The following is a 72,089-nucleotide window of genomic DNA, read 5'->3' as shown; positions in this document are numbered from 1 at the left end:
TCTCATAGGGAAATATTCTTTCGCTGCGGCGTCCCACGTATTGGCTGGCATTTTCGACAGCGTGTCTAGCTCCTCTTTCAGCAGCCCCAGATACAGATTGATGTCGTTCCCTCGTTGTTTCGGCCCTTCAATTAGCATACTCATGTGACTGTACTTCCTCTTCATGCACAACTAGGGGGGAAGGTTGTACATCCACACAAACACAGGCCAGGTGCTATGTGTGCTTCTCTGGCTGCCGAACGGATTGACTCCATTGGTGCTCGCACCCAGCACGATGTTCCTTGGATCGTCCCCAAATTCTGGGTGTTCAAAGTTCAACGCTTGCCACTGGCTCACATCCTTAGGGTGACTCAACATCTTGTCTTTTTCATTTATCTCCGGATCATTTCCGTCATCTTCTTGCTTCTTCTCCTCCCTATCCGCGTGCCAAAGTAGGAGCTTTGCTAGCTTAGGGTCCGCGAAATACCGCTGCAGACGAGGAGTGATCGGAAAGTACCACAACACTTTTCGAGGAGCTTTCTTCCTCTTCTTGTATCGAGTGACGCCGCACGCCGGACATATGGTAGACTCCGCGTGCTCGTCCCGATAAATGATGCAATCGTTCACGCACACATGGTATTTCACGTGCGGTAAATCCAGAGGACACACAATTTTCTTCGCCTCCTCGAAACTGGTCGGGCACTTGTTCCCCTTGGGAAGACGTTCGTGCCAGAATGACATGTTCTCCTCGATGCATGCGTCGGTCATTTTGTGTTTTACCTTCATCTCCAAAGCCATGAGCGTTACTTTCAGGCGGGTATCCTCGGGCCTGCATCCTTCATACAATGGAGTAACCGCGTCTATCTCCAGTTGATCCAGCTTGGCTTTCTCTCGGGCGGCAGCTCTTGCGTTACCCGTCTGCTTGAGAAGCAACTTTTGAATATGAGGGACCTGCACCCAGCCCATCGATGGTCCACCGTCGTCTGCTCCGGCATCTTCTTCTTCATGATCATGCCCTTCGTCTTGATCTTCCTCATCATCATGTCCGACATCTTCTACATGATGACTGTGTCCTGCATCTACTTTGTGATCATGTCCTGGAGATTCTTCGTCTTCTCGCCCGCCCTCACCGCTATTGTCTTGATGCCCTTCCTTATTTCTTGCCCGGCCCCCATGGACGACTTCAAAATCATCTTCATCACCTTGCCACCGATAGCCATCCATTAAACCACACACAAGCAGGTAGTCCCGCACCTGTCTGGAATCCGGGTCCATAAGGCTCTTCAGCTTGCATCTTCGACACGAACATCTTATCTCCGTCTCATTCTTTTGAAGCATCTCGGCCTTCGCGGAGCTCAAAAACCTATTCACGATGCCTTCGGTCATCGTGCGGATCACGGTCGCCTGCGGGGTAGAGCAAAATGATATTTTAGAACCAAAAAAAATTGGCATGACTTTGCCTAAAAATAGGACCAAAAAGAATGCATAGTGCCAAATTCTCGCCGCAACGGAAATGAATCAAAATTCCGGCAAAATATTGGCAACTATCGCATTTCAAATACCGGTACCTCCAAACACAAACATATGCAACACCACAAACATACGTAGATCTAGGCCATAGAAAGTGTGCACGTTGTTGGAGGGAGAAAAAAGTAGATCTAGAACATAAAGAAAGCTTTCCCCTTACTTACCTATCAAAAAAAGGAAATTTATCCACTTAATTTGGGTGAATCTATGGTGCAAATAAGGTGAGGAGGAGGAGGCAGCAGAGACCAAGCTTGGAGGAGGAGGTGGAGAGAATGAAGTGGGGAAAGTGAGTGAGGTAGGTGGCTGTCCAAAATATCTAGCTGCTCTCAGGTTACCTATGGCGCACCTCCTAAGAGTGCGCCATTAGTAACCAGGGTTAGTAGTGGCGCACCATGGTTGTGGCGCGCCATTACTAGTTAATACAAGTAATGGCGCACTATCCCCTGGTGCGCCATTACTAGTTTTGAAAAAAAAAGTAAAGAAAAACCAATTGTTAGTAGTGGTGCACAGAGTGTGTGGTGCGCCATTACTAGTTAAAACTAGTAATGGCGCACTACACCCTGGTGCGCCATTACTAGTTTTGAAAAAAATGATTGTTAGTAGTGGCGCACCGTGGTTGTGGTGCGCCATTAGTGATATGGACACTAATGGCGTACCTATATATGGTGCGCCACTTCTATATAGTAGTGGCGCACCACATACTTGGTGTGCCATTAATGTCCATATTAGCTATAGCCTTTTTTCTAGTAGTGGGTTGGTCGGCGGCGTCGGCGCCTCCTCGTCACTATCGTCAAGAATAAACTGTGCCGGGTGAGGGAGTCCTGGACTAAGGGGTCCTCGGGCGTCCGGCCAGTTAGCCATGGGCCGGACTGATGGGCCGTGAAGATGTGAAGACCGAAGACCGCACTCGTGTCTTGACAGGACTCTCCTTGGTGTGGAAGGCAAGCTTGTATGTAACCGACTCCATGTAACCCTAGATCTCTCCGGTGTCTATATAAACGGGAGAGCATAGTCCGGATAGGCGGATACTCATTATCGTAGTCGTACAAGCTAGGCCTCTAGGGTTTAGCCATTACGATCTCGTGGTCGATCAACTCTTGTAACACTCATATTCATCAAGATCAATCAAGCAGGAAGTAGAATATTACCTCCATAGAGAGGGCCCAAACCTGGGTAAACATCGTGTCCCTTGTCTCCTGTTACCATCGACCTTAGACGCACAGTTCGGGACCCCCTACCTGAGATCCGCCGATTTTTACACCGACATTGGTGCTTTCATTGAGAGTTCCACTGTGCCGTCGGCAAAGGGTCTGATGGCCCCTTCGATCGTCTATAATGACGTTGCCCAGGGAGAAACCTTCCTCCCCGGACAGATCTTTGTATTCGGCGGCTTCGCACTGCGGTCCAACTCGCTTGGCCATCTGGAGCAGATGTATAGCTATGCCCCTGGCCATCAGGTCAGGTTTGGAAGCTTGAACTATGTCGCGGACATCCGTGGAGACTTGATCTTCAATGGATTTGAGACCGCGGCAACCGCTCCTTTTCGCCCCGATAAGCATGGCTTAACCCTATCATTGGGCTGCATCCAGGATATAGTTCCTGCAACAACTCTGGCCTTAGATCTGGAGTAGATCGAGCCATCCGAAGATGGGAAGCTCAAACCCATCACGGAGGCTACCGATTCCGCGGCGTTGGAGCCGCACACAGATTCTACTTCGCATGATATCTGTATCCACGGAACCCCGGACTCGCCTCTCGCGACGAGCTCCAAACCCTGCGAGTCCGCAGATACCGAACTCGATCGTTTATCGATCTTCAAGTTCAGCGCCGCAGACGTTTTCCATCACTCACCCATGGGCGACGTACTAAATTCACTAAAAAGCCTATCCCTGGCAGGTGACTCGCCGCCGAACTAAGTCCGGTTCGAATTTGCGGCGGATGAAGGAGAATTTTGCTCCACACCCGCCACCCACTTCATAGCCACTGTCGAAGACCCAAGCAACACGCTTGACCCCGGATCCGAAGACATCGACATTATGGAAGACGATGAGGGGCAGGGCCAGAACTCGCCGTCCACTAGACGCGGGACGGCCACTTCCTGGTATGACCTGTGTATGGTAGACACACCCAACGACGCTCCCAACGATGACAAGGAGGATCCAGTTGAGGATAAACCTCCTGGTACTCAGCCCGAACACCTGCGCCCCACACGCCACTCCAGGTCGCGCCTCCCAAAAGGAAACAATACTAGCATCGGAGAAGATAACACTCCGGACATTGAATACCCTGTTGAGGTAGGCTCCGAACAGGAGGAACAGCAAAGCGGGCAACATAGCCTTGATGAACAGGCCATATATGGAGACTCGGAGGATAGTAATAATCTCCCAATCTCTGAGGAGGGGGAGAGCCTCGGCAACCAGGATTTCATCGTGCCTGAGGAACCTCTCGAGCAGGAGCGCTTAAAACGCCGGCTAATAGCCACTGCAAGGAGCCTAAGAAAGAAGTAGCTGCAGCTTCAAGCGAGCCAAGATGTGCTCAATGATAGATGGACCAAGGTCCTGGCCACCGAAGAATAAGGCCTTAGCGGCCCAGAAAAAAGCCACCCCAAGTGTAGGTGGCTCCCTCAATCCAACGGCGAGGCGCTAGAGCCCACACCACCATCGCGCAATGCGGCAGGCCGACCACAGTTCGGTCCGGATCAAGCAGCAGCCCAAGTAGAACACCATACCACCCTACCCGGCCATCAAGGCGAGAACAAAATAGCTCGGGGGCACACTCGCGACACCAAACAAAACCTAGAGGGCAGAGTAGGACACACAAGATCGATGTACAGATCGCGGGGACGTTCCCCGACCGGCGATGATGGCTACCTATTCGGACGCCACAGACCCGATCACGCTCGGCCTACAAACCGCAAACGGAATCCACTGGGGGTGCTCCACAGTGTGGCCCAACATAGAGGAGCCGCACACCCTCTTTGCTTCACCGACGAGGTAATGGAGCATGAATTTCCAGACGGGTTTAAACCCATTAACATCTAATCATACGATGGAACAACAGACCCCGCGATATGGATTGAGGACTTCCTCCTCCATATTCACATAGCTCGACGAGACGACCTTCACACCGTCAAATACCTACCACTCACGCTCAAAGGGCCAGCATGGTACTGGCTAAACAGTTTGCCTGAAAATTCTATCGGCAGTTAGGAAGATTTGGAAAATGCCTTTCGAGACAACTTGCAAGGAACATATGTCCGGCCACTAGATGCCGATGACTTAAGTCGTCCAGCAGCCCGGCGAGTCAGCCAAGGAGCTCTGGACTAGGTTCTTAGTCAAAAAGAACCAAATTGTTGACTGTCCGGACTCGAAAGCCCTCGCGGCCTTCAAACATTGCGTCCGGGATGAATGGTTAGCACGTCACCTCGGCCAGGAAGGACCCAAATCCATGACAGCCCTTACCGCTCTAATGACTCGCTTTTGTGCGGGAGAAGACAACTAGCTCGCACGTAAAAGCAACAACACCAGCGACTCGGGCACTTCCGAAATCTGAGACGACAACGGCAAGCCACGACGAACCGAACACTACAGTCGCAATAACAATGAAAGATCACGCGACACAGTGGTCAACGCCGGATTTAACAGTCCAAAACCTGGTCAACGGAAGACGCCTCTGAAGGAAAACCAAGACAGACCATCAACCCTTGATAGGATATTGGACCGACCTTGCCAGATTCACGGCCATGCTGATAAGCCAGCTAATCATACCAACAGAAAATGTTGGGTCTTCAAGCAGGCAGGCAAGCTCAACGCCGAACACAAAGGGAGGAGACTGCCAGGCGATAAAGACGACGCAGCGGCTCACCAGCCAAACACCAGGGGCCAGAAACAATTTCCCACCGAAGTACGACCACTCCCGGAACGAAAATAGCAGCTTGGCTTCCGTCACCCACCTCTTATAGCAGCAAAATTTACACCGTGCTTACATCACTACGCACTCAAGATACCATGGGCGTCGACGGAAGCACAATACGGACAACCCTGTAAACATTCCCGTAACATTTTTTATCCGTTAACTATTTTTCTTTCTTTATTATCTCTTAAGAAACAGGTGACGAAAAGGACATCATCTACAACGGACTCCTTCGGAGTTCGGATCCGTACACTCACCCAAGGGGCTACTTCCGTTAAGGATTCCCCCCCCCCCCAAGGACGGGCGACGCAGACATGCGACAGGAGGTATTATGCCACACTCTTTGTAGACCACACTCTTTATTTTTGAGCCTGTATTATGCCTTTTTTCCTCCGTTCCCGACCCCGAGCATGTCAAATAGCCGGGTTGGTGGTTTTTATATATGAATTTATCATTGGCATATTGCTCCGCTCCCGTTAAAATTCTATCCAAACTAATCTTTCATACTCTCTCCACAACGAGTACGGCCTTAACGGCCGCTTTACAGATGCACCTCGGCACCACCTGCCAGGGGCTCGGTACGGGAATAAATGAGTTGCCAGCAAAGTCCGAACAACTTTATAGTGTACTTCGGACCGGATGAGCACCTCAGTAGAGAAAGCCAAAAACCGACTGTCATGATCCTGCGCGAGCTAGTCAACCACTCGATGACTTATCAGAATCTGTCGCGATTCCTTCGTGTAACACGAAGGACCTCCTTTTTCGGTCATATATGTAACGCATCATATTGGAATAAGTCGTATACATACCAGGGGCTATGTCGTAGCCCCACCTATAAAACTCCTATGGCTAAGTGAAAGTGTTAACGCCTTATAGTCTGATTGCCTGGTTCGCCGCATTGTCACCTCCTTTATGGACCAAGACGTTGGGTCAAGAGTGATTACATGATTTTTCCGAACATCCCCCGTACTTCCTACGAGGGGGCTGAAGCCGACGAGTGGAATACTTTTAGGTCATATTAAAACGGCCGCACAGGAGGAGCACAAGCTTTTGAGCAAAATATAAAAATAGATTAATTATAAAGTTGTCCTTTACAACTCTAATACACCTCACTTGAACATTATGTTCTTCGAGCATTGACCCTCTATCAGGAGGGCGGCCTCCAGGACGTCTTCAAAATAATGCTCTGGGTCATTATGGTTCTTGCCCTTGGGCGGACCCTTCGCCGCAATATCGATGGCCTTCATCTTCCCCCAGAATGTCTTGACTCGGGCAAAAGCCATCCGTGCACCTTCAATGCACGCTGACCGCTTCACAACGTCGATACGCGGCACCACGTCAACACGACGCTGCACCAAGCCAAAGTAACTCTTTGGAATACGCTCATTTGGACACAACCATATTATGACGTTCTTCATGGCGTCGCCGGATATCCTATGAAGTTCGGCCCATTGGGTCATTTGTTCATTAAGCAACATAGTGCGCTTCGATGCGCCAAATTGTGTCCAAAAAAGCTTCTCTGTTGCATACCCCTCTTGCGCTCGGTAAAACTGCACCGCATCGGAAGAACTCTTCGGCAAGTCCAAAAACTCAGCCGGAGAACTCCAGACTTGGTTCAGCTGAGCATAGTCCGTTTTCGCTTTACTCTCCTTCTCAAGATATTCACAGCGGCTGGCAGCATTCTTCAATTCGAGCGCCAGTGCGGATATTTTCTTCTCATTTTGGTGTCGAGCCGCTTCTTCGGCTCTAAGATCAGCCGATGCCTTTTCGGCAACCACATTACTACACCGGGCCTGCTCCTTGGTTTCGATTAGAAGCACATTGTTGTAAGGAAGGCTCCAAATATAAAACTCTGCATTCATGCACATTTCATATAAAAATCTCTTCAGGCTTCGATTAGAAGCACATTGGTGTAAGGAAGGCTCCAAATATATACCTTGCTAGTCGTCAAGACGCCTGTGGATCAATTAAGTGTCATCCCCCGCAATATCCAGCTTTCGCTGCAGTTCGGCCACTTTCGTATTCCGGATAGTTGCTTGGGGGGAGGCAGCCTGTATTCAAAATTAAACCAAGGTTAGTACCTGAGCATATCTTTTTGATCCTCGGATCGCCTCCTTCGGGAGGCAATCCGTGTCTCAGGGGCTACTGCATATACAACAGGTGCATACGGTCAATAAAATTTGATTGGCAAAATTACATCACAAACCTCGAAACCTTGTAGAAGGCTCGTGAAGGCCTCGTTCAACCCGCTCTTCGCGGATAGAACCTTTTCGACCACCGTAACCATTAAGGCACGGTGCTCCTCTGAAACCTACGCTTGTCGCAGCATGTCCGTCAGCGTTTCTGGCGCTCCAGGGTCTTCGGAAGCGACTGCCGGAGTACGGCATTACTTTGAAGGAATCCACTTACTCGCCTCCGGAACCGTTTCCGGTTGTAGACCGTATAGTTCGGGCCCGTCATTCTCGACTTCCGCTTGTCGATCGGGAGGAGCCCTCTGGGACGACACCTCAGAATCATCCGCCTTGTTGGGCGAGGAAGCCGGAGAAGGCGTATCACTCTCCACCATCTCCGGAAGAAGGTCTCCCAAGGAGGAGGATGGTTGAGAAACACCGGGCGTTAACTTGTGAGGATGTACATATATCCGATGATTGCTTCACTAATAGGAAAAGAATGAGGTACGTTCAAAATGCCCCACTTCACTTACGGTTTGGCCAGAGGTTTGTCCTCATCATAAAGTTCTAAGGCAACATCGCTTGCCCGGCCTGAGCCGCCCGACGATGATGTTTTTCCTCTCTTGGAAGGTTTCCCCTCCTGATCTGCGGAAGCGGCCCTCTTTTTGCCATGGAGGGCTTCCTCTGCACCTTTGCCCTCGGGCGAAAGGATTTCGGTTTCCCCGAACAAAGCATCTAATTTATCCTCAGGGCCGAGATCACCTCTGGTCTCCTTGTTCTCGCCCTCCTCTGCAGGCACCTGGTATGGTGTCGGCGTCAGCATTCTCGTCAGCAGTGCGGTCGCAGAGTCTTCGGGAAGGGGCGCCGGACACCAGATCAATACCGCTTTCTTTATCCAGTCCTGTACAGGGACGGATTGTTCAGTATCTTGTCAAGAGATGGTTGAATGAAAGGTGTGCGGAGGGTGAACACTTACCGCGGTGTCCGGATGATTGTAGTCAAGGCCAACATCTTCGGTGGTGTCCGGCCATTGCTCTCATTCCCCAAAATATAATTTCCACATTCTTTCATGCGTGGTGCCGAAGAAGTGCTGAAGACTCCGCTACCCTTCTGGATTAAACTCCCACATACGGAGAGGCCGCCGCTGACATGGCAAGGTCCGGCGGACTAGCATTACTTGAACGACGTTCACAAGATCGATGCCCTCACTACACAAAAAAGACACATCCGTGACATTTTGGGCCGAATGAATTTTTTTCTGCCATACTTATGACACTTCTATGACGATAATTGTGTCAAAACCCGGTATCATCATAGATGTGGTGGGCTACTACTTCTATGACAAAAAATCATGATAGAAGCGAGGGCGAGGCCGGAGACGCAGCTGCATGACATTCTTTGGGCCGTCCATGACAGCAAAACCGTGGTAGAAGCGAGGGCGAGGAAAATATCGGGGTGTTCCGGTTACGGTGGGTGGTCGTGGCCGATCGATGCGCGTTCCTCTTGTACACCTACGCGCGTGTGTGCGAGGTGTTGGGCTCTAACTGAACTCGAGCGAGGCGTTGGGCTCTAACTGAACCCGAGCGATTGCACTGCAGGCTACGCGTTACTGAACCCAAGCGATCGATCGATGGCTGTTAACTGAACCCGATTGAGCGATTCCTTCGCTACTGCTGCTAACTGAAGCCGATCGATGCTGCCTCTGGATGAACAGTGAGCGTTGCATGGGGGGTTTGGATGAACAGTGAGCGGTGGTGGTGGATGAACACGACCCCATGGCGTTGCCTCTGGATGAACAGGACCCCGATCGATCGAGCCGGTTGGGGCTGGATGAACAGGACCCCGTGGAGGGCTGGATGAACAGGACGACCCCATGGAGGAATGGATGAACAGTAGATGGTGGAGGGATGGACGAACAATAGCCCGTGGAGGGGTGGTTGAACAGGAGCCCGTGGAGAGGGGTGGTTGAACAGTAGCCTGTGGAGTAGCGCGCGGTGGAGACTGGATGAACAGGAGCCCGTGGATGAACATTCAGAGGTGGAGGCTGGAGGAGGTCGGCGGTGGATGAACTGTAGCACATGGAGGCTGGAGGAGGTCGACGGTGGAGATGAACAGTATCTTGTGGAGTCCCGTTTTGCGGTACGCCACACCCCTCCCGATGAACAGGACCCATATTTCGTCCGTAGCGCTCCAACACAAGTCCGTTTCCTCCGTTTTGCGATACGCCACACCCCTCCCGATCAACAGGACCCCTTTTCGACCGTAGGAGGTCCAACACAAGTCCGTTTCCTCTGTTTTGCGGTACGCCAGACCCCTCCTGATGAACAGGATCCCGTTTCGAACGTGGCCACTCGAACACAAGGCCGTTTCCTCCGTTCTGCGGTACGCCAGGCCTCGTTTCCATCGCATGTTCCGTCCAAGCCCTCCCGATGAACACGATGACGCATTCCGTTCCGACCCAGCCGGTTGGCTCCCCATGAACAACACGACGATGCTATTTCTCCGTTCTGGCCCAGCCATGTACACGAGCCCTGGCCGTACGTATGCGCGAATAGGCGTTCGAGACCCCGCCCGTATGTACGTACGTGGCCGTATTTTCTTCCTTGCACACTGGCCGCTGTACGTACGTGTACATGCTACGTGCGCGCCTCTACATCCACTAGTATGTACGTACACGTTCGCGACCAGAATGACAATGCTACGTACGCTTCGACTAGGTGTGTCCCGACTGTCAGGCACTTCCTTGCGTGTGAAGATATAGATGGTGGGTCCCAGCAGTCAGGGGGGTGAATCGTTTTTTTTTTTGCCCGGACGCACTTCCTTGCATGCGAAGATGTAGCTGGTGGGTCCAAGGAGTCAAGGGGCGAATCGTTTTTTTTTCGGACGCACTTCCTTGCGTGCGAAGATGTAGCTGGTGGGTCCCAGAAGTCAGGGGGAAACGTTTTTTTCGCGAAATACAGTAGCCTGTCCGGTGGGTCCCAACTGTTAGGTGGAGGAATAATTATTTTCCGCGTAATAAGGAGGCACTTCCTTGTTGCGGCCGTGGACCCAGCTGTCAGCTTCTCCACGTACAGTACACTTTCGATGGAAGGGGACGACGCGGAACCGGGGAAGACGCGACAGTGGAAGCCCGCGCAGAGAGGAGTACGAGGGTTCACTGGTTTAGCTGCGGTGTGAGGCTGTCGTCGCCGCAGGGCCTGGCCAGCGGTGGGAATAGTAGGGGGCGGTGAGGCCTCCGCGGCAGCACAGCCGGCCACGGGAGGCAGGAGCATGCGGCACGACCGGCGCTGCTTTGGGCGGCTGGAGCAAGAAGAACAGAGGTTGAAGAAGCACTACGGCTGTTGGATGGACATCGTATGGTCACTGGAGCTAGAATTGTTCATATTGACTAAGTTGACAAAGCCCTCCGTCCCCGTCAACTTAGTAGGCCCACAAGTCAGCCTCCCACCAAGGAGGGTCCCAGCTAGCAGGGGGAGTATTCATTTTTTTATGTAATAAGGAGGCACTTCCGATGGGTCCGAGCTGACAGAGGGGGGAACATTTTTTTCGCGAAATACGGTGGCCCGTCCGGTGGGTCCCAGCAGTCAGGGGGAATTTTTTTTCGCGAAATATGATGGCGCGTCTAGTGGGTCCCTGCTGTCAGGTGGAGGAATAATTATTTTGCGCGTAATAAGGAGGAACTTCCTTGCGGCTGCCGTGGACCCAGCTATCAGCCTCTCCACGTACATTACTCTTCCGATGGCAGTCGGTCGTCGACCACATTGACCATGCCGCGCCGAGAGCACCACGGCGGTGGACGACGGCGAGGCCTAGGAAGGGGACGACGCGGAGCCGAGGAAGACGCGGTAGTGGATGCCCACGCGGAGAGGAATAAGTGTGTGGCAGAGAACTTATATCCCATTTCCGATTTGTAAGAATTTTCAACCCATTTTTGAATTCTAATAGAATTTACTACAGCCCATTTACAGTTTGTTAAAAGTACAACCCATTTTCTAGCTAGGACAACGATTAATAATTCCAACCAACCGTTCAAGACATAATTCAATAAAATCTCCAACATTTTGATGGGATCCGAAATATTTTTATCCCGAAATTTCTAGTCTGATTAAATATAAATTTGTATTACGTAAAAATCCAACGAAACATTGCGCGCGCAACAATTAAAAATTAAGATTTTCAAAATCCATAAATAATATTTTAGAAACTAATTTCGTGTTTCATTCTTTTTTTATAGTTACTACCCAGTGTTTATAATTACATCCCATTTATTATTTTTTAAATCACATTTTCCTGTTAAGCCTAATGCATCCCTCATAGGAAAGATTTGTAGCCCAGCGGGGCGGAGAATAAGAAGTTGGCCTTGCGTGGGTATTCCTCAAAAAAAGTATAGCTGGGCTAGCCATTTTCATCTTGAAAAAAATTAATATCTGGGATGGATATCTGGCCTGGGCTAGACGGGCCATAGCCCGCCTAGTTAATACCATGCTCTCCTCTGAACAACAACGAAAACATCGCCAAGAAAAGCTCTGCAGTGCTCGCGCCTCAAAAACACAAATACTGCTCGAGCTGCTTGGTCCCAGCTGTCGGCCGCACCTTGTGCAATTCTCTCGTTTATATTGACTACATAGGTTGACAATGGTGTGGGACCGTGATGTCAGGAAACCAGGAGGAAGCAAAAAAAATAGTTGTACATAATAAGGAGGCACTTGCGTACGTACGGCTATGGCCCTAGTGGGTCCCTACTGTCATAAAGTCAAAATAAAGTCATCTGCCGAATCCTCATGTTCGTTGACCATGTTAACAATGCTCGGCGCCACGGCGAGCGCAACAACTCGAAGGACGACGGAGAGAGCCTCGCGGGCCCTACGGATAGTCTGATACAGCGCCCGCTGCTCATTCAGGAAGCCAGGATCATCGGACACCTATGAGCACCTTCGAGAGACTGAGATGGCATGAAACGGTAAGGCCGCGCTTGGGAGCTCTGGTTTATTTCACACGTGTATTAACATACAAGTGTAATTTACTCTGTTCAATTGAATGGTGTGTGACATCAAGGGACGGGTTACAGATTCATTATAGCTTGATCCAAGCCCAGGTTAATACTAGTTTAAAGGATTCTGCAACTTGTGTGCATCATTTTCCATCTAGGCAGTACGTAAGCGAGTTGAAATGATGAGATTCCACATGCAAGGTGCCGTAAATAAATGTTGAAAGCTTAGTACACCCGGTACGATTGTTTAACAAGTTTGTACGAAGATGAGTAATCAGAACAAAAGTTTGAGAAGCATGGATCGAGTAATAAATCGCTATTTGTTTTGTTCAAGAGTTGATAGCATTAGTCATCAACCTATGCTCCTAGCGATGTAAACAGGCCTCGGCTAATCCCGTAAACCCACTTATGATCCAACAGTTCAATAATGTGGGGGGGGTGGGGGGTGAACTATCAAACTAACTAAAGCTATCTGAGGACATGCAGGCGCCGTTTATTTATCCTTTACATTCCTATGTGCATCTGTCACTACTGGAATTTTCATATATGCCGGGTGCCAGGCTCTTCGCCGAGAGCCAAACCACGGGAATTCAGCAAAGTAACATATTATATTGCCAAGAGTAGACCTCGGCAAAAAGACAATACTCGGCAAAGGCACTATTTGCCGGGAGCCAAGAAGCCGCCACACGGCAAAGTTGTGCCATGTGGCACATCCGGCGGCTAATAACGACACGATCACGGTTGCACCTATTTGCCAAGAGCACCTCTCAGCAAAGATTTGGCAAGCATTAGTCCCACCTCGCCTACCGACAAGCAAAAAGAGATGTTTAAATAGTCCGATAGTCTAACCACATTAAGCTTTTTTTCAATATTAAGAATATGTATTGTCACTATGAATCTTCACCTCCGGACAGAGAATGTTTATGATGGCAATCCATATTCTAAAGAATGGGTGCCGGCACTTTTTAATCATTTATAATCCAACCGCACCTGTATCGGGCACTTTTTATTAATTTATATTCGAACCGGACCTGTACCGAGGGCCGCTCTTGGCACAGAAACACTTGCGGAGTGGTGCTCTAGGTAAAGATCGGTCTCTAGGGAAACTTTAGTCCCACCTTTCCCAGGGACAAGTAACAAGACATGTTTAAATAGTTAGATAGTTAGCACGTGTCAGCTCGCTGCCAAACAACCAACTTTAATGACACCCATCCTGGTGGCGTGTCTAGATAATATGAGGTAGCTAGATAAATGACTCAGAAGGAGAGGCAATCTTTGCCGGGAAGTATCACCAGCACGACACCTCATGGCGCATTTAATGCCTTTGTCCTAACCCGTCTGGGTTAGGTATGATAGCATTGTAGCCACTATTTACCTTGTGTAAAGTCTGATTTTTCCACTGTGACTCGTTCATCTATAAAACAAGGCAAACGGCTACCTTTACAGAGGTCGACACTTTACTCATTTACACGCGTAGCTGCACTTCTCGTGCATCCTTGCCGGCAAGCGGTGCTCCTTGTACTTGAGCTCAATACATCCAATACAGACAAAGAAGGAGTAGGATTTTATCGTTGTGTGGATTGTTAGTTCTGCTCTTTGTGCTTGTTGATCTCCCTAGTCGAACCGCAAAGCGGCTTTTGCCGGTCCCATAGATCGTCGTATGCACGACAACATATATACCACCATTGGAGAGAGTGTCCACCATATATACTTGAGAGTGTGTTGATGAGAGTTGTTCTTGGAGGAAGAAAATCAACTTCTGATGAGGATGGTCGATCTGTGTGAGCTCTTCCTGTTATAACTTGATAACACATGAAGGGCTCGCCCAGCTTGACTATCATCGAAAGTCAAAATACCTGTGAGACAGTGTCCACCATATATACCACCACCAGATCGAGTGTCCACCTTATTTGATAGATGAGAGATGTTATCGAGTGTTGTCATAGGGGGCACGCTCTTCCTCTGCTCCTCCTCTATGATATTTCTCAAGTAGGAGGAGCAGGGAAAGAGCGGCCATCATCGGCCATCGATGAGAGTTGTTCTTGGAGGGAAAAAACGACTTTTCAGGATGACGATCGATCTTGGTGAGCTCTTCCTATTATACGTTGGTAACGCATGATGGGCTCACCCAGCTCGACCATCACCGAAGGTCCAAATATCCGCGAGAGTGTCCACCATGATGAATTTGCGTAGAAGTAATCTTGGATGTTTGATTCTTATGTTATTTTCATTGTGTGATGAAATGTGTTAACATTGATCCGTTTCGCATCTATGGCTTCCTCTGACGACGCAGCTTCCATTAGGGTCGACTCTACGGTCAAGGAGAAGCGCCCCGAGGACTGCTTGGCGGCGTTTATTGTGATTTTCAAGATCTGGCCAAGAAGAATCCACCAACTAAGGTGATTCCTGTAGCATGCACGTATGGTAAACCGTTATGTGAAGAAGTTGGAGCATGATTTATTTATTGATTGTCTTCCTTATGAGTGGCAGTCGGGGACGAGCGATGATCTTTTCCTAGCGATCTATCCCCTCAGGAGCATGCACGTAGTACTTCGTTTCGATAACTCATAGATTTTTGCAATAAGTATGTGAGTTGTTTTTGACTAATGTTGAGTCCATGGATTATACGCACACTCACCCTTCCACCATTGCTAGTCTCTCTAGTGCCGCGCAACTTTCGCCGGTACCATACACCCACCATATACCTTCCTCAAAACAGCCACCATACCTACCTATTATGGCATTTCCATAGCCATTCCGAGATATATTGCCATGCAACTTTCCACCTTTTCCGTATATTATGACACGCTCCATCATTGTCATATTGCTTTGCATGATCATGTAGTTGACATCGTATTTGTGGCAAGGCCACCGTTCATAATTCTTTCATACATGTCACTCTTGAATCATTGCACATCCCGGTACACCGCCGGAGGCATTCACATAGAGTCATTTTTGTTCTAACTATTGAGTTGTAATTCTTGAGTTGTAAGTAAATAAAAGTGTGATGATCTTCATTATTAGAGCATTGTCCCATGTGAGGAAAGGATGATGGAGACTATGATTTCCCCCACAAGTCGGGATGAGACTCCGGACGAAAAATAAAATAAAAAGAAAAAAAGAGGCCATAAAAAAAGAGAAGGCCCAAAAAATGAGAGAAAAAGAGAGAAGGGGCAATGTTACTATCATTTTTCCACACTTGTGCTTCAAAGTAGCACCACATGATAGAGTGTCTCCTATTTTGTCACTTTCATATACTAGTGGGAATTTTCATAATAGAACTTGGCTTGTATATTCCAATGATGGGCTCCCTCAAAATGCCCTAGGTCTTCGTGAGCAAGCGAGTTAGATGCACACCCACTTAGTTTCTTTTTGAGCTTTCATACACTTATAGCTCTAGTGCATCCGTTGCATGGCAATCCCTACTCAGTCACATTGATATCTATTGATCGGCATCTCTATTGCCCGTTGATATGCCTAATTGCTGTGAGACTATCTTCTCCCTTTTTGTCTTCTCCACAACGACCATATTCTATTCCACCTTAGTGCTATATCCATGGCTCATACTCATGTATTGCGTGAAGATAGAAAAAATTTGAGAACATCAAAAGTATGAGACAATTGCTTGGCTTGTCATCGGGGTTGTGCATGATTTAAATATTTTGTGTGATGAAGATAGAGCATAGCCAGACTATATGATTTTATTGGGATAGCTTTCTTTGGCCATGTTATTTTGAGAAGACATGATTGCTTTGTTAGTATGCTTAAAGTATTATTGTTTTTATATCAATATTAAACTTTTGTTTTGAATCTTTTGGATCTGAACATTCATGCCACAATAAAGAAATTACATGGATAAATATGTTAGGTAACATTCCACATCAAAAATTCTGTTTTTATCATTTACCTACTCGAGGACGAGCAAGAATTAAGCTTGGGGATGCTCGATCCGTCTCCAACGTATCTATAATTTTTTATTGTTCCATGCTATTATATTATCTATTTTGGATGTTTAATAGGCATTTATATGCTATTTTATATTTTTTTTGGGACTAACCTATTAACCAGGAGCCCAGTGCCAGTTTTTTTTGCCTATTTTAGAGTTTGGCAGAAAAGGAATACCAAACGGAGTCCAAACGGAATGAAACTTTCGTGATTATCTTTCTTGGACCAGAAGGAAACCATAAGACTTGGAGATGAAGTCGGAGACGCAACGAGGCGGCCACGAGGCAGGAGAGCGCGCCCCACGGGGTAGGGCGTGCCCCTACCACGTGTGCCCCTCGAGGGTCTCTTGACCTAGCTCCTTCGCCTATATATACTCTTGTACCCTAAGAACATCCAGGGGAGCCACAAAACCACTTTTTCTCCACCGCAACCTTTTGTACCCGTGAGATCCCATCTAGGGGCCTTTTCCGGCGTCCTGCCGGAGGGGGATTCGATCACGGAGGGCTTCTTCATCAACACCATTGCCTCTCCGATGATGCGTGAGTAGTTTACCACAGACCTTCGGGTCCATAGCTAGTAGCTCGATGGCTTCTTCTCTCTCTTTGATTCTCAATACCGTGTTCTCCTCGATGTTCTTGGAGATCTATTCGATGTAATATTCTTTTGCGGTGTGTTTGCCGAGATCCGATGAATTGTGGATTTATGATCAGATTATCTATGAATAGTATTTGGTTCTTCTCTGAATTCTTATATGCATGATTTGATATCTTTGCAAGTCTCTTCAAATTATCGGTTTAGTTTGGCCTACTAGATTGATCTTTCTTGCAATGGGAGAAGTGCTTAGCTTGGGGTTCAATCTTGCAGTGTCCTTTCCCAGTGACAGTAGGGGCAGCAAGGCACGTATTGTATTGTTTCCATTGAGGATAAAACGATGGGGTTTTCATCATATTGCTTCAGTTAATTTCTCTACGTCATGTCATCTTACTTTATGTGTTACTCTATTCTTTATGAACTTAATACTCTAGATGCAGGCAGAAGTCGGTCGATGTGTGGAGTAATAGTAGTAGATGCAGAATCGTTTCGGTCTACTTCACATGGATGTGATGTAGGAGATATGCCCTAGAGGCAATAATAAATGATATTATTTATCTCCGAGTTCACAATTATGTTTATGTTCCATGCTATAACTGCAATGATTCTCGAGTCTGCAATATCCACGAGGCTCGGAGGAAGACTCATATGCACGTGTGGAATAATAAACGGTAAGAAGTATTCCTAGTCTGGCCTCTAAGACTAGCTCAAGTGTTGCATGATGATTCTGTTTTCCTGGTCATGGGCATGTCTATGCCAGCAACTTTGAGGGCACAATGTTAAGAGAACATTTGTGTTGAATCGACCCGGATTGATGTTATGCTATGAGATTCATTCGTCACAAGTTTATTGGTACATAACACAGAGATGGTTAACGTTTGCATGATTCCTTAGACCATGAGAGTATCGAGTTTCTTCATGCTTGCTTCATGAACTTTGGGGTTTGTTAAACGTCATCCGTAAATGGGTGGCTATTACGGCGGCTTACGGGTTCATGGAAAAGTGTGTCAAGTAACTTGATAGCTCAAGATTGGGATTTGCTCCTCCAACAATGGAGAGATATCTCTGGGCCCTCTCGGTGTTACGGTATCCATCATCGTTTGGCCAGACACTTTGTGATTTGACCACGGGGATGCCGGAACACGAAACGAGAAAAGAGAACAAAACCGGTAACGAGGTAACTAGCATAGTGGACAAGTTGTTGATCCACGGGAATGCCAACATGTCTCACCTCAGGTATTTTTAACATATCACGAAGCAACAGGAATAGCACACGGCAACTGGAGGTTCACTCGAATATTTATTCGTGTGGGTATAGGGGTCAATATGGGTGTCCACGGCTCCGATATTGATCATTGATCGGAAGGCGTCCCGGGTCATGTCTATACTTCACCGAACCTATAGGGTCACACGCTTAAGGGTCATCTATCTACTGAATACTAGACAGAGAGTCTGAGAGAAAATCGCCGAAAAAGTTTCGGACAGCGGAATCGTACCGCAGAGAGAGGTCATCGGATAAGTTTTGATGATACCGAAAAGTTGTTTCGGGATACACCATTAAGTCAAATTGGTTTCGGCACATGCCTGATAATTCTTGGAGGATGCCAGAATCATTCTAGAAGCTTTTTGAAATTTTCTGAGATAAAAACCGGAAATGTTCCGGAGCTGTCGGAGCCACTTCAGATGCGTTTCGCAGATGAAAAACACTAAAACCGGAATTGTTTTGGAACGCGTTGAAAATCATTTTAGTGGGTACTGGAAATGTTCTTAGCCCACATAAATATTTTCAGTTCAATCAGACGCTGAAAAATGTCGTCGTGAATAGTAAAAATCAGCTTTATGGTTACTTTATGTAAAGCCACCTTTTGGGGCTTTGCTCCAAAAGATCTTGGGGATGACATGGATGGATAGGAGCCATTTTTGGGCCCCTCATGGGGGTGTGGCAGGCCACATGGGGTATCCCCCCTTGGGGACCCTCTTGTTGATTGGTTTCACTCCTAGGTCCTTGTGGAAGGACTTCATTCATGTGCATTTTGGGTTTTTTGTGAAACTACCCTACCCCCTTGGGATTTCCTATAAATAGAGGTGGAGGGGCAGCCCTCCACACTCATCCCTTGCTCTCATACACATGCCATGCATTATCTGGCTTCTTCTCTCCCTCCCACGAAAAGAGTTTCGTAGAGCCGTAAGGCTGTCTGGGTTTCGGCAGGAACTACTTCTGGACGGCGAAGCCCTGCCGGATAGATGACACCATATGTGTGCAACTCTGTAGAGAGATCATAGTTTCGGTCTTAGTTCGTGAGTGCCTCCCAAAGGGCTGTCCGTGTGACTATCCGAGTTTCGAAGGTCCTCCCGAAGGGCTGTCTGAGTGACCGTTCGAGTTTCGAAGGTCCTCCCGAAGGGCTGTCCGCGACACCGTCGGGGGACTGTTCGACCGCCTCCCGGAGGGTTGTCTGAGGAGCAGATGAGGGTATACATCCTCGCGGTTGGGAGGTTGTAAATCCTAGCTGCGGGGATCTGCACCGCCGATCATGATCGACTCTACTTCCGGCTGCGCTACGAGTCGGTAACGAAAAAGATCAAACCATGTATGCAGTCTCCATAGTGGTCCTGGGCTGGTGCGTAGGTCGGAAAAATTTTGTTTTCTGCTGCGTTACCCTACAGTGGCATCAAGAGCCGTGCTATGCGTAGATGCAGGTTTCGATCTAGAATACATGGATATGTATGGGTATTGCATAATATAATTAGGTAGTAGATGAGATCTATTGCTGAAAATTATTTATGCGGGTGACAGATGAAATCTGTTACCCGAGGTTCTTGTTGCTTCCCTAAAATTTGCGTTTGCTCAATCTCGAGACAGCATGGTGGAATTTGACAAAGTTCTGGCAATCCGTGATCCTGATTGATCATGGAAGTGCTATCAGTTCTTTGGGTTCTGCCGTAGTCAAAAGAAAGATGAAATTCGCAGATGAAAGGGCATTGCAGATCTGATCTGCACGGGGGTCATGCGTATGACGAAGTTTAGTATGGGGCTCGAGATTTAATTATCTCGTGTTTCATACACCCCGAGATGTTAATCTAGCAACTTGAATAATCACACTTGATGATAAAATGCTGGTAGCTGCGGTTTAAGTCAAAACCTTAGAAGCCACGTAAAATAAAATTTTGCATAAACCGATTAGAGGCGTCTAACTTGGTTTTGCAGGATGTGCATGTGATGTGGTATAGCAATGCTCATATTCAATTTGATTATGTATGAGATGACTATATGATGTAATTAACATGACCTGCGTGTCAAGATTCGGCATGATGGTTGGAGCCATATGATTGTCACTTTAATGACCTGCGTGTCAATCTTAAGTAATGCACTTATTTTATTAGCTATAGAGATAGCAATATTATCTGGTGCATCGACAAGGTGGTGGCAATCTTTGCGAAGGTGAACACCAATGCGAATGCCGAAGACGAAGAAATGAAAGACTTCTCCGTCAGAAAGGGCTATACCATATCATGCTATTATGAATTGCCTGAGATGTTTATCCCTTATGATGCACCCTTCTTGATTGCGCGGTAGTCGCTTTTTATTAGGGTGATCTCTCACTTAAAATATCAAAGTAGTTAGTGTTCACCCAAGTGTAGCACCGTCTGAAATTCGTATCTTTTCAGGGTGCGCCATGTACACATGAGCACGAACGAATCGAGAGGAATGAGGCGGGTGAGGTCAGACCTCGCAGCAAGATCACTTGGTTGTCTTTGACGTTCGGGCAGGAGAGTCCTGAGCTCGAAACACGCCCATCGAAAGATGAACAAGAATCACATAGAGATGTGATCGGCAAGTTGGCCTATCGATTGAAATTCGTGTCATCAGTGATGAACCCGTCAATGGCATCGAATAGAAATATGGATCTTGAATCACTCTAAATCAATTATGAGAGATATTGATTTGAGTGGGAGCGCACTTTTGAATTAACATGTTTAATTCTCAGTGCAATTAATTATGAACACTGTCTAAGTGTTTCTTGCAAAATAGTTGTAGAATAATGGCTCGCGGTTCCACTTTCCCTGTTAAAATTGAATAGCTGTTAAATATCTGGTTAAAACTTTACGATTGGTAACGTAATATGAGGATTGTCCTTAAAAGTGTCGAGAAGGATTTTGTCCTATCGCTTGCTTTCTGTATCCTCCCGCTAATGCTATGGATCATATGACTCTCGTCCTTCGATCCAAAATCTAGAATTCTGTTACGGTCAACTGGAATATGTTTGCTTCCATGAAACCCAAACTTCGAAAGTTGGGATAGTTATATGATATTCTTGGAACTGAAAATTATTTTCAGATACAAACAAAGCAATGTTTGTTTGCAAGTATTAGTAAAAGTGTTTACTATGCATTTGACTGTTGGGAAAGGAATCCAGAAGAACGCCTGTCATATAATGAAAGGTGAATAAAACTACAATTTAAAGAGAAAGGAAGTGTCCAAAGGGTGTTAGTATGACTTACATGCCTAGGAAGTCCGGGGCTAACGCCACTCTTAAGTTGGGTGCTTCTTTTGCGAGTAGGAGAAATACTAAAAGTTAAACTGTTAGAAGTATAAAGGCAGAAAGAAAGATGACTGGAATATCCAGCTCATGTATGAATGTCATACAAGTTTTTGATGTATAGTAGGCTGGTCAAAGATATAGTTCTTGGGAATTATGGTTAAACATGTTAATCACTAATTCTTGGGTATTGTGAGTTAATCACAAAGATACCCGCTCGATTGCATTCTGTTGCGAATCAATGTAAGAGCTACTATGGCCTAAAAAGACTAGCCAGAAATGAGGTTAAGGTATACACAAGGAACATAGTAAATGTTACTATACCTTCCATGGTGTATTGACATTTGTATTTATTTTCATAATTCATTTAGAGTTTTACAAACTCTAGCCCATTGCATAAGGTATCTTGCAAGAAGGTTGTTCATAAGAGAACTTTTTATGTTCGATGTTATGAATAACACAAGGGCCATACTTTCATTATGAATGAGATGTATGTTATGAATATTGACAATAATACAATACCTCTTGGTTTACTTTCATAATTCATTTTAGAGTTTCATACACTCTAGCCCATTGCACAATGTTTTTTGCAAAAGAGTTGTTCATAAAAACAACAATTGTTGTTAAGTATTATGAATAACATGAACGGCCATGCTTCCATCCAAGATGGGATGTATGTTATGAATATTGATGGTAATAAGATACATCCATAACACTAACGCTAAATGTCGCAAGACTAAAAGAATACCACACAAGTGTGGCACTACAGTTGGTCACATTGGAGAAACCCGCATGGAAAATTCCATTATGATGGATTTTGAAGTCTTTTTGATTTTGAATCATCTGACACTTGCAACTTTCCTCCAAAAGTGAAGTGACTAAAATACCGTTCACAGGCCATAAGGAACGAACAACAAACTTATTAGTGATCATACATTTGATGTGTGTAGTCCGATAAGTGTTGTTAGTGGTGGATTTATTTATCTTCAGAAATGACTCAAGTAGATATATGGATATTTACGTGATGAGACGTAAGTCTGGATCTTTTGAAATCATTCAAAAGGTTTTCAAAAATGAAGTAGAAGTTATTGTAACAAGAAAATTATGTTTCTGCAATTTGATTGCACAAAGGAATATTTGAGTTACATGTTTAGCGAATGTCTGATGAGTTGTGAAAGGGGTTTCATAACTTGCACCTCCCGGAACACCACTGCAAGTGGAAAGTCCATGGAGATGTAATCAAACCATTTATGACATGGTAAGATCAAAGGTGACATAAATAAATTTTCCATTATCACTTTTGAAGAGTAATGCTTTAGAGACTGCGGCTTTTACACTGAAAGAGAGCTCCATCAGGTCTGTTGAAATGACGGCATGGTATGGTACGCCCAACCATGTTATATCTTTTCTTAACATTTGGAATATGGGGCTTGTGTAAAAGGTTACAAACCTATTCCAAATCAGACAAGTGCTACTTTGTAGGTTCTACCAAAATGTTGGGTATTCCTCCCTCACTATACCGAGGCAAATAGTTTTGCCGCGAAACGGTGTGCTTTTAAAGAGAATGGTTCTTTCAAAAAGGTGAGTGGGAGAATAGTGCAACTCGACGAGATAAACAGTATCTTCATCATCAAATCAAAGGAAAGAGACCTTGGAAGTAATTCCAGAGTTTCCTACTGCGACTGATACGGAAGTCTCTACAATAAAATGTATGAACTTCGGTCGAACTTGCAGCTGAACCACATAGGCAAGGCTCGTGCAAACCTCTCAGGTGTGCAAACGAGATATTGTTGTTAGACAACATTATACCTACGATACACAAGGAAGCGTTGATGGGCCCTGACTCCGGAATTGGTTAAATGCCAATACAACCCGAGTTAGTTTCCATATAAGTGATTCAAGATTAAAACCTTGATACACCTTTTAGAAGACTTAGAGTCTAACGAATATTTATGGAACTTAAAACTGATACGGATAAAAATGTTTTATCCATAAAGCTCGACTTGTTGAAATAACAAGTTCAAAAGTTGACTACGATGAGGCTGTTTTCATCGTAGCGATGCTTAAAGTCGGTTCAGGTTGAACTAGCAATTAATACATAGTTCAATCATGAGATATGAAACATGGATGACAATAGGATTTCCATCTGATGGAAATGAAACCAAGGACTTGCATGCGTTACAGTCCAAGGCATTTTGTCTATCCATAGGATGCTAGTAAGGGTGCAAACTTCAGAGTTCCAGCGATGGACAGAAGAGAGCAAAATGGAGTTTCAATCTTCGTGCTTTGATGAAATGTTCAAAGGGTTCTGACTTCATCAATCGGTAACGAAGATGCTTGTAATTCAAGAAAGTAAGTGCGAGCGTAATAATATTTCTAAAAACCTTGTGTGCTTGACACATTGTTAATTGGAAATAAATTTCTTGACACGAATTAGGACTTCATTTGAAATTGTTTTTGATGAAGTGCTTAGGCTAAATAGCCTCAATTTTAGGCATGATGATCTATGGAGATAGATTTACCTAATATGGCTAAGCAATGAATACATATTGACAAGGTGCTAAAACCTATTTAGCATTTAAAACGCCAAGGAGTGATTCTTGACTAAGTCACATGGAAAGAGTTTTTACAAGACTCGGTGTCCCAAAACACTGAGGAGTAAAATACATGATGGAGATTCCACACACCTACGTGTTTTGGATTAATCATGTATTCCATTGTATGTAAAACAACCAGATATGTCTGATACTCCCAAGGTGTTGCGAGTATGGATACTAAAGTGATCAAAGTACTGATCATGGGACAACAGTGAAAGATGTCATTGAGTACTAGAGTAAGTACTGATGATATGTTTTCTTGCAAGCGGAGATCATGAAGAGTTCGTTGTAAAATGTCACATCGATACAGTCTTCATCTTTTCTCCATGCGAATTTTGATTTAAGTTCAGGGTTTTGTGTAATACACAATATGGTGGCACGGTAGTTGGAAATTGTTCCCAACAGGATACTGTGGTGAATTCTGTAACAAATGACTAAGTATGTTGACGCTTTAGAAGCGACAAACTAGATGTTGAATCATATAGTTCATTCATGAACTTAGTATGGTTCCAAGATGGATTTTGTCAATGGGACACTACTGCAGGTAGTTTCTCCATAACTCAGTCCGAGGAATCCAGGTTCAACCTGCGATTCACATACATAAAAGCCAAGTCCGCACAAAATAAGAATTTGTGAAAGCGTGAAAATGTGAGCATATGCAGAGATAGACATAGAGCTGAAGTTGTCAGATCTGATGGACATCAGGCTATACCACATGCAAAGCATTTTTTACACCAGTATGCCATAGGTGTAAAGTGCATTAGCATTAACTAGATTATTGACTCTAGTACAAGTGGGAGTCTGTAGGAGATATGCCCTAGAGGCAATAATAAATGATATTATTTATCTCCGAGTTCACAATTATGTTTATGTTCCATGCTATAACTGCAATGATTCTCGAGTCTGCAATATCCACGAGGCTCGGAGGAAGACTCATATGCACGTGTGGAATAATAAACGGTAAGAAGTATTCCTAGTCTGGCCTCTAAGACTAGCTCAAGTGTTGCATGATGATTCTGTTTTCCTGGTCATGGGCATGTCTATGCCAGCAACTTTGAGGGCACAATGTTAAGAGAACATTTGTGTTGAATCGACCCGGATTGATGTTATGCTATGAGATTCATTCGTCACAAGTTTATTGGTACATAACACTGAGATGGTTAACGTTTGCATGATTCCTTAGACCATGAGAGTATCGAGTTTCTTCATGCTTGCTTCATGAACTTTGGGGTTTGTTAAACGTCATCCGTAAATGGGTGGCTATTACGGCGGCTTACGGGTTCATGGAAAAGTGTGTCAAGTAACTTGATAGCTCAAGATTGGGATTTGCTCCTCCGACGATGGAGAGATATCTCTGGGCCCTCTCGGTGTTACTGTATCCATCATCGTTTGGCCAGACACTTTGTGATTTGACCACGGAGATGCCGGAACACGAAACGAGAAAAGAGAACAAAACCGGTAACGAGGTAACTAGCATAGTGGACAAGTTGTTGATCCACGGGAATGCCAACATGTCTCACCTCAGGTATTTTTAACATATCACGAAGCAACAGGAATAGCACATGGCAACTGGAGGTTCACTCGAATATTTATTCGTGTGGGTATAGGGGTCAATATGGGTGTCCACGGCTCCGATATTGATCATTGATCGGAAGGCGTCCCGGGTCATGTCTATACTTCACCGAACTTATAGGGTCACACGCTTAAGGGTCATCTATCTGCTGAATACTAGACAGGGAGTCTGAGAGAAAATCACCGAAAAAGTTTCGGACAGCGGAATCGTACCGCAGAGAGAGGTCATCGGATAAGTTTTGATGATACCGAAAAGTTGTTTCGGGATACACCATTAAGTCAAATTGGTTTCGGCACATGCCTGATAATTCTTGGAGGATGCCAGAATCATTCTAGAAGCTTTTTGGAATTTTCTGAGATAAAAACCGGAAATGTTCCGGAGCTGTCGGAGCCACTTCAGATGCGTTTCGCAGATGAAAATCACTAAAACCGGAATTGTTTTGGAACGCGTTGAAAATCATTTTAGTGGGTACTGGAAATGTTCTTAGCCCACATAAATATTTTCAGTTCGATCAGACGCTGAAAAATGTCGTCATGAATAGTAAAAATCAGCTTTATGGTTACTTTATGTAAAGCCACCTTTTGGGGCTTTGCTCCAAAAGATCATGGGGATGACATGGATGGATAGGAGCCATTTTTGGGCCCCTCATGGGGGTGTGGCCGGCCACATGGGGTATCCCCCCTTGGGGACCCTCTTGTTGATTGGTTTCACTCCTAGGTCCTTGTGGAAGGACTTCATTCATGTGCATTTTGGGTTTTTTGTGAAACTACCCTACCCCCTTGGGATTTCCTATAAATAGAGGTGGAGGGGCAGCCCTCCACACTCATCCCTTGCTCTCATACACATGCCATGCATTATCTGGCTTCATTGTCTGGCCAGACACTTTGTGATTTGATCACGGGGATGCCGGAACACGAAACGAGAAAAGAGAACAAAACCGGTAACGAGGTAACTAGCATAGTGGACAAGTTGTTGATCCACGGGAATGCCAACATGTCTCACCTCGGGTATTTGTAACGTATCGCGAAGCAACAGGAATAGCACACGGCAACTGGAGGTTCACTCGAATATTTATTCGTGTGGGTATAGGGGTCAATATGGGTGTCCACGGCTCCGATGTTGATCATTGGTGGGAAGGGGTTCCCGGTCATGTCTATACTTCACCGAACCTATAGGGTCACACGCTTAAGGTTCATCTATCTGCTGAATACTAGACAGGGAGTCTGAGAGAAAATCACCGAAAAAGTTTCGGACAGCGGAATCGTACCGCAGAGAGAGGTCATCGGATAAGTTTCGATGATACCGAAAAGTTGTTTCGGGATACACCATTAAGTCAAATTGGTTTCGGCACATGCCTAATAATTCTTGGAGGATGCCAGAATCATTCTGGAAGCTTTTTGGAATTTTCTGAGATAAAAACCGGAAATGTTCCGGAGCTGCCGGAGCCACTTCAGATGCGTTTCGCAGATGAAAATCACTAAAACCGGAATTGTTTCGGAACGCGTTGAAAATCATTTTAGTGGGTACTGGAAATGTTCTTAGCCCACATAAATATTTTCAGTTCGATCAGACGCTGAAAAATGTCGTCGTGAATAATGAAAATCAGCTTTATGGTTACTTTATGGAAAGCCACCTTTTGGGGCTTTGCTCCAAAAGATCTTGGGGATGACATGGATGGATAGGAGCCATTTTTTGGGACCCTCATGGGGGTGTGGCCAGCCACATGGGGTATCCCCCCTTGGGTACCCTCTTGTTGATTGGTTTCACTCCTAGGTCCCTGTGGAAGGATTTCATTCATGTGCATTTTGGGTTTTTTGTGAAACTACCCTACCCCCTTGGGATTTCCTATAAATAGAGGTGGAGGGGCAGCCCTCCACACTCATCCCTTGCTCTCATACACATGCCATGCATTATCTGGCTTCTTCTCTCCCTCCCATGAAAAGAGTTTCGTAGAACCGTAAGGCTGTCTGGGTTCCGGCAGGAACTAGTTCTGGACGGCGAAGCCCTGCCGGATAGATGACACCGTATGTGTGCAACTTTGTAGGGAGATCATAGTTTCGGTCTTAGTTCGTGAGTGCCTCCCGAAGGGCTGTCCGTGTGACCGTCCGAGTTTCGAAGGTCCTCCCGAAGGGCTGTCCGAGTGACCGTTCGAGTTTCGAAGGTCCTCCCGAAGGGCTGTCCGCGACACCGTCCAGGGGACTGTTCGACCGCCTCCCGGAGGGCTGTCTGAGGAGCAGATGAGGGTATACATCCTCGCGGTTGGGAGATTGTAAATCCTAGCTGCGGGGATCTGCACCGCCGATCGTCATCGACTCTACTTCCCGCTGCGCTACGAGTCGGTAACGAAAAAGATCAAACCATGTATGCAGTCTCCATAGTGGTCCTGGGCTGGTGCGTAGGTCGGAAAATTTTTCTTTTCTCCTGCGTTACCCTACATGTGATGCCTATGTTCATGATCATTGCCTTAGATATTGTCATAACTTTGCGCTCTTCTATCAATTGCTCGATAGTAATTTGTTCACCCAGCGTATTATTTGCTATCTTGAGAGAAGCCACTAGTGAAACATATGGCCCCCGGATCTCTTTTCCATTATATTGAATCTCGTTTACACCTTACTAGTTTCCGATCTACAATTTTGCAATCTTTTACTTTCTGATCTATAAACCAAAAATACCAAAAATATTTACTTTACCGTTTATCTATCTCTGTCAGATCCCACTTTTGCAAGTAACCGTGAAGGGATTGACAACCCCTTTATCGCGTTGGGTGCAAGTTGTTGATTGTTTGTGCAGGTATTCGATGACTTGTGCGTTGTCTCCTACTGAATTGATACCTTGGTTGTCAAACTGAGGGAAATACTTACTGATGGGGAACGTAGCAGAAATTCAAAATTTTCTACGCATCACCAAGATCAATCTATGGATTAACTAGCAACAAGAGAGAGGGGAGTGCATCTTCATACCCTTGAAGATCGCGATGCGGAAGCGTTGCAAGAACACGGTCGGTGGAGTCGTACACGAAGTGATTCAGGTCGCGGCCGAATCCGATCTAAGCACCGAACAACGGTGCCTCCGCGTTCAACACACATGCAGCCCGGTGACGTCTCCCGCGCCTTGATCCAGCAAGGGAGAGGGAGAGGTTGGGGAAGACTCCGTCCAGTTGCAGCACGACGGCGTGGTGGTGGTGGAGGAGCGTGGCACTCTAACAGGGCTTCGCCGAGCACTGCGAGAGACGAGGAGGGAGAGGGGTAGGGCTGCGCCAAGAGAGAGGGAGACTCGTGTCTTCTGCAGCCCCAAAACCCCCACTATTTATAGGAGGAGGGGAGGAGGGTGCGCCCCCTCTAGGTTTCCCACCCCTAGGGGTGGCGGCCAGCCCTAGATTGGATGGAGGGGGCGGCCAAGAGGGGGAGAGAGGGGGGCGCGCCCTAGGGTGGGCCTTAGGCCCATCTGCGCCTAGGGTTTTCACCCTTCCCCCTTCCCTGCGCCTTGGGCCTCTTGTGGGAGGCGCACCAGCCCACCTAGGGGCTGGTCCCTTCCCACACTTGGCCCACGCAGGCCTCCGGGGTTTGTGGCCCCTCCCGGTAGACCCCTGGAACCCTCCGGTGGTCCCGGTACATTACCGGTGACGCCCGAAACTGTTCCGGTGGCCAAAACCTCACTTCCTATATATTATTCTTTACCTCCGGACCATTCCGGAACTCCTTGTGACGTCCGGGATCTCATCCGAGACTCCGAACAAAATTCGGTAACCACGTATATCTATTCCCTATAACCCTAGCGTCATCGAACCTTAAGTGTGTAGACCCTACGGGTTCGGGAACCATGCAGACATGACCGAGACGTTCTCCGGCCAATAACCAACAGCGGGATCTGGATACCCATGTTGGCTCCCACATGTTCCACGATGATCTCATCGCATGAACCACGATGTCGGGGATTCAATCAATCCCGTATACAATTCCCTTTGTCAATCGGTATGTTACTTGCCCGAGATTCGATCGCCGGTATCCCAATACCTCGTTCAATCTCGTTACCGGCAAGTCACTTTACTCGTTCCGTAATGCATGATCCCGTGACTAACTACTTAGTCACATTGAGCTCATTATGATGATGCATTACCTAGTGGGCCCAGAGATACCTCTCCGTCATACGGAGTGACAAATCCCAGTCTTGATTCGTACCAACCCAACAGACACTTTCGGAGATACCTGTAGTGTACCTTTATAGCCACCCAGTTACGTTGTGACGTTTGGTACACCCAAAGCATTCCTACGGTATCCGGGAGTTGCACAATCTCATGGTCTAAGGAAATGATACTTGACATTAGAAAAGCTCTTAGCAAACGAACTACATGATCTTGTGCTATGCTTAGGATTGGGTCTTGTCCATCACATCATTCTCCTAATGATGTGACCCCGTTATCAATGACATCCAATGTCCATGGTCAGGAAACCATAACCATCTATTGATCAACGAGCTAGTCAACTAGAGGCTTACTAGGGACATGTTGTGGTCTATGTATTCAGACATGTATTACGGTTTCCAGTTAATACAATTATAGCATGAACAATAGACGATTATCATGAACAAGGAAATACAATAATAACCATTTTATTATTGCCTCTAGGGCATATTTCCAACACTTACGCTACTTTGCTGCATCACCCATTCCTCTTCAAGGGAAAACCCAACGTAAGCTCAAGAGGTAGCAACCGTTAAGTCTACCTAGGGCTAGCCAGATGAAAGTTCAGGCCGACAAGCTTGAAGCCACGGCCGCCGACGCCCTCGCCGACGCCTCCCAACAGGAGGCCACCATCGCAGAAAACAAGGCCCTCATTGTTGCAGCCACGCAGCAGGCACTCCTATACCGAGGGTTCGACAACAGCCTCGGCCAGCACGGGCTCGTCACTGCCACCATGGTTGCGGCCAGCACGGGCTCGTCGCTGACATAATGGCTGCGACAAGCATGGGCTCATCGGCAGTCCATCCACGACGGGCAGAGACGCCGCACACGTCCACTACGCCGCAGATGCCTGGCTTCCTTCCTCAACTGCAAGCTTCCCATTTCTCAACCTCTCCCGCAGACTGCTCGCCAGACGTGAGTATGGTCGTCCCCACCACGCCTGTGCCCATGGCCATCGACCTCAACGCCACACATGCGGCCGGCAAGTCATCAACCGGGGGCCAAAAGAAACGGTTAGAGATCCCAGCCAGTAACCATTCCAGCGCCCGGAACCTGTTCTACCCAATGCCGACGACGACAGATGATGACATGGCCAATCTTTTGATCATGGAGAACATCATTTTCAGGGTAGCGTGCCTTCGAACCCGACGAGACCCAAAGCCAAGATAGCTGCAGCACCTTCACGACAGGCCAAGATGGAACGGCCGACAACTTCACGCAAGGCCAGGGTGGCAGTGCCGACACCTTGCACAAGGCCAAGATGGCATGTAAAACACGTTCCCACAAGGCCACGAGTTGCCGGGCGATCATGGCCAAGAAGAAGAAGAGGAAGTGGGCATTGAGGTGGAGCCTTTGTTTGCCGACGAGCTCACAACCCATACCAATGCAAGTAAGAAGCGCCAAAGCTTTTGGACGAAGGCATACACAAAGGATGAGGACAAACTACCTTGTGAATTTTGGAAAGATATTGGACAAGATCCCAAGATCGGCGTTGAGCAAAAGGGATCAACATTTTGATTGCGAGTTCAGAGCCAATTTCATGAACGCATGAAGTTCTCTCCTTACAAGTTTGAGAGCTAGCTTAGTTAGGTGTCCCTCTCGAAGCGTTGGAGGGTTATACAACAAGATGGCAAGAACATTTGTGCCACCCATGAGAGCATCGATGGCCGTCCCGTGAGTGGCCTCGGTATCAAAGACATGGTCTACATTTCCTGCATCTTCATTCATGTTTCTGTTGTTTTATACTTGCATGCCCATTGGGCATATGAATATGCATTCGTGTCTTCATTTGTAGGCATTTCAAGCTTTGGAAGCATTCTGGGCCGGACAGGGGAATAAGTCGTTCACCCTCACCCATTGTTTGATGAGAATAAAAGGTGATGCTAAATTCAAGGAGAAATATGATGCCCTCAAGAAGAATGGAGGGCCGCAGGCCGTCGAGGACCATGGTGAGAAAGAGAAGAGGCTGCGGGGAAAGACCAACTCCAAGAAAGGGGAGAAGCGTGATGCACACGAAGAAGCTAGAGATGGAGACAAACATGCAATCGAAGAAGTTCGAGATGGAGGCTACCAAAGCCAAGACCAAAGCAAAAGAAATGGCGCTCGCTTGCATGATGAACGAGGTGGAAATCAAGATAGTGGCCTTGAGCACGATGTTCGTGAGAAAAGAGGCCTTGGTTCGAGAAGATGCAGATGGAAATGCTCAAGCTTGATGATTGATCTATGGTGGAGAGCGTCATCGTTTTTGTATGTCTGCAGGTATGCGGCATGACAACGGCCGAGATGTATGGCGTGGTTGAACTACCGCCCTTTTTTGTGTGCTGGCAAGTGTGCCGGCCACTGGCAAGTGCGCTAACATGAACCGTGTGCTGTTTTTTTAGGTTGGCATTTATGCCCGCATGAACTTAGGGCGCTCGCATGAACTCTGGCCGCTGGCTTTTTTTTATTCAATATACTTTGTAGCAAATGAAATTACATGTGGCGATTGGGCGCTTCGGACGCATACAAACGGAGAACGAGCACTCAGCCAACCAAAACCAGCAACACTGCACTACGAGAGCGGCAAAACTACCGTGCACGGTATATACCGTGCCTGGATCTGCCACTCATTGTGTTATCGAGATTCGCGCCCAAAGGAAATCAATGTGGATGCAGAACCACTAATCACCACCCCTCCTGTCACATGCTCAGGTTGTGTGTGTCAGACTGTCAGTGCTTAATGTCCCTGTGCATGGCCGTGCCCCTCATGGCAACTCTATCAGGAAATATATTATCTCTTTCTGTTTGTCTAACAAATACTCCCTCCGTTCCAAAATAAATGACTCAACTTTATACTTAGTATAAAGTTGAGTTACCTATTTTAAAACGGAGGGAGTACCTCATATCTTCTAACACAAAAGTGTGTCTTACATTCTATCTGGACAAACGTGTTTATTTTGACGAGATATTTAAAACATGACCAATATTGAATATGTTTTTGAAAACTTATTTGTTCTTACGGCTCAAATACACTTTGACCATTGTCTACCAAAATGAAATAAGCACAGATGGTTTGTAAGCATATTATACATCTGATTCAAAAAATAAACTGGGTCTAAACTTTGGAGTACAAAAAAGCATTGATGAGTGAAATACAAGTGCATCGTTTCTTTGGGGAGAGAGGAAAGTTATGTGCACATGCAAAAAGGTGACTGATAATTTTTTTTGCATGACAATACGTGTCCCATTATATCATAAGAATCATAGTACAAGGCACGTACAAATCGACCTGGCAAAACTGAAAAGATAGCAAATCGCTAGTCTTTGCACAAAGAAACAACAGCCAAGAAGTAAAATTACAATCAAGACCGAAGAAACCTCTGAACTTGACACCAACGCCCGTCACCTGCCTCTGGAACCACCATAGCAGCCACCAAAGGAAAAAATGACGAATTACCTTCACACCCGAGCTCGAAGCGGCTCCATCGCTGATATGCAGCTTTGCGGACCTCCAAGGTGGCTCACCAAAAGCGAAACCATTATCGTTGGACGAATCAGACCGGGGCAACACCCCAGACGCGCCATCGAACTCTACATCTGGCCCCCCACACGACTAAGACGCCGGAGGAGAAAACTACACCCGCCATCCACGAACCACGAACCCAGCACACGATCCACCATCTTCCAGATGCCGCCGATGCAGACCACAATCTGCATCCGCTTATGGACTACCTCCCAAGCTCCGCACCGGCGCTGGAGCAAACGCCGTCGCAACGGCGAAGCTCGAGGACACAGGTCCACCACGAGGTTGTCGCCGCCGCCACACCATCCTTGCTTGAACAGACTGATTTCCAAATCCATCCCCAACCATAGGACCGATCGCCTCGTCGGAGTAGGATCTGAAAAAACTTTATTCAGCGCCGGCGATGCAAAGACGATGAACAACCTAAAAAATTAAACTACTAGAGTAAAAACTGATCCACACGCGTGGATCCGGCGACCCCCCTCACCACCGACGATCCGGAGGGCGGCGGTGTGGGAATCTCCTGGCGACGGATTTTTTGTCCAAAAGGACCCCCTGGCCAACGGAATTGTCAAAAAGGACTACCTGTGGATAAATTTGACAAAAAAGACCCCCTGGGCCGTGGCGGCAGGTGCGGCAGGCGACACGTGGCACCTGCCGCCACGCCAGGAGGCGGCGGGCCCTGCCGCCACCGCAGGAGGCGGCCACCCAGCCGAACGGGAATCCCAACTAGTCACCGCGCCGCGACGGAACGGGGCGGGCCAGGTGGGCCCTGCCGCCACGGGCAGAAGCGGCCTCTCCTGGGCGTGGTTGCTGGCTGGCCGACAGGCCGCGGGCCCCGCCGGTGGGCCTCGCCGCCACTGCCGGAGGCGGCCTCTCCTGGCGCGCTGGCTGGCCGACAGCCCCTAACCACTTATGGCGCTGATTCCCATGACAGCGACCTGACGACGCTAATTCCAACGGCGGGAAATGGACGCTGATGTGCTGCTGCTTTTCCCGGGAATCACTCCTGCTTTTCTTCTGTCCGGGAATCACTTCTGCTTTTCTTCTGTCCGGGAATCACTCCTGCTTTTGCTTGTTCTGCTTGAGTGGGTGCGACGGCACTGTGGAAGGAATCCTAGGCTGCGGGAACCTGTTGTGCCGACACTACAGGGATCGTCCAGCCATCCTCGAAATCGCCACTGCGCAAAGTGTGTAACACATTTTTCTAGCCGGTATGAGTTTGCCTTGCTCGGATCAAAGCATTAGGCCAAGGAAAATGAAGAATGCAAGTTTGCCTCCGGGGATGGCAGTCCTGCGGTGTTGGTGTGGCGATCTTTGCAAGGTGAAGGAGGTGACGGATTTTTCAGATTGGTTGGGCATGAAGCTTTTCATGTGCGCCAATTATGAGGAAGATCCAACCGTAGCTATTTCAGAGTACGACAAGCCTCCGGTATGCTTTAACCATCACGAATAGATATTGTTGGTATTTTGATTGATTCTTTAATAACATTCTTGTTTCTTGTTGTAGTCTCCTCCGCCTCTATGCATGTACTATCGTTGGATTGACACGGAGATGCCGGCTTGGGCAGTGACTGAGATTCGTGAAAGAAGTCGCCGTGCGTGGAATAGTTTCTATGCGGAAGAGCGACGCGAGAAGGCGGAAGCTGAGGAGAAAGCAGAGCAAGAGAGAGTTAAAAAAATACTATGCAGAGCAACACCATTTTTTTTCAGGATTTAGGATAGAAAAACAGGGAAGAGGCTCGTCGCATGGAGGAGCAGGAACGACAGCAAAAGGAGGCTCATGAGTCCAAGGCAGCAGTAGAAGCTAGCGATGGAAAAGGAAAATATCCACGCTGGACTCGGTAGATTCCTGTGGTAGTATTTTAAATTTCGCAATCATTTGTATCTTTATTTCTGCAGTTTAATGTAGCTTTATTTCAGTAGTTAAATGTAGCTATATTTCAATCGTACGATGTATCTTATTTTCAGTTGTACCGTGTCGTAATGGAAAAAAATATAGTTTTAGAATCAAGTAGTGCCATTTTCTTTCCCTCCACTAATATCGAACATCATGCAAGAACTACAAAATGAAATTAAGATAGAACATAATGCCCTACAATAAGAGAGTACAAACTAATAATGCAAGTACATCTGAATTAAACGGTAGAACTGGAATATAGCTTAAAAACTACATGAAGGCATAATCGTCATCCTCCGTTAATGCAGAACTCTTGCCCTTCGATGATGCAGAACTCTTACCCTTGGACGATGCAGAACTCTTGCTGTTCGAGGATGCAGTACTCTTGCCCTTAGACGATGCAGAACTCTTGCCCTTTGACGATGCAGAACCCGGAAGCGGTGGCATGAAGATATCATCTTCGTCCTCGCTCTCCTCAGTCCATAAAAATGGATGCTTTTCTGCAGTCCTTCTGAATGTTTCACTCTCCGGCTCCACTACCTTCTTCGACCTTGCATGCAACCTAAGAAGTTCTTTACGTACCTCCTCATAGGTCCTTTCAGGCCACCCAGATCTACGTAATTGGTGAGCCAACTCATTCATTATGGTGTCACTACCGGTGAGTTCGTCCCATGGAACTATCCTATTGTCCATCCTGAAATCAGTAGCTAACCTCAGAAGAGTCCTGCTCATCCCAGGGTGAAAACTACGATCGAAAGGATAATGGGACATCTCGACTACACTACACTCGAATGCTTATCCACCTCCGTCTGAAGGGGGTTTTATAGGTAGAGAGGAGAAAATGGCGGGAAAGGGTTGGCGGGAACATATGGCGGGAAGGGGTTGGCGGGAAACGGGTGGCAGGAAGATATGGCGGGAAGGGGTTGGCAGGAAACGGGTGGCGGGAACATATGGAGGGAAAGCGTTGGCGGGAAAATATTGAGGGGAAAGGGTTGCGCGAAAACATAAGCCGAAAAATTGTTCCTGACTGGTGCATTTTTATTTCAGCATACATAGATGTTCAAATGGAAAAGTCGGATACTGACATATGTAGATACAATGGGTCGCGCACGTGGATAGTTGAATCATTGTAGTCGACGACGGCCAGCTGGCCTTCCCTTCGGACCGGAAAGCTCCAAGCGATTAGGTGGTCGAGTTACACGAAGACCGCGACCGTACTCCAGTTGGTCTTCCTGTGTCTGCGACTCTTGCATAGGTGGTGGAGTCTGTAATCCTTGTTGTGAACCTGATGCGTAATTGTAGCCGTATGGTTGTTGTGACTCCTCCGGGATAAAAGATGGGCCAATAACGTCCTCTCTGAAGAAATCTGTATCTACTGCGTTAACATTGTCGCCAGGTTGGGTGTACTCATTGTTCCAATTTACATCAGGTATGCCCTGCACATAGAAACATTGTAAACAAAACCTGTTAGAGGATAATATGTAATATCACTGTAAATGCATTAAAATATAAACATGACTACCTGATCAGATCCCTCGCCTGTACTGTCTGGACATTCTACCTGGTACTGGTTTAAATCTAGGACACGAGTCTCCTCGGGCATGGAGATCCCTCGCGTGGAGAGATACAGCTGAGATCCCTCACCTTGAGTGTATGCGCCATATCCTGTGTATGCATATGGGTTTGGGGAAAGATACAGCTCGGGCATCGAATCCAAGCCCATGCCATGGTCCTGTGATGTCTGCCCCTGACGAAGCAGCACCGAAGAAGAGCGATGTAGTGGCAGAGATGAGTCATGTCGTGGCAATGTCGTTGTTGTACTCAGACCCTCCCCCCACTGCCCATGGCTTGTACGCGCCTCGCTTGGTCTGGACGACGCCGCCGCACTCGGTCTGGCTGACCTCGGTACTGGCATGTTGTACGCTCCAGTGACAACGTCCTCGCCTCTACCACATCTCAACTTTGTTAGCACGTATTTTTTAAAACGTTTATTGAATGACTTGACAGCTTGTCCCCTGGGCGGCATGCTTTCCGTCGCCATCTGCCCTATGTCGTTCGCAGTTTGAAGCTGGAAAAATATTTGGTTGTTATTTGGTTGAAATGATTATGAAATGATGGACCTGAAAAAATTACTAGTGATTACCATCCGGTCATGATAGTAAGCTGCATGCAGCTCAACAGGTCTCTGCATCTGCTCCTCGTGTGTGAGATTTGTTGGTATCGTAGCTGGTTGACCGGCCAGGCTTGTACGCGTGCTGATGCAGTACCACTGCGTGTACGCTTGAGCTGTACTTCCATCGTACGGTTTGCAAAATTATATAATAACATCAACCGTTGTGATGAAAGAAAAGCATCTTCACGCATCGTATGGTCATCGTAATAAAATAATGTAAATAAAATGTACCTAAGTTGATACACTATATCTGCTAGCGCTTCATTTTCCCACTTCTGTACCCATTGAATGTTGCGTTCCCTCCAATCGTAAAGACTCCAACCATGGCCCATATTGGTTAGCCTGCAAATTATGTAACAAAGTGTGAGTTTAGTAAATTAAAAATGACACTAACTATTTAGGGAGGTCACATCTTACTTATGGGTTTCCTCGTCCGTACATCTTGGAAAAGGTGGTGGAATCTCCTGATACAGACCGAACTGTCTCATGACACGCTCTGGGTTGTAAGGCTCAACACACCACAGGAACAATAAGTAGTAGCGAGTCAGCCAGAATGCACTATCGGTCAACATGCCTGTTGTGATGGGTCGTATATCAAAGACCATCTGTACATGCTCCTGAGTCCATGGGTTCCATGTGACTACAGACTCATCAAGTGCCTCAAACTGCTGGTGGTATATAGGGTAACAATTTTTCGCAATACTTGGAGACCATGTTTCCGTGCCTTTGTCCACCTGCTGGCCATAGTTACACAGCTGCCCTCGCTATAGTCGTATGGGTGTATGGGATTTATTATACGAGGTCGTCCTACAGGGAAGTATTCCCAGGACCACAACTGTAGAAACTCGTAGGGGACACAAAGTAACGGAGCTTTTTTTGCGAATGAAGTTTTTTGTGTGGCATCACACAAGCCTCTATATGTATGAGATAGAATGGCAGAACCGAAGCTGTATTTTGGCTGCTCAGGTAAAGGTTCATCTACCATCGTCTCCACAATGTAGATGAGACCAGGGAGAAGTACGTCCCCGTGTGAATTTGGAAACATAACCCCGAGGAGCCACAACAAATACGCAAACAGATGTCTTTTCCTCGTCTCAGAATCAGTGAAGCTAGAATAATTAAGAAAGTTATCATGAAGCTAGGGGAGTGGGATGCCACGAGGGCCACCAGTACGTTGTGATTCTGGCATTGTCATCCCAAGACTGTCTGATATATTTTGTGCCCAAGTTTTAGACACTCGTCGAGAGACTAACGACTCATCTCTAATTGGTAGAGCTAGGATCATAGAAACATCTTTCAGTGTAGGTGCAAGCTCCCCAAAAGGAAAGTGAAAGGTGTGGGTTTCAGGTCTCCACCGGTCAACGAGGGATGTCAAAAGGGATGGGTCCGAACGTAACTGGGATGGGTCTTCGCTTGAAGTGAGCCTAGCAAAAGCATGTAGTCCATAAGCGTCAAGGTGAGGAATGAAATAATTGTGTATTGGCCAAGTTTTCTTTACGGTTCGAAGTCTGAAAATCCGATAATCATGTTCTTTATTTGGGTTCAAAAATAGGTGGCATAGGTGGCCGGCGTCATGGGGCCCCTCCAAAAGCCGCGGCACTTCAGCCATAACCTGCACACAAACATACAAAAAAAACACAAAGAGATTCAATAATACAAAGAGATTCAATTTAAAATAAATATAAATACAATAACACAATAATACAAAGAGATTCAATTTAAAATAAATTCAAATACAATAACACAAAGAGATTCAATAATACAAACATATTCAATTTAAATTAATAAAAGTATAATACAAATATAAGTAGACATAGCGAGTACAGATAAATGAACATCATGCGGTGTTGTTCGCTCGATACGGGCATTCCCTACGTGAATGTCCAGGACACCTACAAACGCGGCATCGCCTTGGTTCTCCCATCTGGCTATGGTCCATGTGATTGCGATGACGCCTAGACTGACGTCGTCCCTTGGCGGTTCTCATCAAGTCGGCGTTCGGAACCCATTTCGGCCCATCTCGCCACATCATTTTGTAGTTCATATCAATGCCCCAGGCCCAGAACTCACCGTTCCAAGTGTTGTACAGATTGTACATGTTGAAGTACGGTGATATGTATGGCTCAACACTGATTTTTTGATCTGCAGCCGCCCAGAGCACATGACTACAAGGGTAGCCCTCAAGCTTGGGCTTGTTACACGTGCACTCACAGGACGTTGGGCCGAGGGTGACAGCTTGCTTTTTTGATCCTCTGTGGTGACCCTTAACGTACTTGGCTCACACATTGACCTCCCACTTATTCCTAAGTGCATCCACTTTCCTGCAGCCATGGCTTTGGGACTTCTTTGCTTTCTCGTCCAGATGTCTTTGCATCTTCTCGGACCATGGCTTGTTCAATTCAACTTGTGCTTTAGCCACGGTAACCCTGTCTGCAAAGTATAACCGGGTCCGGTTCCAAGTTTCTTCAATTAGGGCTGTGATAGGCAAGGCTCTCACCCCTTTAAGAACACCATTGTACACCTCTGACATGTTCCTGGTCATTATTCCATACCGAGCCCCGGTGTCGTGAGCCTGCACCCACTTGTACAAATCAGGGCAATTCTCGCCGATCCACTGGCTCAAATTTATGGCCGTCCTACGACCCCTCCGGTCTTCTCTCTGTGGCAAGGCCGCGCGCTCGATCTCATTTTGGCTTCAGTTTTCTGCATGCACATCCTCTTGAATAACTTGAACCAATCCTTATTCTTGAATTTGGAGTAAAAGTTTGCTGCCAATGCCGCATGTACCACCTTCCCTCTAGATCCGGCCACCCCCACTCTTCTGACGACTCCTTAATTATGTTGAGAGCACTTAATAATCCTGTGTTGCGATCAGAGATGATGCAAACACCTAAACGCTCTTTCACGACACCCATCTTCACGCTGCTCAGGAACCACAACCAGCTATCTTTGTTCTCGCTCTCGACCAGTGCGTCTGCAATAGGAAGAAGCTGATTATTTGCATCTGCTGCAATCGCCACCAATAGTGTGCCCTTGTACTTTCCAGTGAGAAAGGTACCATCAACTGATAATACTGGGCGACAGTGCCTGAAGGCTTGTATAGTCTTGGCGAATGCCCAGAATAAGCGGTCTAGGATTAGCTCACCCAGGTTCTTTGGGTTCTGACGTTCTCTCCGCCAAACTTGAGTCCCCCTATTAGCACTTGCTATCTGATGAAGCATTCTGGGGGCATAAGAATAGGCCTCCTCATAGGTTCCATACAAGTTCTTGAATATATTTTCCTTCGCACGCCTAGCCTTGCTGTAGCTGACAGGGAAGCCAATCTGATCTTCTGCATCTTTTTGCAAAGCCCTAACACTAATGTTGAGACTTCCCTGCACAATCGTTTCCATCACCTGTGCCACATATCTTGCCGTCACGTTGCAGTGATTTGAAAGAGTCCCAGTTTGCTCACAGCTATGTTGCACTATTATTGTGATATGCCATGACTGACATACCCCAGGCTTCAGTCTAGCGAGAACTCTTCCGCGGCAACCTTTCGCGGTGTGGATGCATATGACCTTCAACTCTTTTTTATCAGACTGCTTCACTTTTTGCTGGCGGTGGAGGGCGATTGCATACCTATTAATTGCTTGGTAAGCAGACTTCTTGTCTGGGAAAACCTGCCCAACCTCTAGGCTCCCCGCTTCTAGGCCAGAAACAGAGTGAAATTCATTTTGATGCTCATATCCTGTAAAAACCCAGGTTGCAGTGACGCCGCGACCGCCCTCTGGGGAGGAACATCTTCTTCTTCGCTTGACTCGGAAGACGCGGAAGAGTGATCGTCATCATCGAGCGCCTCCGGCAATCCCTCCACGTGTTCACTCATGTCAACGGCCGTAGACCAATATCCTGTGTCATACACAGGCTGGTCGCCCGTCGGTTCCGATGGGCCGATGCTAGGGGCTGATGTGATGGACAACTCGACCTCACCGCCCCTGCTACTGCATCCGGCAACATCAGTGACTGAAATGAACTCCACATACACCATCGGCTGACCAAACACTGGGTTATTGGGATTGCTTGCAAACCTCATGTACGACCCCCACGACTGATCACCTGTGACAGGCCGCAAACCCCAACGGGCAGCTGTCCCATCATTTGCTCCGTCAGCGACGAAGGCCTCCATTGTCATTTTTTCCCCTGCATCCCTGGGCCAAACACCGCTCGGATGCACCTTCTGACAGGTGCGTAACCCACGTTCACCATGTCTCTAACTACAACTATAGTCGACTCGCACAAGGACACATCTACCTCGAAAGGACCGTCCCGTAAGACGTTCCCATAGTACACTACTAAATTTTCCATAGTACCTAACCAAAATACATGTTTACATTTCAAACAATTAGTAACTGAACATTTAATAGTAGTACGATGACAACATTTACATATCAGACGACTAAAATAATAATCGTATTTTCGTTACAAATATTCGTTTTGTTTTTAGAATCATTTGCTTAGACTTTCCAGGGTTGTTTGGTTAATGGGTATTTAGAGATCTATTTTTTTCTCTAACTCGTCTACGAGCGTCACAAACTAAAACTCTGTTTGCTTTTCTCCAACTACCCCAAAAATATCCTGAACTGATTCTCGTAACATGCAAAAACTGAGCTTTTGGAAAAACGACTATTAGTAAAAACTAATTTTCTTACAACAGATTATGACAAAACCGATGGTAATTACTCGTTATGACAAACAACCACTAAACATAATAGTATGATAATAACATTTTAATATCATATGAGTAAAACATTTAATTTCTTCCGGCTTTATATAATTTTTTCATATCATACGATAGCAATCATTTATTTACAAATAATAATAATTGCAGCGGCATGCACATTATTCACAACAGTACATCAATATAAAAAATATTAACAAAATTACGGCGTCATTTTATACCTTAGCTCCAATATGGATGTGCTTGCGAATGCAATTAAGCGTCCAAATAGTTCGAATAAATATCCGTCACCAGTAATATATGAACGGAGTCGACCTATTATCACATGAACATCAATATTACACACGGATTTTTCTTTCTGCTATCAAAAGTATGAAAATAGCACTTGCATGTATGTGGTCATCACCTCACAAGGGACAACGAAGATGGATACACAATTTCTTCAATCACGTCATCTCCTCCTTGTTTGCTACTAAGATGAATTATTTTACCTAATTACATACATCATTAAGTACATTAGTACCTGATCTTAACATATAAAATTTAGATTATTGCGACAAACAAAGTAGACCTACGGTTTTCTAACTATAGACTTATTAATAAACATACCACATGAAATAACGTACCACATGCAATGAACAATTACAGCACAAGTTTTTCTTAATTACCGTATTAAGATTTCTCGCATGTTAATACTAATGGACGCACCTAACATTGATACAACATCTTCAACCTACTCTTCTAAAAAATATATTATAAATGGTACATCTGTTGTCTGAAATTATTTCTAACCTCTAAGCACTAACATTGCATAGCTAATGACGAGCTAAAAGACTAACTAATTACCATCCTGCATGCACAAAAAAATCAATTTATTGCAAAGCTCATACCTTGATCTTCAACTTCGTAGTTCACTTCGCAAGGCAAATCGTACTCCTGAAGCTCTAAATGACTCCAAAAAGTGATAAAATAATGCCTAACAAAACAAAGAACACGTAGTTATGAACTAAACAAAAAGAGTAAAAACATCATGCATGCGAACGAAACCAACAAAAATGGATAGATCTTACCTTCGTCTATCTTTTCTTCCACTTCAGCATATTCAAAATCCAACTCTAAATCGCCCTAAATCACGAGTGAAAGTGCTTAGTGAGTACTTTCTCTCCATTCTTACGACTTAGAGAGCAGAAGAGGAGGCCAGAGACAGTGTGCTTGTGCACGGAGCTGAAGCATAGTATATAAAAAGAAGAGGATATCTGTAGTGTCGGCACAACAGGATAAACTCACCTACCGCAGCCTCGGATTCCCGCGGCGAGTGAGTGTATTTCTACAGTGCCATCGCGTCCTTTGAAGCAAAAGCCAGCGCTGGATGAGTGATTCCCGCAATGCCGTCGCGTCCGCTCAAGCAAAAGGCAGTTGAGTCCCTAGGCAGCACCGCGGCGGAATCAGTGCGGTTGCATACAAAGCAGTCGCAAAAGCCAGCTCACGGGCAGCAGAATCATCGCGAGTAAAGAAAACCAACCAGCACAAGCCGTCAAATATGCACAGATTCCCGCCCGTGAAAATCAGCGCCGTCTGCGACGTTGTCGCGCGTGCAGCAACAGAGGGATGCCGCCTGCTGCGATGGTGGCCTGGCCCATAGGTTGGGCCCGCGAGCAGCACGGCCTGTCGGCCAGCCAGCGCGCCAGGAGAGGCCGCCTCCGGCAGTGGCGGCGAGGCCCACCGGCGGGGCCCGCGGCCTGCACGGCCTGTCGGCCAGCCAGCGACCACGCCCAGGAGAGGCCGCCTCCGCCCGTGGCGGCAGGGCCCACCTGGCCCGCCCCGTTCCGTCGCTGCGCGGTGAGTAGTTGGGATTCCCGTTCGGCTGGGTGGCCGCCTCCTGCGGTGGCGGCAGGGCCCGCCGCCTCCTGGCGTGGCGGCAGGAGCCACGTGTCGCCTGCCGCACCTGCCGCCACGACCCAAGAGGTCTTTTTTGTCAAATTTATCCACAGGTAGTCCTTTTTGACAATTCCGTTGGCTAGGGGTCCTTTTGAACAAAAAAATCCTGGCGACGAGGTCGCCTTTTCTTTCTTCGAGGGGATGAAAGAAAAGTGATCTGGAACGCGTCCTTTTCTTTCTTCCAAAAAAAAAGGTGACTGATTGACATGACGTTAACTACTGAAACTGGAAGCACCGCAGTAAATACATGCATGCATGAGTGGCTGATACATGCAAGGTACATAACGTGCATGGTAGAATCTCTTTTCTCCTACACATACAAGTTTTTTTACAGGATGGCAGTTTTTGATTGGGTTTAAGGGGAGGAATATGCGGGCCAACCCCATAAAAATCAGGGGTGGTTATTATTTTTGAAAAGGGTCCGTAAGAGCCGTAGCATTTTGGATCAAAACAGATAAAAAGCCAACAAACCATCTCTCCATTTGCGCGTTGGGGTTGCTCTGATTGATGTAGTGTGCCTCCGTACTTGTCGGTCAGTTGTCCACCGGTGGCAGTCGCCGTGGCCGCTCGTCCAACCCCACCGGAGAGCACCCAAGGATGGCGCGGTCCAGTGACTCGGCCTGAACTGACGGTGCGCGCGGTAACCACTCCCACCGCTCCACGACGGTCCCCGCCTGCCTCTCAGTCAGATCGTAGAGCACGGCCCCATTGGCCGGCTCGGCCGCATTGTACACGTACCCTCCTGTTGCCGTGCCGCAAATCCCGATCGATGGGGACATCCACTCGTCTTCATCGTCTTCGCCGTGGGAGCAGAGCCGATCGGACAGTTCGGTCGGCATTGCGTCATGCGCCCCGCCGGGGGACAGATCCAGAGCGTCGCCATCCACCTCCCATGCTTGGACAACGACTCTGTTTGCTTCCTCGCCGTCGCGCTTCGCTCCGAGCAGCATCAGCCGCTCAGCGCCGGCACGACCAGGCGCGACGCCCCACGTGTAAACGCTGGCGTCTGGTCTCAGGCGACGGGTGGGACCCCACCGCCGCTTCAATGGATCGAACCAGCTCGTCCACCCGGTGGTTCTGTCCGTGAGGTACACTCTCTGATCCGTCACGGCCGCTGAGAGCCAGGTAGCTGCGGCGTATTCCCGGAGCATCGACGGCAGCGGATCACAGGTGGTCCAGTTTCCGCTTTCATGAACCTCCGCTGCGGCCGCGGCCTCTCCATCGGCAAGCGCAAGGGGACACCTGCCGCCAAGGGCGACCATGCGGTCGCCCACCGCTGCCAACACCGGGTCGACACGCCACACGCTTGGAGCCTTGAGGGAGACGCACGCGGAAGTTCCAAGGAATGATGAGGAAAGCGCGCAGACACGGTCCCCCCGCGCGCTCCGCACGAGGCGTAGGTTCTGTTAGGAATCTAATAGTATTAGTATTTGGCTAATTAGGCGATTATCAGATTTCTTAGAATATTCTAACCGGTGATTAGAATCCTGGCGTTGTCCAGACGCAGTAGATAGCGAACCATCGTCATGTCTTTCCAAACCAGCGTCGTGTCTTTCCAAAACGACGCGAACCTGGTAACCGGCATGTAAACACGACGGCTCAGGACATATAAGTACCTGCAGTCGCTATCAATGAAATCAATCCTTTCACTTCAATCTTTCTTGTTTCTCTTCACGTCATCCAGAGAATAGGCTACAGGAGAGAAAGAAAGGTGAGAAGAGATGGATTCTTTGCCGGGGCTTCCGTTTTCCTCACCGGACTTTTGGTTCGGCTGCTGCTCGCCGTCAGAACTTCGGCCACCGCCGTCAGCGTCGCCTGAACCGGAATGGCGGCCTCCGCCGCCGCAATGCACCATACCGTGCTCCTCTTCGTCGCTACGGTTCTGGTGGTGGCCTCCTTCGCCGCCACGCCCATCGCCAGCGCCTTCACTGTGGACACCGCCGGGTGCACCGCAGCAACTCCCTTGGAGCGCCAGGACCGAGTACCAGGGCGGATGCGCCCAGGGAAGACGTCCTGGTCATGCCCCAAGAGGCTGCTGCTGCACCAAACGCCGTCGATGAACAGGTTGCTGCAGGGGTCGGAATCGAGTACGAGGATGAGGCCTCTGCCTCCAACATCACCACGGATGCCACGGAACTGCCGCCTCCTCCACCGGTGTACGCGTCCATGGAGTGGATGCTTGCCGGACCAAGCGCCGGATGGCTTGTCGATGACCCAGATCGCTACTTCTCCGACGAGGAACTCGCAGCGCCGCCTCCGCCGCTGATGTACTCTTGCCCAGGCTACGGGTACGGATCGGGCCTCCCGTCCCCCACGCCATCTGACGAGGACCCGGAGCACTTCAAGCCGCCGGGCTACGACCCACTGCCGGAGTTCTCCTCGCCGCCTGCTGCAGTCCCTCTGGACGCGCCCAAGCCCCGACTCGTCATCAACCTCCTGCCGAAGGTGAAGACGGAGGAGATCGAGGCCGCTGCGCCGACGCTCGCTCTCCCAGCGCGCCGCGACCTCAACCTCCCGGCGCTGGAAGTTGAGGAGGAGGAGCACCAGGTAGCAGCGCGGCCGTCCGCACTCCCGACGCCCTCGCCGGAAGCCCGTGTGCTCCTCCGCCGCTTTGCATCAGCCATGGCTGTCCGCCCCGCTGGAACCCGCGCCTGTCACCCGTGATGTGTAGTACTAATATAATCATATTTGTATTAGACATACTAATTAGACGTACTCCCAGTTTGTATTTCCTAGCTGAAGATCTATATGGTTTTGTAAATCTATATCGTAGCCCTTACATCCATTTATATCTGTAATATGACATGTTTATTAATATTTGTTTTAGTATATTATAACATGTTATTTGGTACAACAATTGTATTTTGCATTTAATTTTTTTTTCATGCAATGTTCTCTCGTTAATATGAGATAAAAAGGCCGAATAAAATATATGATTATCTTGAATTATATTTGTGCAATCACACAGTAATGGCACTTCTACTGTATATTACAGTTTGCCTATTACTCAGAGGCATTTATTTTTTATGCCTCCATAGTGCTCTTCCAAATATATCAAAATTCGATGATATACACATATATGGCTTACAAATTATAAGTGTTCCTCTAGAACATATTTGTTGTTTACCAAAATAAATTTTACTATCAAGTAAAATTAATCAAATGCATGATCATACATGCAGGAAATATGGCTGACATCAATAAGAAAGAATTCCAAGAACTACAAATAGATGGAAGTAACTATCTATCATGGGCCATGGATATGAAAATATTCTTAAATGGACGTAGTCTCGGTCCTTGCATTGTCGCACCCCTCGAAAATGCTCCAGAAATACCTCAAGTAGTAAAGTATGCAGCATTGCACTACATAAGGCACCATCTCCATCTTGATTTAAAAACTGAATATTTGATGGAGGAGGATCCCTTAGCTTTATGGGACTCCCTCAAGGAGAGATATGACGAACAAAGAGCAGTAATGTTGCCGGAAGCCCAAAGAGAATGGTCTCTTATAAGGTTTCAGGACTTTAAGTCCGTTGCTGCATATAATTCTGCTGTGCATAAAATTAACTCCAAACTAAGATTTTGCAATCAACAAGTTTCGGATGCAGACTTAATAGAGAAAACTTTATGCACTTTCCATCCCTCGATGAGGATATTGCAACAGCAGTATCGTCAACAGAAATACACAAAGTATTCTGAGCTCATATACACATTACTTCAGGCCGAGAAGCATGATGAACTTCTCATGAAGAATCACAATCCTCGCCCAACGGGTGCCATGCCTATCCCTGAAGCACATGCTAATGCTCATTCTACTAGTAAATTTGGAAACCGTAAAAGGAACTTCCAAAAATTCAAGGGAAAATGGAAAAAGAATAATGGTCAAAAGACCAACGGTCAAACTAAGGGGAAAGGTCATTTCAAGAAAAATGATCAAAATGACAACTCTCAAACTTGTCAAAGGTGTGGATGCATGAATCATCATACTAATCAATGCCGAATTCCCAAGCACCTTGTGGATCTATACATGAAGTATGGAGGAAAAGGCAAACAAGTTCATGGAAATAAAGCTGAAGCTCACTTCAACGCCATTCAAGATAACCCTCAAGCTGGTCCTTCTCAAAGCGATATTCAAGTATACAAGCCAAAGGACAATCTCATCCTCGATGAAGACATGCTTGTGGATTACACCCGAGATGTTTTTGGAGACCTCAGTTAATCTCCATAAACAAATTGATGTCGCTTAGCTATTTAAATACTACAAGACGTTATATATTATATAACAATAAGTAGAATAAAGTCTTTCAGACTATGTATATTGCATTATGTGAATCAGACATAATATTGTAATGAATTTATATTTGAGATTGTAATATAAATATTATGTATGTAATTTAATGAATATATGAATAAAAATAAATTTATTCTAAAATATTCTTTTTCTATCTATAGAATTTTAACGGGAACAATCCGATGGAAGAAGAGTTATGTTTACTGGATAGTGCTACCACTAACACAATTCTAAGGGAAGCAAAATATTTCCAAACTCTTACTAAGAGAAAGGAAAATGTTATGACCATAACAAGAAGTAACAAAGCAATTATTGGTTCAGGAAGAGCCACATTCACACTCCCTATGGGTACTACTATCGTAATTCAGAATGCACTCTTGTATCCTGAATCTACACGTACCCTTATAAGTTTCAAAGATATCCGATCTAACAATTTCCATCTAAAAACAACAGAGGTGGATAACAAAGAATATTTTCTTTTAACAAAAAGCAACGGATATGAAGAACAAACTCTTGAAAAATTCCCTTCATTTTCATCTGGATTATACTTTACATGCATAAAACCCGTACCTTATGTTGCGTACAAAATAATTTTTCAAAATCTTGATAAATTCAAGACCTGGCATGATCGCCTTGGTCATCCTGGAATAGGTATGATGAGAAAAATTATAAGTAACTCTGTTGGTCATAATTTACCAATTAAAAGATTTCCCAAATCATCAGATTTTGTATGCACCGCCTGTGCTACCGGGAAATTAATTATTAAGCCATCTTATCTTAAAGTTAAAAATGAGTCGCTTAATTTTCTTGAAAGAATTCAAGGAGATATATGTGGTCCAATACAACCTCTATCTGGACCATTTAGGTACTTCATGGTGCTCATCGATGCATCTACTAGATGGTCACATGTGTGTCTATTATCCACACGTAACCATGCCTTTGCCAAATTAATTGCTCAAATTATCAAATTGAGAGCAAATCATCCTGAACACAGGATAAAAACAATAAGAATGGACAATGCTGCTGAATTTAGTTCCCGCGCATTTAATGATTATTGTATGGCTTTAGGAATCCATCTTGAACATTCAGTACCCTATGTACACACTCAAAATGGAATGGCTGAATCTTTAATTAAAAGAGTAAAATTAATTGCTAGACCACTATTACAGAATTGCAATTTACCAACCTCTTGTTGGGACATGCGGTTTTACACGCCGCAGATCTGATACAAGTCAGACCAACTGCATATCATGAAACCTCCCCATTTCAAATAGTACGTGGCAATCAGCCAAGTATTTCCCATCTGCGAAAATTCGGTTGCGCTGTATACGTATCGATATCACCACCGCAGCGTACCTCTATGGGACCCCATAGAAAATTAGGAATCTATGTGGGATATAATTCTCCGTCAATTATAAAATATTTAGAACCGCTAACAGGGGACCTGTTCACAGCCCGGTACGCTGACTCAATTTTTGATGAGGACCATTTCCCGGCATTAGGGGGAGAAACAAACCACAAAGAATGCCAGGAAATAGATTGGAATGCAACAGGCATTCAGTCCTTAGATCCACGTACTAAAAAATCTGAATCTGAAGTTCAGAAAATTATAGATTTGCAACACTTTGCAAATAACCTGCCACACGCATTTACTGATCACAAAGGTGTCACTAAATCTTATATCCCCGCAGTTAATGCACCAGAACGAGTAGAGGTACCAAATAAAACTACTCAACTCCCAATTACAAATAAAAGGGGGAGAAATCTGGTCACGGCGGAAAAGGCTTCTCTAAAGCCTCCGCGGAAACAAAGAAAATCAAAATCTATGACAGTAAATGCAAATCAACCTCAAGTTGATGTTCAACATCAAGAACCCAACATAAATGTGCACACAAATTATAATGTTGGGGTATCGAAACAATCAGACTCCGTTGTTATGGGAAATCATATGGAGCCTGAAGAAATTAATGAAATATCCATAAATTATATTGATTCAGGAGAAACATACAATAGAAGCACTACAGTTGTCGACACAGATTTCGCCTCGAAAATTGCTGAAACCCTTCAACTGGATCCAGAGCCAAAATCTATGAAAGAGTGCCTCAAGCGCTCGGATTGGCCTAAATGGAAGGAAGCAATTGAGGCAGAATTACACTCGCTTAATAAAAGAGAGGTATTTAGTAAAATAATACCTACTCCTCATAAAGTTTTTCCTGTGGGAGCAAAATGGGTTTTTGTTCGAAAAAGGAATGAAAAAAATGAGGTGGTGAGATATAAAGCGAGACTAGTAGCTCAAGGATTTACACAGAGACCCGGTATCGACTACGACGATGCATATTCTCCTGTAATGAATGGAATTACATTTCGATACTTAATATCTTTGGCAGTACAAATGAAACTACCAATGCAGTTAATGGATGTAGTGACCGCTTTTCTGTATGGGTCACTCGATGCGGAAATTTATATGAAAGTTCCTGATGGACTTAAAATTCCGAATCCAAATATAAATCGCAACATGTATTGTGTAAAACTACAAAAGTCACTCTATGGCTTGAAGCAGTCGGGTAAAATGTGGTATAACCGACTCAGTGAGTTCCTTATCAGTAAAGGGTACTCTAATAACAATGATTGCCCATGCGTATTTATAAATAAATCCTCAAAGGGATTTTGCATCATCTCAGTATATGTTGATGATCTCAACATAATTGGTAACGCATCAGATATAACTGTAGCACGCAATCATTTAATGACGGAGTTTGAGATGAAAGATTTGGGAAGAACCAAATTCTGCTTAGGTATACAACTTGAGCTTTTTCCCTCAGGAATACTCGTTTATCAACCCGCTTACATTCAGAAAATTTTGGAAAAATTCAACATGGATAAATCATATCCATCCAAAACACCTATGGTCGTCAGATCCCTTGATATGAACAAGGATCCTTTTAGGACAAGGGATGATAACGAGGAGGTATTGGGACCTGAGTTTCCATACCTCAGTGCCATAGGAGCACTAATGTACCTTGCAAATTGTACTAGACCAGACATTGCCTTTGCAGTAAATTTACTGGCTCGACATAGTGCAGCTCCAACAAAACGCCATTGGACAGGAGTAAAGAATATCTTCAGATATTTACAAGGTACTAAAGATCTTGGTTTATTCTATCGGAAAAATCAAGACATGACCCTGATTGGTTATTGTGACGCTGGATATCTTTCTGATCCCCATAATGCCAGGTCACAAACAGGGTTTGTATTTTTATATGATGGAACCGCTATTTCATGGAATTCAACAAAACAGACTTTAGTAGCTACCTCCACTAATCACTCTGAAATAATTGCATTATTCGAAGCCTCACGAGAATGTGTATGGCTCCGCAGAGTAATAAATCATATTCAGACATCATGTGGTATTGGTTCATTACAATCACCAACCATTATCTATGAAGATAATGCTGCATGTGTTGCTCAAATGCATATGGGATATATTAAAAGTAATATCACAAAACATATCTCTCCAAAACTATTTTTTCCTCATGAATTACAGAAAGATGGAGAGATTGATATTTTGCAAATAAAATCTTGTGACAATCTTGCGGATTTGTTCACTAAGTCTTTACCAGGAGCAGCATTTCAAAAATACATTCATGGCATTGGTATGAGACGACTACGAAATTTGCAATGTTCAGGGGGAGAAATTTCCTAGAACTAAACTTATGAGCTTTCCAACGGATTTCTCATGTGGTTTTAATAAGTGATTAAATATACTAACGACATATCAAATTTCTATAGTTTCTATTATATTTCCTACAGGGACATAAATAGTACGAGATTAAAGATTCTCAAAGTTACAAGATCAAGGACTATCAAGAAGACGCAAGGCTTTTGATACTCAAGATATATGTAGATCCTCAAGACACTGAAGATTAAAACAGCGTTGTCCAAGGGGGAGTGTTAGGAATCTAATAGTATTAGTATTTGGCTAATTAGGCGATTATCAGATTCCTTAGAATATTCTAACCGGTGGTTAGAATCCTGGCGTTGTCCAGGCGCAGTAGATAGCGAACCATCGTCATGTCTTTCCAAACCAGCGTCGTGTCTTTCCGAAACGACGCGAACCTTGTAACCGGCAGGTAAACACGACGGCTCAGGACATATAAGTACCTGCAGTCACTATCAATGAAATCAATCCTTTCACTTCAATCTTTCTTGTTTCTCTTCAGGTTCAACGGCAAGGCGTGGCGCGGGGCTTGCACATGCACCGTCAGCCAAACGCCTCAGTGCGGAGCATACGCTAAGGTCCGGCGACGGCAGCCGTGGAGGTGGACCACAAGCCACGGCGGTAAAAAAAATCCTCCCACTCGCGCCCACAAAGCCTCACTTTTCATCGGATTTAGAGAAAAACAACGCCGGCAGTCTCACCCCAAACCCAGCCCCCCGGGGGCAGCTGGGCGTGCCGGCGTCTCCTTTTTCCCGTGGTTGGCCCACCCTCAGCCTCCCAACTCCCTCTCTCCTCTCTTTTCATCTGGGTCCCGCCCACGTGCCCTCACCCTCTCTCCTCTCCCATGCGCCCTCTCTCGACCGCGCCGACGAGGCAGCGGGGCAGCGAGTGCGACGCCGGTGTCCGGCGTGCGGGGCAGCGAGGTCGCCTAGGCGTGCGTGCTCGACGGCGCGGAGGCCACGGGCGGCCCCGGCACCGGGCGCGGAGGCCACCGAGATGCAGCCGCGGAGGCCGGGCCAGATGGATGCTGGCGGGATAGCCTGCTCGCCGCGTGCAGCCTCCTCCGCTCCCCCGTCCGCGCTGCAGTACCAGGACGCCGCGCGAGCTCTGCCTCAGCCACCGCGCCGATGCCGCGCGAGAGGCCGGCGCGCTCCGCCTCGAGAACTCCGAGCTCCGCATCGTCAACAACGACCTCGCCGGCCGCTTCGCCATGCTCGGCGGCAACCAGCTCTACCAAGTAGTAGATGGATGGGTGCAACGTGTGGACGGACGATGGGCGTAACTTGGGCGTGCTGGCCGGCTGGCCGGCTCGGCCCATCAGGGGGACTCGGAGCGGGGGCGGAAGGGGTTGGGCACCTCGAAGCCGGGGTTGGGCACCCAGGTGTCGTCGGCGCCGGGGATGAACTGCCCGGCCGCTGGCGGCGGCCGGGATGCTGTGGTCCAGCCCGCCGATGTCCGGGATGTAGTGGGTGCCTAGCTCGTACCGCCCGATCCCCGGGATCAGCACCGTCCCCTGCTGGAGTCCGGCAGCTTCACCGCGTCCTCCGTGGGCTTCTCCGCCGGCACGCTGCGCGCCGCCGAGCCCAGCCCGGCGAGGCACGCCGCTGCCACCAGCGCCGCGAGGATCAGCAGGGTCGCCGACTTGCTGGCCATGACGACTGCGTCGGGTGACTAGCTACCTGTGATCGGGACTGGGGGTAGGTGAGTCAGCTTCTTGTTGTCTCGCCATGGTCTCCCACGCCCACAACCCGTTTGGTTGAATGACAGGCAAGAGAAGACCAAAAGAAAAGAAAAAAAAGGCTATCGCTTGGGGGGACGGCTGGGAAGTTTTGCCCCCCAGAGCAAAAACTGTTGCCGGGGCAACCCCAGGACCGCGAAAATACGCCTCCTGGGGCGCAACGAGTGGAGATGCTCTAAGCCTCGGGTGTAAGAACATCTACGGCCGCGATTACCCAGTCCGGCCCTCTATATGTCTGCGGGCGTGCCCGGGCGTGTTCAAGGACAGAGATTGATCAAATCAAATTCTCGCCCACACGTCCGTGTACCTCATATGTGGCACCCAACTATTCTACGAAGATCAAACAACAGACATAGTAATCGGCAACAAACGGAAACCGAAATCCACTTTACATCATCCAAAATATCGACCGCAGTTTATCACCGGACATGTTGGAAACTTAAACAAGTAAAAAACGATAATAGTGAACGGAGAGGGGCATCTTCACCACATCATCGCTTGGCGTTTGCCCTTATAGTCGCTGCACAATTCTAGGTGTCTGTGGCAGGTGGTCGATCATCGGAGTCATCGGAGGTGGAGTTGTGGTCGTCGCCATCGTCGGACGACTAGTCGGAGAGGACGACGACTCCTTCATTCGGCGGACGACCCTGTCCCGCTGCCACTTCAGCTTGGCCTCCCTGGGCCGCCTTCGCCATCTCACGCTCCGACTGCTCAGTGGCAAGCCGGAGCGCCTTCGCGTTCTTCCTCCATAGCCAGTGAGCGTCCGTCCCACCATCGTCAACGACCAGTGGTTGTCCGAAGTGAGGAGCTGCTCGTCCTCGTCAGGCAATGCTGGCAACCCGCGGCGGACATGCGCGGATTGTTCCGCCGCATCCCTCTCCCTCGCATGTTGCCTCTCGCGACAGGCGGCACGCGCTTCCTATTCCATCGAGCGCATCCGGATTAGCGGAGCCGGCACTAGCACCCACAGCTGCTGGGTAGCCCTATCGAATCATGGGCTGGCAGGGGAAGGGGACGGCGTGGGGACGAGCGGACCGCGCAGCCCTCGCGGAGCTGCTCGTGGGCCAGGAGGGGCCAGCTCCGGCGTTAGTGCTGCATTGGTGCGAGAGCGGCAATGAGGCAGATCTGGAGCTGCCCTGATGTCCACCTTGGACCACTCTAGCACAATGCGGATGGCAACTCCTCCTCTACGTCGAGGTCAGAGCCCGAGTGGCTGTCGGGGCTCGACATATGGCCGGAACTGTCATGTTTGATCCAAATCGAAGAGGGGAGAGGAGGGGACAGATCGAGAGAAGAGAGTGGAGTAAGCTAAGGTTAGAAGAGGGGACGGTTTGGTTTTCTTTTGTTGGGACAACGTGGGTTTGGTGGTGGGCCAGGCTGACGTGGACGTCCTCTACCAAGGTGCGCCCTGGCCTCCCTATATCTCCCCTACATTTGAGTTGGATAAGTGGGGCGCCGGACAGCTCAGGCATTTGAGGGTGGTTTTGAGGAGCCTTGGTGGGTCGTTTTTGTTTTACTACTGACTAAGTTACCGGTCCATTGACCTAGACGTTTGAGACCGGTTTAAGGCACCCGACTGTATATGCTATAACATTGATACCTTGGAGTTGTCCACTCCAGGCTTATTGGTCGTCGTGCACCTACAGAAAACCCCGCAAAAAAGAAACTAATCTATTATCAAATAGAAAAAACATAAGCTTTCATCTTTCACTCGGTTTTTCCTTCACCACATTTTAATTTTATATATCCAACTTCTCACATATGCCCCTTCATTCGACTGGTATTTATATCTTCTATTTACTATTAAATTGATATTTTACCCGCTGATTTATTTAGGACCCTAATAAATACCAAACGTGTGGCACCAAGCAATTTCGCCTGACATTTGTTTATGACAAGTCTAGTTACCCGAGGATGGCAATTTTAGTTGTGAAGGTATGGCAACTTCCTGTTTGGATGCCAACTTTCAATTTTTTGCGGGGTTTTGTTTATTTACGGATGGCATTTTTAGTTGAGAAAACATCAGGACGATCTTACTTGGTGCCACACATATGGCACTTATCATTTGCGTTAATTTCAAACCAATTTTACCTTTTAAATTATATCATTCTTTTCCATACCTGGTAATATTTTTTTGGAAAGAAATCAATCAGGATCAATCGCTACAAAAAATTGATAACACTTTAAATCGGACACACATACCATGGTCGATATTTGATCAATCTTTGCCAAATTTTGGCAACACCATATATCAGGTACACATGTTATGGAAAGGAATATCAGCCAGGTTTACAACCCAATCAATAACATCAATATCTATAAATATATGTGAGACATAAATGATGTTTTTTAACAAGGTACAGACACAAGCGCTCATACATACGCGCATACACTCACCCCTATGAACGCACACACGCACACCCTACCACTACAGGAATCAGAAACTTTGCCGTCAGCCATGGCTGACAGCAAAGGCATGCCAGGCTGACGGCAAAGACCTTTACCGTCAGCCAGCAGACGGCAATAGGTCCGGCTGAATAGGCTACGGAAAAGGCCTCTTTGCCGTCTGCTGGCGGACGGCAAAGATGAAATGGTCTTTGCCGTCAGCTAGCGGACGACAAAGGACCTGGACTGCACACGTGCCAGCTTAGGGTCGTTAAGGGGTTAACGGTGTGCTTTGACGTCTGCTGGCAGACGGCAAAAATGCAAAGAATGCAAAGTTCTTTCCCGTCTGCTAGCAGACGGCAAAGAAACCATATAGGCCAGCCCAGTGCCCCCAGGTTGTACAGGTAGCTACCACGTGGCAGCTTTGCCGTCCGCTGGCTGATGGCAATGCTCTTTGCCGTCTGCCAGCAGACGGCAAAGTGCCTGCATAGCCCCCTTTTTTTGCTTTTATTCATTCAATTAGATAGAATTTCACAGATATCTCTCTCTCTCTCTCTCTCTCTCTCTCTCTATATATATATATATATATATATATATATATATATATATATATATATATATATATATATATATTCTTGGTAGACCTTTCCTTAGAACAATTGGTGCAATTACTGATATGAAGGAAGGGAACATTAGATTCCAATTTCCATTAAGGAAAGGCATGGAGCACTTTCCAAGAAAGAAAGTTAAATTACCTTATGAATCTATCATGAGAGCTACTTATGAATTGAGTGCCAATGATGGCACCACTTAGACCTATCCTCGCTTTTATGCCTAGCTTGGGGTGTTAAACAATAGCGCTAGTTGGAAGGCAACCCAATTTTATTTTTATTTTTGCTTCTGTTCAGTAATAAATATTTCAACTACCTTCTGTTTAGATGTGTTTTTATGTTTTAATTAGTGTTTGTGCCAAGTTAAACCTATAGGATCTTCTTGGACGATAGTTATTTGATCTTGCTGAAAATTCCAGAAACTTTCTGTTCACGAAAACAATTGTTTAAAATCACTAGAACATGATAAAATATTGATTCCAATTGCAGTAGATCAATAAACAAATTATCTAGGTCGTCCTATTTTGGTAGAATTGTTTGAGTTCCAGAAGTTTGCGTTAGTTACAGATTACTACAGACTGTTCTGTTTTTGACAGATTCTGTTTTTCGTGTGTTGTTTGCTTATTTTGATGAATCTATGGCTAGTAAAATAGTTTATAAACCATAGAGAAGTTGGAATACAGTAGGTTTAACACCAATACAAATAAAGAATGAGTTCATTACAGTACCTTGAAGTGGTGTTTTGTTTTCTTTCGCTAACGGAGCTTACGAGAATTTCTGTTATGTTTTGTGTTGTGAAGTTTTCAAGTTTTGGGTAAAGATTTGATGGCTTATGGAACAAGGAGTGACAAGAGCCTAAGCTTGGGGATGCCCATGGCACCCCAAGATATTCAAGGATAACCAAAAGCCTAAGCTTGGGGATGCCCCGGAAGGCATCCCCTCTTTCGTCTTCGTCTATCGGTAACTTTACTTGGAGCTATATTTTTATTCACCACATGATATGTGTTTTGCTTGGAGCGTCTTGTATGATATTAGTCTTTGCTTTTTAGTTTACCATAATCATCCTTGCTGTACACACCTTTTGGGAGAAACCCACATGATAGGAATTTATTAGAATACTCTTTGTGCTTCACTTATATCTTTTGAGCTAGATAGTTTTGCTCTATATGCTTCACTTATACTTTTTAGAGCACGGCGGTGGCTGAATTTTGAAAAAATTGTTGATCTCTCATGCTTCACTTATATTATTTTGAGAGTCTTTTAGAACAGCATGGTATTTGCTATGGTTATAAAATTGGTCCTAAAATGATGGGCATCCAAGTTGGGTATAATAAAAACTGTCATAGGAAGTGAATTGGATGCTATGATCAATTTGATTCTTGATAATTTTTTTGAGATATAGAGGTGGTAATATTAGAGTCATGCTAGTTGGGTAATTGTGAATTTAAAGAATACTTGTGTTGAAGTTTGTGATTCCCGTAGCATGCACGTATGGTGAACCGCTTTGTGATGAAGTCGGAGCATAATTTATTTATTGATTGTCTTCCTTATGAATGGCGGTCGGGGACGAGCGATGGTCTTTTCCTACCAATCTATCCCCCTAGGAGCATGCGCGTAGTACTTTGTTTTCAAAGACTTGTAGATTTTTGCAATAAGTATATGAGTTCTTTATGACTAATGTTGAGTCCATGGATTATACGCACTTCCACCCTTCCACAATTGCTAGCCTCTCTTGTGCCGCGCAACTTTCGTCGGTAGCATACACCCACCTTATACCTTCCTCAAAACAGCCACCATACCTACCTATTATGGCATTTCCATAGCCATTCCGAGATATATTGCCATGCAACTTTCCACCATTCGTTTATTATGACACGCATCATCATTGTCATATTGCTCTTTGCATGATCATGTAGTTGACATCGTATTTGTGGCAAAGCCACCTTCATAATTTTCATACATGTCACTCTTGGTTCATTGCATATCCTGGTACACCGCCGGAGGCATTCACATAGAGTCATATTTTGTTCTAAGTATTGTTGTAATTCTTGAGTTGTAAATCAATAAAAGTGTGATGATCTTCATTAGAGCATTGTCCCAAGTGAGGAAAGGATGATGAATACTATGATTCCCCCACAAGTCGGGATGAGACTTCAGACTTTATAAAAATAAAGGAGGCCAAAGAAGCCCACAAAAAAAGAGAGAGAGAGAGAAAAAGAAAAAAAGGGAAGAAAGGGAAAAAAAAGAAAGAAGAAAAAATAATAATGAGAGAAAAGAGAGAAGGGGCAATGCTACTATCCTTTTTACCACACTTGTGCTTCAAAGTAGCACTGTGATCTTCATGGTAGAGAGTCTCCTATGTTGTCACTTTCATATACTAGTGGGAATTTTTCATTATAGAACTTGGCTTGTATATTCCAATGATGGGCTTCCTCAAAATGCCCTAGGTCTTCATGAGCAAGCAAGTTGGATGCACACCCACTTAGTTTCTTTTGTTGAGCTTTCATACATTTATAGCTCTACTGCATCCGTTGCATGGCAATCCCTACTCACTCACATTGATATCTATTAACGGGCATCTCCATAGCTCGTTGATACGCCTAGTTGATGTGAGACTATCTTCTCCTTTTTTGTCTTCTCCACAACCACCATTCTATTCCACATATAGTGCTATGTCCATAGCTCACGCTCATGTATTCCGTGAAAGTTGAAAAAGGTTTGAGATTACTAAAGTATGAAACAATTCCTTGGCTTGTCATCGGGGTTGTGCATGATTAAATACTTTGTGTGATGAAGATAGAGCATAGCCAGACTACATGATTTTGTAGGGATAACTTTCTTTAGCCATGTTATTTTGAGAAGACATGATTGCGTTATTAGTATGCTTGAAGTATTATTATTTCTTATGTCAATATGAACTTTTATTTTAAATCATTTGGATCTGAACATTCATGCCACAATAAAGAAAACTACAATGAATTATGCTAGGTAGCATTCCACATCAAAAATTCTGTTTTTATCATTTACCTACTCGAGGACGAGCAGGAATTAAGCTTGGGGATGCTTGATACGTCTCCAACGTATCTATAATTTTTGATTGTTCCATGCTATTATATTACCCGTTTTGGATGTATATGGGCTTTACTTTACACTTTTATATCATTTTTGGGACTAACCTACTAACCGGAGGCCCAACCCGAATTGCTGTTTTTTTTGCCTATTTCAGTGTTTCGAAGAAAAGGAATACCAAACGGAATGAAACCTTCGGGAGCGATCTTTTTGGAACAAACGTGATCCAAGGACTTGGAGTGGAAGTCAAGAAACAAACGAGGCGGCCACGAGGGTGGAGGGCGCCCCCCCTACTGGGCGCGCCCCCTGTCTCGTGGGCCCCTCGAGCGTCCACCGACCTACTTCTTCCTCCTATATATACCCATGTACCCCGAAAACATCAGAGGGGACCACGAAAAACTATTTCCACCGCCGTAACCTTCTGTATCCGTGAGATCCCATCTTGGAGCCTTCGCCGGCGCTCGCTGGAGGGGGAATCGATCACGGAGGGCTTCTACATCAACACCATAGCCCTTCCGATGAGTTGTGAGTAGTTTACCACAGACCTTCAGGTCCATAGTTATTAGCTAGATGGCTTCTTCTCTCTCTTTGAATCTTAATACAAAGTTCTCCTCAATCTTCTTGGAGATCTATTCGATGTAACTCTTTTTGCGGTGTGTTGATCGAGATCCGATGAATTGTGGGTTTATGATCAAGTTTATCTATGAGAAATATTTGAATCTCCTCTGAATTCTTTTATGTGTGATTACGTTACCTTTGCAAGTCTCTTCGAATTATCAGTTTGGTTTGGCCTACTAGATTGATCTTTCTTGCAATGGGAGAAGTGCTTAGCTTTGGGTTCAATCTTGCGGTGTCCTTTCCCAGTGACAGCAGGGGCAGCAAGGCACGTATTGTATTGTTGCCATCGAGGATAAAAAGATGGGGTTTATATCATATTGCATGAATTTATCCCTCTGCATCATGTCATCTTTCTTAATGCGTTACTCTGTTCTTTATGAACTTAATAGTCTAGATGCATGCTGGATAGCGGTCGATGTGTGGAGTAATAATAGTAGATGCAGAATCATTTCAGTCTACTTGTCACGGACGTGATGCCTATATACATGATCATGCCTAGATAATCTCATAATTATTCGCTTTTCTATCAATTGCTCGACAGTAATTTGTTCACCCACCGTAATACTTATGCTATCTTGAGAGAAGCCGCTAGTGAAACCTATGGCCCCCGGGTCTATCTTTTATCATATAAGCTTTCAATCTAATTTTATTTGCATCTTTTACTTTTCCAATCTATATCACAAAAATACCAAAAATATTATCTTATCATATTATCTCTATCAGATCTCACTTTCGCAAGTGGCCGTGAAGGGATTGACAACCCCTTTATTGCGTTGGTTGCGAGTTCTTGTTTGTTTGTGTAGGTGTGTGAGACTTTTGAGGAGCCTCCTACTGGATTGATACCTTGGTTCTCAAAAACTGAGGGAGATACTTATGCTATTGTGCTGCATCACCCTTTCCACTTCAAGGAAAACCAATGCAAGCTCAAGACGTAGCAATTGCGAAGGCAAGCGCGGCACGTGCGAAAGAAATTTCCTAGTTAATGTAGGCGCTTCAGCATCAAGCTGGACGAGACCTTCAAAGTGAATGCAGTAAGTCACAACGACAAGTGTTTTTTTGTAATTAAGCATATGCTTCATTTGCTTCAACTTATAATTTTAATTTTTTACTATTCTACTACCGTATCCCCTGCCATGCAAGAATTTTTGTATTGGATAAGATAGGTTTCAGTACTATGAAAACTATGGAGGTAAAGAGAGTTTACTTGAAGACCGAGCATGGTTATACTTTCCATGCAAAATTATACAATGCAGACACCTACACCTATTTTGAATGCAAAACTTGGCAAGCACTATGCAAGGCTTATGCATTTGAGCCTGATATGGTTATCACCTTTGATATTCGTCCGGAAGGTGATATTGAAGGTCATACCGATATCTGGGTCGATGTACATACGCCTCTAGTTCTACCATTATGTGAGTGTTCCTCAACCATATTTATGTCTTCGATATTGTTTATTTCAAAAGTAGTTGACAACTAATTTCTATTGACAGCTTATTTCCATTCAAGCAAACATGTCCGGCGCTTGGTAGACAGGACCTTCCACTGTCCCAGGGTTGAACTAAACTGCGAGGGGATAAGTCAATATGTTTCATTGCTTGAGGATCTTGATGCTGTCAAGAGAAATTATTTTCCTAGACTTGCAAATCTTAGTACTCAAAACGCGCGACCAATAGTGTTCATATTGAACTACGGTCACACGTATTTAAGAAAGATGGTAAGATTTTTAATATTTGTCCTTAGTGCATCTTTTGCATACATTATTTTTTAAGCTAAACTTCATTGCTAAGTATGTTACTATACGATGTTTTTCAACAGGGACTCCCGATGATAGTTGTGCCTCAGTGGATCTCGACTAACGGTCGCATGTCAATTGTTAGTTTATGGCCAAGACATCCTACATTGCACACGAGCGCATTCAAGATTTCTAGAACCGAGGAATGCTTAATAGTGAAAGACTGGAGCAAAATTGTGAATGATCTCAGAGAAGTACTAGGGGGCAACAATCAGAAGCGCAACCCACGATTAGGAGACAGGTTCATCTGCATGCTCCAATATGATGAATCAGGAGAGCTACACATGTTCTATGCCATTTTACCTGAGAGAGCATGAGGAGTGATTAGCTAGTTCCTGCTATTAGTACTTGTCGTCTCATGTCCGTGTTTCGTCCTGAACTTAATTATTAGTGATTTGCTTTTGTGGCCTTAGTTATGAACGCTTATAATAATCTCATGACCATGTTGAACTCGATGATATCTTTGCTTTTTGTACAAATGAATGTTTCTTCTTGAAGCTACTGTTGGTGGTGATTACATAATGATGATAAAAATAGCGGTAATGACTATATATATATATATATATATGATAATTATTAATTAGCTAGTGTTGTTGTTGGTGATGATATGAGATGCAAGAGTTTTTATATTAATATGATGATGATGATGAGTTATTATATAATTTATGAAAGGGAAAATAAATGGAAAACAATCTCTAAATTAAATGGGAAACACAAAATTAAAGGGAAAATAAATAATAAAACCAAAACCCCCCAAAGCTTTTAGTACCGGCTGGTGTTAGCAACCGGTACTAAAGGGCTCCCCGTCACCGGCGTTGGCACGTGCCACGTGGTGGCCCTTTAGCGGTGGTTCGTGCAGAACCGGTACTTAAGGGGGGAGGGGGGGGGCGACCTTTAGTCGCCACCCTTTAGTGCCGGTTACAAAACCGACACTAAAGGGCCTTACGAACCGGTGCTATAGCCCGGTTCTACACTAGTGTCTGCTAGAAAAAAGAAGAGGAAAGAAACAAAAACGTCATAACGTTCCAGCTAACCGTGTAAACTAAGTATTGCCTACGCCGGAACTATCAATTGGTCCCATTACCTACCGCATTATTGACCTTGCAGGTGCTCTCAGAATCATCACCTATAACACCTAGCGTGTTTGGCAAATCAAAGGAAAGGGAATGGAGTTTACAAGTGATAGTTTGTTGACGTATTAGCTTTGGCAAATAGATTATTAGACGCTATCCCACGTTTGGTTGTGTGATAGGAATTTACTGCCATTTTTCTATCTCAGTGCGCAACAGAGCGATCTTTTGCTAATTCCCTATCACGGCTGAATTACCAGGTCACACCACGGAAGAGATATGGGGGAGTTGACCATTTTAATTCCCCTTCCCCAACCCACTTCAACTCCCATGTCCACGAACCAATCAAATGATTCTACCTCCTTTGTACCATAAATTCTCATTCCCTACCTCCAATTTTACTCAACCAAACATGTTTTAATAGTATGAAAAGTCCGAGATTGGCGAGAGACAATATGTTTTATCTTTGAACAAAGACGAGAGTAAACTCACGGTCGAGTTATAGCAGTACAACATCATATGTAAGGGCATCCAACAGTTAGTTAGGGTTTGTCGTGTCTTCCGCCAGCGCAACCGGTGATCTGCCTCGTCTCCTGTGGCCTTAGGGCCATGCATGTGCGCTAGATCCCGACACTTGTTGGCATGAGGGCTCCATTTTGGGGTGCTTTTTTGACAGGTTTTGTGTCACATACAGTGAGGCGCTGCGGGTGCGGCTCTCTGAAAATGGAATAAGCTACTTCTGGCTTTGCCTTCATCCTTGCGGTGCTTCTAGCATCGTCGAAGGGCATGTGGAGATTTGTCTCCGGTGAACCTCATGCGATTCGGTTGACATTTTCTTTAGTGGATCCACATCCATCCGGCTTTCATTCGTCGGTGTTCGTATGTCTCTAGGTTGGATCCTTCTTATAGACGCTTCTGCTCCGTGACGGCGGCCTATAGGACCTTTGCACGACAACTTTTTGACCATCAACCACAATAAGGTTTTCCCGACTCCGGTGAGGAACGAGCAATCACGGCGGTGCGCCTTCGGTTTGCCCCAGTGCATATAATCATCGCTAGGTGGTATCCGGGCCTACAATTAATGAATAGTTTGATGGTTTCTCCTGCAAAAAGAAAAGGAAAGACAAGCGTAAAATTTAACAATACTATTAGATTTCATTATCCTTCATCGGTGTGAAAATCTTAGGTTTTGTTAACCACTTGGTGCACTCAAATATAGAAATCCCTCATTTTTCCTTGTTGTACAGATCGATTGCTTCCATTGCAAAAAAATAAAAAAAATTGTACAATTGCAGATACCTACATACATGCTATACAGTCATCGAGAAGCATTGACGTGCGCATCATGGGCGTAACCTCGTAATCTTGTCGGCAGCAAGATAAAATTGATGCACTGTACAGTCGGATGCGTATTGGCAAGGAGAAAGCAAAGTGTGGCCCACCGCTTCTCGTTTGCAGATAGGGAGTCGCCTCGAGCCCCACCCGCACTCCTTTCTCTCCCACGCAACCTCCCCTTTCCTCATTTTCCCTTCCCCGCCGCCCCCGTCCCCGCCCCATCGGCGCATTCCAGTTCCTCCGTCGCCGGCCACCGGAGAAGGCGCCTTCCTCAGATCCGCTTCTCCCCTAAAACTTCTCAACTTTGTGTTGCACCCGTCCTCAATGATGGTTGTAGAGGAGGGGGCAGGGAAGTAGATGGCGTGGCCGTCGGCCGGAGACAGAGCAGGGTGCTGCCAACGGGAGAGGCGCCCCTCCCTGCTTCTTGGCGAGCGTGGCCACTTCTTCCAGGCCCGCTACTTCGTCGAGGATGACGAGATCAACATCTACAAGACATGGCTGTTGGTACGTGGTCGATGCAAACGCACAAATCCCATCCATTTACATTTCTCTGGTTTACTTCAGATTTATTGCATACGTTTTGTCTTATTTTCATCTCATGTGGTGATTCTTTGATGGGTTCAAACTTCGAATTTGAGGCAGAGGAGGCTCGTGCAGCGCGTGGGGTGATGGGAGCGGGAAGAAAAGAAAGAGCGGCGGCGGCAGCGAATTTCTCCATCTCACGGGGCCAGCCCTCCTGTCCGCGCCGCAACACCGCTGGTATCGACGCGGTGAAATCCTTCTCAGGTGGCAGAGGCTAACAGCCTTGATATATTTGGAGATTCTAAGTGTGTAGTTTTCTTTGTGCACACCAATTGTTTGATGAATTGCTAGAAGAAATTGTACGTCTTTTTGTTGTGTGTGTTTGAAGCAGGTAAAGTGTGATTTAGCCATGCTTTTTAAAATCACTCATGAAATCTTTTGAAAATGTGATGAAGTAGTTCAGTTGACCGAATGTGGTGGCCTATCGCCGACCGTGGCGGTGGTGGATTCCCTAAGGTGGGTAACTGAGGCAGCCACGGAGGGAGGTCACTCTTAGTTCATCTGCCGGTTTGCTCTGTCTCCTGACGGCAGCCAATGAGGTGATTTCTATTGCACTAGATGTTAATTTTTGCATAGGCTTTGCTGCTGCTCCTCTTTGTGTCTGTTTAGTCTTCCTCATTGCTTTGTCCATGCTCAGCTTTATAATAAGTACACTGGTATGGTGACTCCCTCTCAATACTGGATGTCTTACTTCCCTTATTTAGACTGTTGATTTCTTTTGCAAGAAGAGGCCCTTGTTCCAGTTGATAAGGGAATCATGTAGCAGCAGTAGTTAATATGCTTTTTAGTTTTATTATAAGTAAATTGCCAAATAAATGTGTCATAACATAAGTATTGATTCTATGATTCTATATATGTATCAAACCTTGATGAACTGGTTTTGGTTGATACTATTTTAAATTTAGTTCCAGATACTGCAGAATTTCTAATTTTCTGTTACATTTGATTATGGTATATGCTGCAGCAACTATGCGTTCAGACTTCAAATATGTCAGTAAGCCAATTTAGAGCTTTGCTACATTTACGTCAGTATTTGTTTCACTTTAGTGCACCATGAGGCGGCTAGCAGGAGCCCTAAGGTCGATGGCGCCGGGGAGGAGGCAGACTGGCAGGACGGGTACTGTCGTGCTGACTGGAGCAGCGGCCGGAATGTGTCTCCGGCATGAGAGGGTGGGATGAGGACGAGGCCCTTTCGTTTTGCTAAGCTAAGATCCACACTTCTGTTTTGTTCTTCCACTGCAATGTTGATTCTACTGACCTAATCCATAGCTCTGGATCCATATTCCTTGCAGGGGCGTTATCTCTTGGCGCGGTGGCGCGAGGCTGCAGGAGGCCAGCCCGGGTTTGCTGAGGTGATCTCCCTGTCCTTGGACGAGGAGGTCGACAAGGACGCGGTGGTGGAACTTGTCGAGGAAGAAGAAGAACCGGCGCAAGGAGAGGAGGAAGAAGCAGCGGAAGGAAGACGCCGCTGACAGTCAGGACAAGGTAAATATTGCAGGCCTACGCATAGCTTGTGATTATGCAGTATCATGTTTTTATTTTAGCAAAAGAGGCTTTATTAGCAATGTCATGTAGAATCACTTTGAATTGGAAGTTACGTGGTTCAGCTGCATGAAGTGTGAGCTCACTGGAAGTTCTTTCGACGTGTGGATCTAGAGGAGCATGTCGGTTGCTTTTGTGCTTTGCTAATGCTGCCGTATTGCTATGATAATTTGGTTAACTATGCTTTACCAGGAGTCAATGGTCGATACTATCCAATTATCTATTTTTGGGGACAGTATAAATGGCAGTATGTTGTTTCCTGTGCAGAAGGCACATACTTTTTGGTTTCGTGAAAATCAAAGTGATGCAATGTTTTTGTTTTCATCTGTTAAAAGTTAGTGAAACATGTGCGTGCACACTGAAACATACATGAACTGAAAAGCGGATTGAAAACCTTGGCATGTTTAGTACAACTGATTTTATCTTAGTGACCCGACATCTTTATTTGGTCTTCCTAGAGTTGCAGGTGATGAATGTATTTGTCCCTTTCAGCTTCAGGTTGCTGGCACCTAGGAGGGACGGGATAGCAAGATCAGTGCTCATTGAAGATGGTGTTGATTCCCCTTACCCGACAACATAGTTCTGCGGAAGCTTCTTGTAAGTACCAAGTAAATTTCCTTTTACATGGATAACTGTGTGAGTTGATAGTTATCTTGCTTCTGCTTATCATGACCAGCATATACCAAGACACTTCTCCGTATGTGATATACACACACGCACGCAGTGAGCTTTTCTCTGCGGTTCTGGTGACCGGCACATAGGGTTTCCATTCCATGGTGTTGCCGATGAGCAAGGTAAATCCTCTATGCTTGGTCACTTTGACCCTGTATTTATGCTATGGTCACTTGAGATTTATGCATCTGAGCTTCTCATTTTTATCTATGATAGACAGAGCATGATTTTGATCGATCTTTCCTATGTAAACCACTGTACATCAATTCCGTTGGATTCTTTGACAGATTTATGTATTTATGCTTGTTTCCTAGAGTGACAGAAGCTAGAGTGGCAGAAGAAGAGCACGGAGAACATCCTCTCCTTTACATCTAAAATCGAATTTATAGGTGGTCGATCCATGGAGTTCAAGTATTTGTCAAATTGCTTGCAAGACTGATAGTTTTATTGATATGCCTCATATGCAAGCTCCTAACCCACTGTAGAAGTTGTCTGTTGTGGAAAAAAATGAATGCCAATTTGCCTGTATGAAAAAAAATGCTCTTGTGCAGCATATGCCCATTCGCTATCTGATGGTTGCAGCTTAAGGCATGCTAACAAACTCGCAGGATGGAGTTAAAACTCTTCATCTTTGTCTAGCAGCATCAGAATTACAGTCTAGCAGTATCTCGGTAAGAAACATATTGCATGATAAATAACTAATGCCACTGGGGAGACAGTATGTGAAGATTGGATTATTGCAAGAAGACAAAAAGCTTTGGAAATCAAGTGCCATGCTCTGTTTTTTTTGCAGGTCACAAAATGCTTTGGATAGCATATGTACTTCTGTCAGTTGCATTCCGTATCTTTTATCTCATCTATTTTATTTTGATTAGGAGATTGAAAAAATAAGGGTAACCGTTCTGCGTTGGAAATAATTTCTAGTTAAAAAAGCATGCCATGGCTTAACCTGATAAACACATGATAAGTCTCCTTTTGTGATTCAGGGAAAGGAAAACAGCATCATCCCACGTTCTTACATTCAGATTTCTGAGCAGAGAGATAGTAGTTTGTAAGGTCTCGGTCAAACTGCAGAGCTCTGTTAATGATGGGGGAGCACTTGTTGTCAGGGTTGGCTACGGTGGCGGCAAGATAACATTCATGGAACTGGAGCTCACCCGGAGGAGGAAAATCCGTTAGTTCTTCTCGCGCCCTTCGTCATCCATGATAAAGATCATCAATGCAAAGCCATCAAGGTACTTAATGCGACTTCACACACACATCCTCTGCATTTATTTTCGTCCTTCTTTGATTGCTACTACTCTGTAATCAACATGTTCTTCACCTGACCAAGCATAGGCCACCTTCTGCCTGCACAGCACAAACAATCAAATTTTATTACAAAGTCACAATCTTTCAGTAAAGAAATCGTTCATAGAGGACATGATTCTTTCACTCACATCTTCATTCATACAGCAAGAACATCACAACAAGATTTACCATTCACCTGAGATCTTTCACTTCGAACAAACCAATACTAAATATTGACCATCATAGTGCTACCAGTCTAAGCTTGCTAACTACAAATTTCATACCTGCCATTTCATACACTCACCATTTGGTAAATGAACTCCGAGTGATGCAATTTCCTTATCCAAATTAAAACTACTGTACAAATAGTTAGCCCAAGTCGCAGTTCATTGTTTAAACTCTTATACCTACATCGATCTTGTAGTTAAGCATTATTTTTCAAGGATCAGTAGATTACAGAGTAGGATGATACTAATTTAAGATGCCTACCTCGATGAGATTTTACGCCAAATGTACATACATGATTTGCAGAAACTTTTTGCATAAAAACAATACTCCATGGCATGGAAAGAAGAGCATTTCTTATGTTTCAACATTGATATAAATTAAAGTATATACCTGATGCCATTCACATTTGAACATTGAAAATAACTTAATATTATTATTCGGTGAATATGTTCTCCATATATTTCGCAGACAACCGCAATACTTGTGTATAGAAAAAGTAGGAGCTTATTTTACTGGTGCAATCTACCATTTTACTTACTAATTCAGAAGGTAGTTACTAATTTGCAATGCGTTAAATAAATTTAAGATATAAATACGTTTGGTTATGAAATATAATCATTTTACAATTATTACACATACACTACAAACACGAGCAATAATAACATATTTTTTCCCTATCTCCCCTGTCTCTTCTCTTTTGTTTTGCCTAGACTGGGTGGTGATTTATTTTTCTGCTAACACTTTTATTAAGAAATGATTTTTGTAAGTTTGAGTTTGATAAATAACATGGTTTCTGAAAGCCAATTTGGTCCAATATCGCCTACGAAAAACTAAAAGATATTCATCCAGGCCCAACGAGTCTGAACAAGGAGTAGCTTACAAAGTTCTGTTGCATATGCATTTAAAATTAGGCAGACACGTTTTTTGTCAATTGGTGACATGTCCCTTATTAGTTTGCTATCTTCGACTATTTGTTAGGCAACACACTAATTTCAAAAGAACTATGCTGATCTCCCCATGTTTATTTGGTGGTGTTTGTGTGTTTGATGTTATGATCTTTGTACTGACAGGTTCTTTGTACCATGGTCTTTGACCCTGTTTCTGAGATCAGGTAGCTGGACTGCTTTGACACATAGTTGAGACAATTACATTTCAATAACTGAGATTGTTTTTGCACTATACTTATATTTTATTACCCTTTGTACAACCATCCAAGGAAACCTTACTGCCTTTTATTTTTGCAGTTTCAGGTATTAACGTTGTTGAAGATCATCCTCAACAACTCCTCGCTACGCCCACTAGCTGTAAGATACCGTTCCCCGAGTTCTTACTTACTGCTGTAGTTGATTGGATTGGAAGATATTTGTGTTTTATCAAATTCATATGGGATTCTTTTAAGTTTGAGAAAAAATGATGCAAGAGAACGAGGAAGGCCCCAACCAGCCGACGGACGTGGCGGCTGCTGCAGCTGTTGGTGCTCTGGGCGCGCAAGGGTAGCTCGATCCTCCTCCTGGTCTAGACACTGCAGCACAGCCGCGTCAGCCTTGGCGGCTGGCGCATCACAAAGAGCTACATGTAGATGAACTGCAGCGACAATTCTGGAACTGCAATACAACGACATGATGAAGAGAAGCATCTGATAGATATAGCATTAAGATTGCTTGTTTATTTGATGTGTTTGGTTCACTTTTTATGAAGAGGAGCATCGTATGTAATGCATCAGCTGTACATGGATGTATGTTATCAATCAGAGCTCAAATTCACTGGAAAGGGTGCCACACTACCTGGCACCGCACAAACTTTCTCTCAGGTGGCGCCACTGGGTGGCGCTCCAACCACTAGTTCGTACAAATGTATGTGCGCACATCCTATCTTTATGAGAACTTCGGAGATACCGAGCCAACAGAACATCTTGTATTGACGAAGTCACCACAGACACCTTCGTAGACGACGGGAATGTCACCTCTCACTGATTGAATGTCGTCGAAAATACTGAAATAAACCCAAAAAAATGCAAGCACCAATCCCAAGTTTAGGAGTTAACCTAGTGAGCATGTTTCATCACAGGAAAACCTACCTATTTTTTTCTATAATCAGCAAACCTTACGATGTGAGATATGCTCAAGTCTGCACTTATTAGTTCTTAAATAGTTCACCCTCTTTACCTCACCAATTCATGCATGTCTGCATCAATAGCAGTCACGTAATTATCCATCTCATACATCTTACACAAACTCATGTCATTAGCATGTCATCTTCTTTATGTGGAATGAAAAATTGACAAGAATTTTCTGTAGACAATGATCGTTAGGATGTATTCAAGAATAAAATATGAATTGAAGAAGACAATACAAGCATATAAGTATTGGCTGGTATGTTTTTTATCCATAAATAATAAAGCATGTTTCCTAAGAAAAAACTACAATGCTACAAGACTTTTTGAAGATACATTTATTAAAATGAAAAAAAGGAGTACAATATATTAATCTGCAATCTGACTAGAAATGTTTATCATTAGAAAACTTAATTCAGTATATTTGTCAAACCATTAGGTTGCTAACTTAAAAATATATATTAAGATGCAGGAACAATATTTCGTAGGTAAATGTCTCTTATTGTTTTTGCAGCAACGCACGGGGAATCATCTAATTTAACGAATGACACAAATACTACCACAAAACACGAGCTGACAGGATGTCACGCGCGGGGGGAGGTGCTCCACACGGACGTGACAGCGTGTAACAACGAGCATGGTGGCGTCACTCCGGCAGCAGGGTTTCGTCAAGGTGGTTTAGCTCCTCACCCACGACGGAATGGGCGCCTCAACCGCGACTCCAGCGACGGCCCTCGACTTTTCAGCCCAATACGACTTCGGCTGCGTTTGGCAGCACAGTTTTTTTAAAGTT

At 45.6% G+C, this 72,089-nt stretch overlaps 1 long non-coding RNA gene and 2 pseudogenes across 15 annotated transcripts; 1 reads left to right on the top strand and 2 right to left on the bottom strand.

The window, feature by feature from the left end:
• Positions 1-44,772: 44,772 nt before the first annotated feature.
• Positions 44,773-52,915, bottom strand: LOC123183451 (F-box/kelch-repeat protein At1g23390-like; annotated as a pseudogene).
• A 650-nt stretch (positions 52,916-53,565) lies between these two features.
• On the bottom strand, positions 53,566-53,901 carry LOC123161840 (putative cell wall protein; annotated as a pseudogene).
• Positions 53,902-65,037: 11,136 nt separating this feature from the next.
• LOC123179766 (uncharacterized) lies at positions 65,038-70,978 on the top strand. Of its 15 annotated transcripts, none has more exons than XR_006490579.1 (9): positions 65,038-65,373; positions 65,512-65,628; positions 65,850-65,990; positions 66,499-66,936; positions 67,486-67,590; positions 67,670-67,787; positions 68,775-68,900; positions 70,254-70,294; positions 70,428-70,978. It is a non-coding gene; the product is annotated as an uncharacterized lncRNA (long non-coding RNA). The 15 variants fall into 15 exon arrangements; XR_006490584.1 differs by having other exon boundaries at positions 65,512-65,655; positions 65,855-65,990; XR_006490580.1 differs by having other exon boundaries at positions 65,512-65,655.
• Positions 70,979-72,089: the final 1,111 nt, after the last annotated feature.

The sequence above is a fragment of the Triticum aestivum genome, chromosome 1D (assembly GCF_018294505.1).
Source record: "Triticum aestivum cultivar Chinese Spring chromosome 1D, IWGSC CS RefSeq v2.1, whole genome shotgun sequence".
Classification (NCBI taxonomy): Eukaryota; Viridiplantae; Streptophyta; class Magnoliopsida; order Poales; family Poaceae; genus Triticum; species Triticum aestivum.
This window is presented reverse-complemented; position numbering and strand designations above follow the sequence as displayed.